Source organism: Petromyzon marinus, unplaced genomic scaffold, assembly GCF_048934315.1.
Source record: "Petromyzon marinus isolate PM22_M1 ecotype Great Lakes invasive population unplaced genomic scaffold, UKy_Petmar_22M1.pri1.0 PM_G_Scaffold_43, whole genome shotgun sequence".
In the NCBI taxonomy this organism is placed as follows: Eukaryota; Metazoa; Chordata; class Hyperoartia; order Petromyzontiformes; family Petromyzontidae; genus Petromyzon; species Petromyzon marinus.
In genome coordinates this window covers 1,261,094-1,320,780 of record NW_027422995.1, presented here as the reverse complement: position 1 = coordinate 1,320,780, position 59,687 = coordinate 1,261,094, and the positions used below count along the sequence as shown (strand labels likewise).

At 51.1% G+C, this 59,687-nt stretch overlaps 2 protein-coding genes across 2 annotated transcripts; both read left to right on the top strand.

The window, feature by feature from the left end:
• The first annotated feature begins 14,427 nt into the window (after positions 1–14,427).
• Positions 14,428–21,786, top strand: LOC142917157 (uncharacterized). The gene is made up of 3 exons (XM_076061864.1): positions 14,428–14,704; positions 20,782–21,553; positions 21,691–21,786. The coding sequence occupies exons 2-3, from the start codon at positions 20,870–20,872 to the stop codon at positions 21,784–21,786; spliced, it is 780 nt and encodes a 259-aa protein (XP_075917979.1). The 5' UTR covers positions 14,428–14,704; positions 20,782–20,869.
• Positions 21,787–24,727: 2,941 nt separating this feature from the next.
• On the top strand, positions 24,728–56,611 carry LOC142917156 (ephrin type-A receptor 5-like). The gene is made up of 16 exons (XM_076061863.1): positions 24,728–25,138; positions 28,973–29,037; positions 32,192–32,864; positions 33,578–33,733; positions 34,554–34,922; positions 38,007–38,131; positions 42,234–42,399; positions 43,573–43,687; positions 44,016–44,104; positions 47,824–47,949; positions 48,872–49,075; positions 50,798–50,859; positions 51,338–51,553; positions 52,322–52,471; positions 54,387–54,550; positions 56,024–56,611. Exons 1-16 carry the CDS (start codon positions 25,030–25,032, stop codon positions 56,121–56,123), a joined length of 2,889 nt encoding a protein of 962 aa, XP_075917978.1. The 5' UTR covers positions 24,728–25,029; the 3' UTR covers positions 56,124–56,611.
• Positions 56,612–59,687: the final 3,076 nt, after the last annotated feature.

Genomic DNA, 59,687 nt, shown 5'->3' with positions numbered 1-59,687 from the left:
GTACCTCGCTAGTGATGTCATGTCACCAAGGTATTCACACTCCCCCAACCCCGTCCACGGCGCTCTTGAGCGTGACGTCACCTCCGCTTGGGTCACTGCCGATATTAATCCAGTGGCAATCCTTATTTGGGCAAAGCTACGCCCAGTGACTGGCGGTTCATTAACATAATGTGTTCGTTGAAGCCGTCGAGAGTTGATTGGGAGGCGTTCAGCACCCACGCCCCATCCCTCGACATATGGGCTGGGCTCATTAACATAATTTATTCAATTACAGCGCTGCTCATGGGAGGGGCGTGTCTCTTACCCTGGAAGGACGTCATGTTACCTGTTTACCCGCGTGACGTCGCGAAGTAAGAGGAGGCTGCCGATCCGCGCTTGCACTGAAATCCGAGGTCAGAAATTATCATGGTGGTGGTGGAGGTGGTTGTTGTTTACCAAGGTAGAGCCTCTCTCTCTCTCGTAGGGATGTCAGTTGAGTAGCAGCGAGCATGGGAATCGATGTCCAGGTTGGAACTTTACAACGCGGGGCCTAGCCACGCGGGGCCTTGCCTCCTGCCCTCGCCTGATTGCATTCACTTTAATTATCTGGCTTAAGTTTAATTTGTCTTCACCCGGCTCGCCACTTTGTAACTTTGTTTTATTGTAAATATTCACGCAGTTTTTATTTTCTTTTGTTAGCAGGCCAAGCCCGCTTGAGCTGCTATACCGCTCTTGTTATCAGAAGCGACCTGCCCACAACAACACAAGGTGAGGCTTTGTCAACGTGTGTGAATGTTTTGACTTAAAACTTTGGTGACTGCAGGAATTAATATTCTTGCTTCTTTCGGTAAAGTCACGTAGATAGAAAATAAGATAAAAATAACGGATACTAAATTAAATGAAAAATCATTTTTTTAAATTAAGCAAAAACCCACGAGGTTTCGATCGCAACACAAGTGGTCTTTATCTTATTAAATTTAATCTGTTATTTTTATTTTCTATCTACGTGACTTTACCGAAAAAACCAACAATACAATGTATCTATCGGTCAAAGACGCTAAGCGCGTGCCGCTGTTGACTCTGAATGTGTGGAGGGGAACACCTTCACCACGGGGAGAGAGAGACAGAGACACGGATAGCCTCGGCTGTGTTGATTGATCCTCGATTCATTACTTGGTGGAGTGAGGAAGAATTAATGCTGAGCAGATGAAGGTGGCCAGGCATGGTTCTGGTCACACCACCACCTGTTTACTCATGGCAGTGTGTGATACTGTCAAGTTTGTGTTTGCAGTAAAGTCTATTAACTCTGTTGAACACGGAGGTTATATCAAAACAATAGTTTATTTTTGTTTTCCTCTGGAACTCTTACTAAGAATGGAAACAGGAGGTGAACACAGCACACACATGCAGCTGAATTCGGAACTGTTCATCCCAGCATTCAAGGACATCTGAGCCTGGATTCACACCTCTAAGTTGCGATTGAACATTAATTCATGCATTTCTGCAAAACACAAATAGTATTGTTTTCAACACCCTTTGCTATGTCAGCTGAATTTAGCTTTCATAAATATTCCTTTTGTAGTCAGACAGCCGAAATTGTGTGCTTAGAGTTTTTGGTTAACATTCATCTTGAAGATATGAAGGCTTCCAGGCATATTAATGACATTTTCCCTCTCAATGCGTGCCATAACAGCCCGTTGAGAGAAACCCTTCAGGTGCACTCTGTACGTGAAGGCGTTTTCACGTTCATCAAATCTGATGAATTTGGGAAACTTTTTCACTACATCATGAATATATTAATAAGTATAGACGTGTAAGTCACGTGTGCATTCCTCTGTGCCTGACGTGTAGATGGTGTGGATATTCTTTTTTTTCTGTCTGCAGCTGACGCTTCCTCTGCAGAATTGGTCTGATGGAGCAAAGGCACTCAGCGCAGCTCGGTACGACAAGTCAACAATGCGACCAGCATGCATACGGCACGGATCGGACTGGAAATTTGACACGGCACCAGAGAAGACACACAGGAGAGAAACCCTTCAAATGTACTGTGTGTGGGAAGGCATTTTCATGGTCATCTGCTCTTAAAAAACACCAGAGAACACACACGGGAGAGAAACTCTTCAAGTGCACTGTGTGTGGGAAGGCATTTTCAGATTTATCTACTCTTAAAAAACACCAGAGAACACACACAGGAGAGAAACCCTTCAAGTGCAGTGTGTGCGTGAAGGGATTTGCACAGTCATCTGATCTTGTAAAACACCAGAGAACACACACAGGAGAGAAACCCTTCAGGTGCACGATGTGCGGAATGGCGTTTAAACAGTCATGTAATCTTGTAACACACCAGAGAACACACACGGGAGAGAAACCCTTCAAGTGCAGTGTGTGTGGGATGGCATTTTCATGGTCATCTGCTCTTAAAAAACACCAGAGAACACACACGGGAGAGAAACCCTTCAAGTGCAGTGTGTGCATGAAGGCGTTTGCACAGTCATCTGCTCTTGTAACACACCAGAGAACACACACGGGAGAGAAACCCTTCAGGTGCACGATGTGCGGGATGGCATTTACACAGTCATATAATCTCGTATTACACCAGAGAACACACACGGGAGAGAAACCCTTCAGGTGCACGATGTGCGGGATGGCGTTTACACAGTCATATAATCTCGTATTACACCAGAGAACACACACGGGAGAGAAACCCTTCAAGTGCAGTGTTTGTGGGAAGGCATTTGCACGTTCATCAAATCTTGAAGTACACCAGAGAACACAGAAGCATAAGAAGATCTGCAAGGAGTGGAGTCTGAAATCAGCTTGTGAAAGTCAAAGTGCCGCAATGAGCCCATCCCTCATGAAACAAGAACCGGAAGAAAATCCCAGCTTGGACACTTTTAAAGTTATCGAGGTGATATATGAAGAGGTGATGGTGAAATATGAAGAGGTGATTGTGAAATGTGAAGAAGTGATGGTGAAATGCGAAGAGGTGAAGGTAAAATGTGAAGGTGAAGATTCAACTCCAAAATGGGACCTTCACATCGTGAATCAGGAGGAGAATTCTGACTGTGAGGCAGAGCGAGGCAACTCCCAGCAGTTTCTGGAAGTGGAGGTGTGGGTGGACTTCCTCCTAGACAATACAAAGTCAAGTGGAGACCCGGTAGATGTGTAAGCCAGAGACGATGTCACTACAATAGATGCACCTTTGTCACAGGCCTTTAATGACAAGAATGTGAAGTTGAACACTTTGTGGGCCCGTGGGTTGGGTCGATCTCTAACCAGGAACAAGAGCCAATAAGCTCCCAAGCATTCACTATCTTATCATAATAATTGCTTTTACATGGTGCTTGCTTAATCGCCTCCGCAACTCAGAGTTTTGTGTCGTACCTCGTCTGAAACACTCGAAGAGCATCCCCAAGTAGCAGCTGCCCCTGTGTGGCACAAGGTGGTGGCCCTGCACCGGCCTGCATGTGGACAAGAGCCTGTCAGTAGGGGGCGATGATTGATGTGTCATCTCAGTTGTGTAGTTTGTAGGTAATGTTTAGAATTTGCTACATTTTCACTCAGACGCCAGCATGCAATGGCCTACTCGTTTTGAATGACACAATAGTATGTTTTACATACACTGTGAAGCAGACTGTGCAACTTTTTTGTAAAAGCTTCTTGTTAATACGATGTAACGTGATGCAGTATATTTCACTGCAGTAATCCAATTTTGTTAATATGGCTGGCAATAATTTAGAATGTATACTTGTCTGGTTGTGTGCATACTTGTAACATTTTATCTGTAAGGGTCAAACATTGAATAAGTGATGTTAGGACAAAGTGTGTGTGCGTGTTTGAAAGTAACCTGTACAGAGAACTCAGGTGAGACCCGTTGTACTTGTGATACAGGTCAAACGGTATTTTTGTGTTCCACGAAGCATCTGGAGCAAATCATTGTCTTTGAAATAGGTAGCACACTCGGATCATTCATCAGTTACAAGGCATACCACTTAAAAGTTACACGTATAGGAGGAGGTACATTCTCTACAACACGAATTATAGTTTTGTCTTACGTGTTGAGGCCACGTGATGTGTCGAAGGCTCTCTGCCAGCTCACAGGACAGACCCAAGTTGCCATGTGCTCAATAAGATGACTGACAGAGGCACCACTGCACCGACTTGGTGTGGCTGACGCTCCGCTCGTCGTGAGCGTCGCTCATCCGCCCTCCGTTGTTACTGGAGGGCGACTGCCTCCAATTGCCCAGCAGCGTGCTTCACGAGCCTCCTCCACAGAGGCCGATCTTGACACCGCTGGTACCGGTCATCGGCAAGTCCACTCAGCTCCACATCCTGTACAGCATCAGTCCATACATCTTTAAGAGGGTTATCGAAATGCCATGCTACAGACAGATGGGCAGATATGAACGAACAGAGCTAATGCATTAACATCTCAACCTTGGAAGGAATGTCTTGACCTGAACTGCATATTGTTTGATTTGAGTTAAGGACAATAAAAAAAACATACAGAGATCGTGCACTCATACCAGTCTGGGTTAGCGCATGAGAGGACCTCCTGTAATACTATGATCTTACCAGAAACGGAGACAAATTGGCATTAATGCAGATTTGAGGCTATGCGGATGGCTTTGAACCCAATGCACCCTTCTTTGGTAATGCACATAATAGAGACATGCTTTGTTCACTTTTCTAAACCCATGCTTTTAAAATAATCTCAAGCAATTTTCTCTGCCAGTCATTGCCTGATCTTATTGCACACAAACACACTCACACACACTCACACACACACACCCACACACAAAGATCCCCCGTACAGCCTTCAACAGACTGCTGGGGCAAGTGCTGTTGGTGAGCTATAAACGCCGGCACGCACGGCACTCGAGGGGGAGGGTGGCCAACACCGCACCGGGCCACCTTTGTCTCCCCTGATATTTACACACCACACTAGGAAGTAATTCAAGACTACATCAATGTAGGGAAAACCCAGGACTGGTTTAAATATCTGCCACTGTTGTGTGTCATGAGCAGGAATCCAATTTGGGTCACCGGGTTACGGAGTGCAGTGCGATAGCCACTAAATTACCGCTCCCCACTCGTACACAACAACAAGAACAAAGATCCCCGGTAGAGCATTAACAGACTCTAGGGGCAAGTGCTGTTAGCGAGCACCTATGAAGGCTGGCACGGCACACGAGGGGGGTGGGTAGCCAGCACCGCGCCCGGCCGCCTTTGTATCCCGAGCGGCGATGCTCACATCACACTGGGTACTCATTTTTAGGCTGAGTCGACCTAGGGACGGCCCAGGACCGGTTCAGATAATCGTCACTGGCTGTGTTGGCCGTGAGCGGGAAACGAACCTGGGTCTCCGGGTTCGTAGCGCAGCGTAGCGCTAACCGCTGCCCTACCGCTCGTACAAAGATACGTTTAAACGCGCACGCAAATACACATTCTGTTTGACTAACACTTCTTTCAAACCAAACGTAGCCAAACATTTCCGTTGTAGAGTTTCTGGATAATGTTTGGAATTACCACAATTTTGACCGTGACACCAGCATGCAATGACCTGTGCGTTGTGAGTGACACAATACTCTGTTTTACATCCGCCGTGAAGCTGAACAGCGCATATTGTGGTGAATGTTACTGGGGTGGCCAGGTGTGCCTGTCGGATTTGAACTTTGAACCTCTGCAACAAATAGAGAATGCGCTACCATATTCCTGGTTCTTTCGGTAAAGTCACGTAGATAGAATACAAAAAATAAACAAAATAAAATAAAATTAAAAAATACGAATAAATAAAAATAATACAATTTTTAAAATAAATTGATAAGATGCCATGGGTCGACTGACTCAGATGACTGGCTAATGCACCACCTTTGCCCCCCACTACCCCCACACACACAGTGTGTATGTACACACACTGTATGTGTGTACGTACACACATACAGTGTGTACATACACACACACAGTGTGTGTATGTACACACACAATGTCCACGTTGTTGTTGCTGCGTTCACGCACCCAAGGGAGGGGGCAATGGAAAATGAAGCTAAATCAACTTAAACTCCATCCCCGCTCTGCGACGTCACCACTCAGCATGACCTCATCGGCATGAAGTGCCATCGGGAGGTGTACTTCGCTAGTGACGTCATGTCACCAAGGTATTCACACTCTGCCAACCTCGTCCACAGCGCTCTTGAGCGTGATGTCACCGCTTGGGTCACTGCCGATGTCAATCCAGTGCCAATCCTTATTTGGGCAAAGCTACACCCAGTGACTGGCGGTTCATTAACATAATGTGTCCGTTGAAGCCGTCGAGTTCAGCAGCCACGCCCCATCCCTCGAGATATGGCCAGTTCACATTAACATAATCTATTCAGTTGCCGAGCCGCTTATTATGGGAGGGGCGTGTCTCTTACCCCAGAAGTGACGTCATGTTACCTGCTTACTCGCGTGACGTCGCGAGGTAACAGGAGGCTGCCGATCCGCGCTTGCACTGAAATCCGAGGTGAGAAATTCTCATGGTGGTGGTTGTTGTTGTTGTTTACCAAGGTAGAGCCTCTCTCTCGTAGGGATGTCAGTTGAGTAGCAGCGAGCATGGGAATCGATGTCCAGGTTGGAACTTTACAACGCGGGGCCTAGCCACGCGTGGCCTTGCCTCCTGCCCTCGCCTGATTGCGTTCACTTTAATTATCTCGCTTAAGTTTAATTTGTCTTCACCCGGCTCGTCACTTTGTAACTTTGTTTTATTGTCAATATTCACGCAGTTTTTATTTTCTTTTGTTACCAGGCCAAGCCCGCTTGAGCTGCTATACCGCTCTTGTTATCAGAAGCCACCTGCCCACAACAACACAAGGTGAGGCTTTGTCAACGTGTGTGAATGTTTTGACTTTAAACTTTGGTGACTGCAGGAATTAATATTCTTGGTTCTTTCGGTAAAGTCACGTAGATAGAAAATAAAATTAAAATAACAGATAATAATTTTTTTAATGAAGCAAAAAACCCCACGTTTCTATGGCAACATTAATGTTGAAGATGCGAGGGCTTACAGGAATATTTATGACATTTGCCCTCTCATTGCGTGCCATGACAGTGCTGTTTGCACAGTCACACATAGTCACTGTAAGATGTTTTTCTTGGTCGTGTTTTTGTTGTGTTGCTTGTTGTGGTTGCACCCGATTCAAGAGCCGAATGACTCACGGGACTATAACCAAAATAAATCAAACTGAAAATCAAAAAACTGAAACCGCGTGATGAATTTGGGAAAGTTTTTCACTGCATCTCCAAATATATATAAAAGGCAAAGTTGTGATTGTGTGTGTTGTATGTTCAAAATGTTTAGCGTACTTCCCGACATGCAACAAACTGGAAGTTTGCCATGTGGGTACTTTCCAGACTGTACACCGTGCAAACATTATACAAATACACTTTTGGTTTTTTTAGGGGGGGGGAGCTCAATAATGTATAGATTTTTTGCACAGCAAGTGAGCTGTGACGTCAAATCTGTCACGTGACCCTCGCATGTGGAAGCGTCACGCATTGTAGTGTAGCCGTTAGCGTTGTCTGTGTGTATGTCTGTGTTTTTGTGTCTGTGTGTCTGTGTGTGTCTGTCTGTGTGTTTGTGTTTTTGTGTCTGTGTGTGTGTGGAAGCGTAACGCATTGTAGTGTAGTGGTTAGCGCTACGCTACGAACCCGGCGACCCGAGTTCGATTCCCGCTCACGGCCACCACCGGCGACGATTATTTAAACCGCTTCTGGGCCTCCCCTAGGTCGACTCAGCCTAAAACGAGTAACTGTTGAGGTGTGAACATCGCCACTGGGGAGACAAAGGCGGCCGGACGTGGTGGATGAAAGTCCCGGGCGAAGCCGGGTAGTACAGCTAGTCGTGAATACATGAATGAATATAGACGTCTAAGTCACGTGTGACTGTATATATTAATTGCTCCATGGCTCGATACTGACGTGTAGATGGTGTGGATATTCTTTTTTTCTGTCTGCAGCTGATGCTGGTCTGATGGAGCAAAGGCCCTCAGCACAGCAGCTTGGTACAACAAGCCAACAATGCGACCAGCGTGCATACAGCACGGATCGGACTGGAAATTTGACACAGCACCAGAGAACTCGCACAGGAGAGAAACCCTTCAAGTGCACTGTGTGTGACAAGGCATTTGCATGGCCATCAGTTCTTGAGACCCACCAGAGAACACACACAGGAGAGAAACCCTTCAAGTGCACTGTGTGTGGGAAGGCATTTTCAGATTCATCTGCTCTTAAAAAAACACCAGAGAACACACACGGGAGAGAAACCCTTCAAGTGCACTGTGTGTGGGAAGACATTTTCAGATTCATCTGCTCTTAAAACACCAGAGAACACACACGGGAGAGAAACCCTTCAAGTGCACTGTGTGTGGGAAGGCATTTGCACAGTCATCTGCTCTTAAAATACACCAGAGAACACACACGGGAGAGAAACCCTTCAAGTGCACTGTGTGTGGGAAGACATTTTCAGATTCATCTGCTCTTAAAACACACCAGAGAACACACACGGGAGAGAAACCCTTCAAGTGCACTGTGTGTGGGAAGACATTTTCAGATTCATCTACTCTTAAAACACACCAGAGAACACACACGGGAGAGAAACCCTTCAGGTGCAGTGTGTGTGGGAAGACATTTTCAGATTCATCTACTCTTAAAACACACCGGAGAACACACACAGGAGAGAAACCCTTCAAGTGCAGTGTGTGTGGAAAGGCATTTTCAGATTCATCTCATCTTCAAAGACACCAGAGAACACGCACGGGAGAGAAACCCTTCAAGTGCACTGTGTGTGGGAAGACTTTTTCAGATTCATCTACTCTTAAAACACACCAGAGAACACACACGGGAGAGAAACCCTTCAAGTGCACTGTGTGTGGGAAGGCATTTACACAGTCATCTGCTCTTAAAAAACACTAGAGAACACACACGGGAGAGAAACCCTTCAAGTGCAGTGTGTGTGGGAGGACATTTTCAGATTCATCTACTCTTAAAAAACACCAGAGAACACACACGGGAGAGAAACCCTTCAAGTGCACTGTGTGTGGGAAGGCATTTTCAGATTCATCTCATCTTCAAAGACACCAGAGAACACACACGGGAGAGAAACCCTTCAAGTGCAGTGTGTGTGGGAAGACATTTTCAGATTCATCTGCTCTTAAAACACACCAGAGAACACACACGGGAGAGAAACCCTTCAAGTGCAGTGTGTGTGGGAAGGCATTTTCACGGTCATCTGCTCTTAAAAAACACCAGAGAACACACATGGGAGAGAACCCCTTCAAGTGCAGTGTGTGTGGGAAGGCATTTGCAAATTCATCAAATCTTCAAGTACACCAGAGAACACAGAAGCATCAGAAGATCCACAAGGAGTGCAGTCTGAAATCAGCTTGTGAAAGTCAAAGTACCGCAATGAGCCCATCCCTCATGAAACACGAACCGGAGGAAAATCCCAGCTTGGACACTTTTAAAGGTATCGAGGTGACATATGAAGAGGTGATGGTGAAATGTGAAGAAGTGAAGGTGAAATGTGAAGAAGTGATGGTGAAGAGTGAAGAAGTGAAGGTGAAATGTGAAGATGAAGATTCAAATCCAAAATGGGACCTTCACATCGATGGAGGCAACGTGAAGCAGGAGGAGAATTCTGACTGTGAGGTAGAGCGATGCAACTCCCAGCAGTTTGTGGAAGTGGAGGTGTGGGTGGACTTCCTCCGAGACAATACAAAGTCAAGTGGAGACCCGGTAGATGTGTAAGCTTGAGTCAATGTCGCTTCAATAGATGCACCTTTGTCACAGGCCTTTAATGACAAGACCGTGAAGTTGGACACTCAGTTCCTTGGTTCAACCTGCAGGGTAAGAGCGGCCAGTCTTTGTGGACCTGTGGGTTGGGTAGATCTTTAACCAGGAGCGAGAGACAATAAGCCCCCAAGCATTCACTATGTTATAATAATTGCATTTACACGGTGCTTGCTTAACCGCCTCAGCAACTCAGAGTTTTTTGTCGTACCTCGTCTGAAACATCCCCAAGTAGCAGCTGCCCCTGTGTGGCACAAGGTGGTGGCCCTGCACTGGCAAGAGCCTGTCAGTAGGGGGCGATGATTGATGCGTCATCTCATTTGTGTAGTTTGTAGGCAATCTTGATTCGAAGCTTTCGTGACTGCAGGAATCCACACTCTTGAATTCTTTCAGTAAAGTCATCACGTAGTAGAAACATAACAGATCACGGCGTTTAGATCACAACACAAGCAATCGTCATCAGGTGGGACAACCACAGCAAGAGAAACTGCTGAAGTAGTAGGCGCCTACTCCAGCAGTTTCTTCTTCTTGCTGCTGTGCTTGTCCCACCTGATGACGATTGCTTGTGTTGCCATCGAAGTGCCGTGATCTATTATTTGTAGCGTAATGGTTTGAATTTGCTACATTTTGACCCAGGCGCCAGCATGCAACGGCCTACTCGTTTTGAATGACGCAACAATAGTACGTTGTACATACACGGTTAAGCAGACGGTGCGTATTTGTAAAATAACTTCTTGTTAATACGATGTAATGTGATGCAGTCAATTTCGCTGCAGAAATTCAATTTTGTTAATATGCCCGTCAATGATTTAGAATGAATACTTGTCTGATTGTGCGCGTGCATGTAACATTTTGTCTGAGGGTCAAACATTGAATAAGTGATGTTAGGACAAAGTGTGTGTGTGTTTTGGAAGTAACCTGTACAGAGAACTCAGTTGAGATCCGTTGTTCTTGTGATACAGGTCAAAGGGTATTTTTGTGTTCCACGAAACGTCTGCCTCTGGAGCAACTCATTGTCTTTGAAATAGGGAGCACGCTCGGATCATTCATCAGTTACAAGGCATACCACTTAAAAGTTACACGTATAGGAGGAGGTACATTCTCTATAACACGAATTGTAGTTTTGTCTTAAGTGTAGACATAGATTTTGTCTAACTAGGACTAGAAGTGCTCCTTGCTGATTGATGTCTGGATGTTCGTACCTATCGGTTGAAGCAAACCCCACTGCTGTTGTTGAGACGCTGTCCACCAATAAGGGTCCAACACATTGACGGCTTTCAGGCCAGGAAAGTCACAACATTTGCACACGAAGGACGCATTCACGCAAGTACCCCATGCTCCATTTTGAAGTTTTAAAATGAAACATCTTTGAATTGTGTTGTGTTTTGAATTAGATGATTTTATTTCTTCATTAAAAGCTTGTCTCAATTTACATCAGTAGACGGCCTTGCCGGGGGTTCGGTTCGATGCGGACTTTCACCTGTTTGGGATTGCGGGATCGAGATAAGGCGACACGGAGCTGCTGGCCGTGCGAGAAGACCGCCGTCTGCAGATCGATTCCAACGTAATCGAACGTCTGTCCCTGCGCCTCCGTCGTCCATGCAGGGGGTGCGTAGGTTTGCAGCGCCCCCTGCATGAAAACAACGGAAAGTGCAGCGCTCATCACAGATAGATAAAGTTGTGCGCTTATATTTAAAATGTTATTTTATAAAGTGATGTTGAAATCGAAAAGTGTTTGGCCAGTTCATGATTGCAATCAGATTGATTCATTTATTATGAACCACATATTTGAGCTTTTGTGGTCCTGTAGAGCTAAAGTTGTAAAAAGTCCGTGACTATAACTTCGCTCAATATTGTAAACGTGTTTCTATTATTTAGTTATTGTTTAATACAAACTACTTCAGATAATGGGTTTCAAGATGTACTTGAATGGCACGTTCATTGTTCCGGTGTTTAATGGCTTGGACGTCATGGCAAATGGTGTATGATGTCACAAAGCAGTCCTTACAAGGGCCTCAATGCACGTTGGTGTGTGACGTCTCAAAGCAGTCCTTACAAGGGCCTCAATGCACGTTGGTGTATGACGTCACAAAGCAGTCCTTATAAGGGCCTCAATGCACGTTGGTGTATGACGTCACAAAGCAGTCCTTACAAGGGCCTCAATGCACGTTGGTGTATGATGTCGCAAAGCAGTCCTTATAAGGGCCTCAATGCACGTTAGTGTATGATGTCACAAAGCAGTCCTTATAAGGGCCTCAATGCACGTTGGTGTAGGACGTCACAAAGCAGTCCTTACAAGGGCCTCAATGCACGTTGGTGTATGACGTCACAAAGCAGTCCTTATAAGGGCCTCAATGCACGTTGGTGTATGACGTCACAAAGAAGTCACGAGGCCGTCCCACAGCGCGACAAATGCGGTTTCCTCCTCCACCCCCCCTCCCCACCGAAATCTTTGGCCTTTCCGCGGTGAGAGCGTGGAGCGGTTTTGCAATTTTTGCAAAATTTGGGCACAAAGCGGCGGTATTACGACAAAGCTGCAAACGTCACCCACCGACGTGGGGGTTGGCCATGTTGCGCACGCACGCAGTTTTGTTGGGGTCCGTGGCTATCCCGGACTCGCTGACGATGTGCCCCAAGTAGCGAACCGATGTCTGCAGGAGATGACACTCCTGTGGTTTATACGTAAGATTGGCCGCCCGAACGTTTAACAAACACCGATCGCGACCGCTGCAGCTGCTCCTGGAACATGCATCCGAAGACGATCACGTGGTCCAAATAAATAAGGCACGAGTCCCATTGGAGGCCTGCTAGGACCAGCTGCGTGAGTCGCTGGAACGTGACCGGAGCCGAGTGGAGTCCCATCGGGAGACAATTAAACTGGAACAGAGCCCGAGGTGTTCAGAAGGCAGGATTTGGTTTAGAGCTCTCATCAAGAGGCAACTGCCAACACCCCGACGACAAGTCAAGTGTGGTAGAAAACCCACACGGCCGACAGGGCATCCAATGAATCGTCCATCCGTGGGAGCAGGTGTGCATCTGCCACGGAGACCCTGTTCAATTGGTGGAAATCCACGCAAAGCCGCAGACTCCCATCATGTTTCTTAACGGGAACAACGAGAGCTCCCCTCGTCGACCGCAGTGGCGAACGTGGTCCTCTTCCTGACGACTGAGCCCGTGTGAATTCTGGCGTACGGAAGCGGCGTTGCCCGTGACAATGCGGTGCTGCCATCAGGGACGTGCGCCCAAAGTGTCATATTTACCCTGACTGAAAATGTTTTGAAAATTCGCCCCGCTGCTCGCCGGATAAAATCGGAATTCTTGCAGCGCAGCGCGTCCATCCATGATTCGTCCGGCTCGCTCCTCCGCTTCACCATGGCCACGAGACATCTGTGGTCGCCTTGCCGGCCTCCCCACGACACGCGGCCACTGCGTGGGCCAGAACGGTGCCCGCCTGGACGACCACAGCACCCAGGCCGACGTTGAACACTCTGAACGGCTACGTATGCATAGTCACACCGTTAGTGTCAGTAGCATAACTCTCAACCACTTATCAGTGCCCTACCTTATTACAGACCAACTCAGACCTTACTGATCACCCCGTGGCCCTTATAAATCTCAACGTTCATCCTATACATTATACTACACTATACACTACACGGCTGTCAACCCCTTATCGGCGCTCTGCCTTATTACAGACCAATTCAGACCTGGTCGATCACCCCGTGCCCCTTATAAATCTCAACGTTCATCCTATACATTATACTACACTATACACTACACAGCTGTCAACCCCTTATCAGTGCCCTACCTTATTACAGACCAATTCAGACCTTACTGATCACCCCGTGCCCCTTATAAATCGCAACGTTAATCCTACAAAGTCCCATCACAAGGAAGAAACACAAACAAATCGACACGGATTTGTATTGTTGTTTGCCCATATTGAAACGGCTGTATGCCCGTACGGGCCTGGGAACTCACTTTGCCTGCGCAAAGACCACGACGGGGTAAACGCGTGATGGGCTTCTACAGCTCCGCAATAGTCGAGTGTGAATAGTCGCCTAATAGTCGCTATTGGCTATCAGAGGTTCTCCCCAACAACCAGTCAAACAACGTGTGGGCGGTCATCTTGGGTAGGGGGGTGTGTGGTGGCTTCTCCCTTACCAAGATGGCAACCCCCCTCCCACCACGAGTCACGTGGTGTTGATATTTTGTGGGTGTTTTTTAATTGGTCAGCTCCATTGCACGTGACATTGAACTTTATTTCATAGCCCGGATTAAGGCCCATGGTAAATAGCATAGAGTAGATAAGGCGCTGCTGCGTTTTAGACTATACCAAGCATAGCCCGGAAGAGGGGGAGGGGGATGAAAAGCATCAAAACTCAAGACGCCCTGAATAAATGTAGCGAATTTGTTTGATGTTTAATTATTTCATCCATAGCGACAAGAAGCAAGAGGGGCTCGCTAGCGTTAGTGAAAGGTGGGGTTTGCTGTGTACCCTCCTAAATTAAAACAATTTAAGTTCGCCGGTGGCATTCACCCCTCCCTCGCCCGCTGCTCGCGTTGGTTTCGCCCACAACCCTCTCCCTCCACCACCAAACTGTCGCGTTTTGGCGGGAGAAGGCGGCTGTGTGTTCTGAGGAGACTAACAACCAGCACCACCATCACCACAACATCTATAATCATAAGTATAACTACTACTATAATAGCAATAACATCTACAATCGTAACTATAACACTAATAATAACATCAACAACTTACAACAGCAATAATATAAACAATTACAATAGTAATAAAAACATGAACTGCTATAATAACTAATACTGTAATATCAACAACTACTACGACTATAATAAAACAAAAACGTGAACGAGAGCGAGCGACACAACGGGCGCGGTGAGTGAGAGAGTGGAGCCGACCTCTCGCCCTCACAGCCTGAGGCCCACAAAGACGCGCGGGCTCTGTCAGCCTCACGCAGTCCGTCAGGGAGACTACACGGGGAGACATTTGTGTTGTGTCTGTCTGTGTGTGTGTCTGTGTGTGTCTGTGTCTGTGTGTGTCTGTGTATGTGTCTGTGTGTGTGTGTCTCTGTGTGTGTGTCTCTGTGTGTGTATCTCTGTGTGTGTGTTGTGTGTGTCTGTCTCTATGTGTGTGTCTGTGTGTGTGTCTCTGTGTGTGTCTGTCAGCCTCACGCAGCCCGTCAGGGAGACTACACGGGGAGACATTTGTGTTGTGTCTGTGTCTCTGTGTGTCTGTGTGTGTCTGTGTATGTGTCTGTGTGTGTCTGTGTGTGTGTCTCTGTGTGTGTCTCTGTGTGTGTGTTGTGTGTCTCTGTGTGTGTGTCTCTGTGTCTGTGTGTCTCTGTGTGTGTGTGTCTCTGTGTGTCTCTGTGTGTCTCTGTGTGTGTGTCTGTGTGTGTGTCTCTGTGTGTGTGTCTCTGTGTGTGTAAGCCTCACGCAGCCCGTCAGGGAGACTACACGGGGAGACATTTGTGTTGTGTTTGTGTGTCTGTGTGTGTCTCTTGTGCCGGGGGGCCAGGCGTCTATGACGTCTCCTGGCCAAACCCCAATTGGCGGAGCCAGGAGATTGAATACCTACCCTCGGGGCTACTCCAGAAACAACGAAAAGCCACTACGGGTGGCCACGTGGAATGTTCGAACGCTCACTGCAGAGGAGAGGCTGCCACTCCTCTGTCGGGAGCTGGACCGGTACCGCCTGGATCTATGCGGCATTCAGGAGGTCCGGTGGACCGGCTCTGGCTCCTGCCACCATGAGGGGTGGACAGTCCTCTACTCGGGGCAGCAGACTGCCAAACAACAGGGTGTGGGTCTTCTTTTGAACAAAAGAATGAAGGGGGCGTGGGAGCGTGGCGGTGAGGTGTGGGAAGCTGTAAGCCCCAGGCTACTTTGGGCTCGCCTTCCCATCAACCGGAGGTGAGGAATGGTGGTCGTGGTTACTTATGCCCCCACCGAAGATGAACATCCGTGGAGGGATGCAGGCAAAGCCGATGAGTCAGATGCCTTCTATGACCTCCTGTCACAGGTGCTGGCTAAAGTGGCCCCTCGGGATAGAGTCATCATGTTGGGTGACTTCAATGCCCGAGTTGGTCATGATACTGGCACCTGGTCTGGAGTGATTGGAGGGCATGGCCCAGATCAGCTCAATAACAACGGTAGGAGGCTGCTAGATTTTTGTGCAGCCCATGGGCTTGTAATTACCAACACGCTGTTCCGGCATCGGCGCATCCACACAACATCATGGATGCATGCCGGGTCCAAGCAAGAACATTTGCTGGACTACATAGTGACGGACCAGCGAATGCGAGCCCATGTCCTTGACACCAGGACCTACCGTGGAGCTGATCTGCCCTCTGACCATCGACTAGTCATCTGTAAGATGCGCCTGCCATTCTTCCACTCCGGTGGTGGGTGTACACCCAGGACCCCATTCCAACCTAAAGTGGCCTGGTCTCAGTTATCTGATGAAAGTTGCAAGCGAGAATTTCATCATCGCTTGCGGCTGGGATTGGCATCGTCCCCGACTCCTCCTGATGTCGAGGGTAAATGGGCGAGGTTTAGGACTGTGACTCATGCAGCTGCAATGGCTGCTTTGGGTACGTGGTCCAGACCTCCCCAGACACCCTGGATGACAGAGGAGTTGTTCAGGATGGTTGAGAAAAAGCGACAGGCCCACTGTCATCGGCTACAGAATCCCACATCAGAGAATGAGGCTTACCGCAGCCTTCGCTCGGAGGTTCGGAGAGCCGTGAGGCGCTGCAAGGATGGGTGGTGGTCGCGGGTTGCTGAGGAGATGGAGTCTGCCTCAGTGGCCCGTGATCACAAATCTCTATTTAACTCCATCCAAAAAGTAACCTGCAGTGCCACACCTATTACCATCATTAGGGGAAAAAACGGTGATCCAATTTCCGACCCCCAGGAACAGGTTCGCAGATTTGCTGAGCATTTCTGTGAGGTCCTGGGGGAGGGAAAATCCCTCAGCCAGGAAAACATCGTGGCACAAAGTGAGGATGACCCTGCTGAGGCTGCGGTGCCTCAAATATTGGATGAAGTCACCCCCTGTGAGTGGCTGGCTGAGGTGCCATCTGTTGAGGAAGTATTGAAGGCGATCCGGAGTCTGAGACCAGGAAAGGCAGCGGGCAGAGATGATCTCCCAAGCGAAATGCTGAGGGAGGGTGGCGTTTGTGCACAGACTGCCCTATATGACATCATAACAACAGTCTGGACCACTGGACGGGTTCCGCAGGATTGGAAGGATGCCCTGGTGGTCCCCCTTTTTAAGAAGGGGGACCGCACAGACTGTAACAACTACAGGGGCATCTCACTCCTCAGTGTGCCGGGAAAGGTCCTGGCATGGATTATTCAGCATCGCCTTGCCAGGCACGCTGAGGAGAGGCTTGCGGAGCCCCAATGCGGTTTCAGGATAGGGCGGTCCTGCACAGATGCCATATTTTCTGTCCGTCTGCTACAGCAGAGGTGTAGGGAATTCCAACAAGACCTACATCTCTGCTTTATTGACCTGGTCAAGGCCTATGATACCATCAGTAGGCCTGGGCTCTGGGTCGTTCTTCGTGCTTTTGGAGTACCTAACCCTCTGCTCACGATCATTAAGGACCTTCATGATGGTGAGCGGGCCCAGGTAAAACTACGTGGCCGGGAGTCAGAGCCATTCCCTGTATACCTTGGGGTGCGACAGGGATGTCCTCTGGCTCCCACATTATTTAACATCTATTTTGACCACGTAGTTCGTGAAGCCTTCAATAGCTGTACCGGGGGAATCTCCATATGGTACAGATATAATGGGAGGCTGATCGATGCCCGGGTGCGGTCAAGGGATGGCTCCCTATTGCTCAACCACGTTATGTATGCTGATGATTTGGTAATAGCTGCTCAGTCAGAGGAGGAGTTGGAGATGCTGCTGCTGAGACTGGAGCATGCCACTAAGAGGTGGGGCCTTACCATCAACCCCACCAAAACTAAGCACCTGCCTGGGTATTTTGTACCATCGGACACTCCACCCCCACAACTCCCGATCGGTGATGGGGCAGTTCTGGAGAGAGTGGAGAGTTCCCCATACCTGGGCAGTGTGCTTATGACTGACTCCAGTTTAACAGCAGAGGTCTCACTCCGAATCAGTTGAGCGGCAATATCTTTTCATCGGTTGCGTAACTCTGTGTGGAAGCTACCTGGTCTGTCGCTCCGCACTAAGCTTCAGGTCTTCTCGGTCACGGTCATTCCCTCCCTTCTCTACGCTTGCGAAACGTGGACCCCCCTAATGGAACATCTTCGCCGGTTAGAAACATTTAGGCTGGCCTGCCTACAATCCATCCTGGGTTTAACCAGACTGGATTGTGTGAGGAGCTCACAAATTCTTGAAAGATCTGGGCAAGGTCCCATCGGTGAGCTCCTCCGGCGGGCAAGGCTGCGATGTCTGGGTCATGTAGCCCGCATGCCCATCCACCGCATGCTGAAACAGCTTTTGTTCGGTCGGATTGAGGGGGCAAAGCGGGCGCGGCACGGGCTAGAGAAGAGATGGAGTGATGTGGTACAGGAGGACGTGGAGCTGAGTGGACTTGCCGATGACTGGTACCAGCGGTGTCAAGATCGGCCTCTGTGGAGGAGGCTCGTGAAGGATGCTACTGGGCAGTTGGAGGTAATCGCCCTCCAACAACAACGGAGGGCAGAGGAGCGATGCTCACAACAACGAGCGGAGCGCCGGGTGGCTAAAGCACAGCAGGTTGGCACAGTAGGGGGCACAGTTGGTGCATCAGCCAGTCATCTCAGTCAGTCGACCCGTGGCACCTGGGTCTGCCCCGTGACCTCCTGCCAGGGGGCGTTCGACACGTCACGTGGCATCAGGGTGCAAATAGCCTGGCACAAGCGTCGTGGTGACGTCACCGCCACTTAGTGGCGAATGGCGGTTGTTGTTGTTGTGTGTGTTGTGTGTGTGTCTCTGTGTGTGTGTGTCTCTGTGTGTGTGTGTCTCTGTGTTTTTGTGTGTGTTGTGTGTGTGTGTGTCTCTGTGTGTGTGTGTCTCTGTGTGTCACTGTGTCTGTGTGTCTGTGTGTCTCTGTGTGTGTCTCTGTGTGTGTGTGTGTCTGTGTGTCTGTCTCTGTGTGTGTGTGTCTCTGTGTGTGTGTGTCTCTGTGTGTACACCACCAGCAGGTGGCACGTGTCCACAGCAGGTGGCACGTGTCCACAGCAGGTGTCACGTGTCCACAGCAGGTGGTGTCACGTGTCCACAGCGCGTGTCTCACCCAGGCCCTCCTGCTGCTCCGCGTGGCCACCAGGAAAGCGGTGGCCGCCTCGTCCGTGGGCCTCGGAGTCGGCGGAGGTCGGAGTCGCCTCATCGAATCGCGACGGTCGATTCGTGACGGTCGACAATCGACGCGCGCGGGACGTAGAATCTCTTCGGCGATTGGTTGATTTCTCATCAAGCAGGATTCGACGGGGAGTAATCGCGCCGACTTTAGATGTCGAGGAATCGATGCGGCGATTGGCTTGCGACGGCAAGCGTCAGCTCAGCGCATTTCCCGGCAAAACCAAAACCACGAAACCACGTGGTCTGGGTACAGTGAGTCCAGTCCGGGGTACAGAGAGTCCAGTCCAGGGCATATCGAGTCCAGTCCGTGTACAGTGAGTCCAGTCCGTGTACAGTGAGTCCAGTCCGGGTACAGTGAGTCCATCACAGACACAGTGAGTCCATCACAGACACAGTGAGTCCTGTCGGGGTACAGTGAGTCCATCACAGACACAGTGAGTACAGTCCGGGCATAATGAGTCCAGTCCGTGCACAGTGAGTCCATCACAGACACAGTGAGTCCATCACAGACACAGTGAGTCCATCACAGACACAGTGAGTCCAGTCCGGGCACAGTGAGTCCAGTCCGGGCACAGTGAGTCCAGTCTGGGTACAGTGAGTCCATCACAGACACAGTGAGTCCATCACAGACACAGTGAGTCCAGTCCGGGCACAGTGAGTCCAGTCCGGGCACAGTGAGTCCAGTCTGGGTACAGTGAGTCCATCAGAGACACAGTGAGTCCATCACAGACAGTGAGTACAGTCCGGGAATAATGAGTCCAGTCCGTGCACAGTGAGTCCATCACAGACACAGTGAGTCCAGTCCGGGCACAGTGAGTACAGTCCGTGCACAGTGATTATCCGTCGGTATTTAAAATCCGGCGCATTCACACGCCCCACGACGCCGTCGGATTATCATTATCGATGATCGACCGCACGTCTACGTTGAACTTCTTTTGCACCGTACGTAGCCAACCGCGATAATCGGAGGTACGGGGGTGGGGGGAAGGACAAACAAGCTAGACACAGCAGAAGCACTTCTAAAGAAATGATACTCTTTGGTTCTATTCGGTAAAGTCACGTAGGTAAAAAATAAAACAAAAATCACGACGTTTCGGCCACAACACAAGCGGCCTTCATCAGGTGAAGGGACCAGGCTGTCTCGAAGACTACGCTGGAGTGAAAGTCTTCGAGACAGGCTGGTCCCTTCACCTGATGAAGGCCACTTGTGTTGTGGCCGAAACGTCGTGATTTTTGTTGTTTTATTTTTTACCTACGTGACTTTACCGAATAGAACCAAAGAGTATGGATCCTTGCAGTCACGAAAGCTTCAAATCTAGAACTAGAGAAACGAGTTTGTCAATCGAGACGAATTAACAAGTGGCATAGCTCCGGTGGCTTCCTGACGTCGGAAGGGAAGAGCGTTCCAGACGGCCGCAGAAGCGCAGTCCGGAGCGCGTCGCTTGCCGTCGTCATCTGGAAGTCGTGACTCGAATACCGCAAAAGCATTGCCGCCAGTTTTAATACGAAACGCGCCGAGGTTGTTATTTTGATTTAAAGCTTTCGTGACTGCATTAATTCATATTCTTGGCTCTTTCGGTAAAGTCACGTTGAAGGGAATGAAATGGTCGTGGTTTTTTTGTTTGCCTTTTAAGGGACGGCGTGACCCACCGTCAACTTTGAGCCGAACGAGCCGACTGACGAGAGGTCCCATTTGCCTTTCCCAAATCACGTCCCGTGACCATGAATGTCCCTCGCACTGCGAGACGCCGCCTGAACCACCGGGCGGGAGAAGACCTGTTCCCCGCCGGGCACGCCTGCACTTCGGACGGCCTCCTCGGCGGCGGCGGGCCGCTGACTTTGCCGGCGGCGGGGGAACAGGCTCGCCAGGGCCGAGCGCGGCGCCCGAAGGACGTTAACGGCACCGTGTCCGGAGAACAGGCGGCGGCGGAGGCGGCGGCGGCGGCGGCGGCGGCGGCGGCGCGTGGAGCCCGGCCGGAACGAGGCGCCGGCGTCGTCGTTGGCCGCGAGTACCCCGAGGGAGCCGCCGCCGCCGCCGGTGCCGCGCGAGACGACTCCACGGGGTCCCCTCGCGAGTCGGAGAGGCGCGCGGGCGGCGTGGGCGTCGAGGAGCTGGCGACGGGGGCGAGGCGCTCGCGGGGCGAGGAGGACGCGGCCGCCTTGAGGCGGGACGGCGGAGGGAGGAGGAAGGACGACGCCGATGCGGCGCGGGTTCGCGGGCCGAAGCCCGCGCCAAGCGCGTCGGAAGCGGCCGGGGGCGAGCCGAGGGCTCGCTGCGAGTGCCTGCAGAACGACCTGAAGGTGGGTTTGGCCGCTCGGCAGGAGGCGGACGGGCGGGCGACACGCTGCCGGAAGCTCGAGCGTGAGGTGCAGCAGCTTGAGAAGTCGCTTGGAGCCCTGCAGGAGGTGAGAGGAAGCACGGTAACGTCATCTATCGTGTTGCTCTCTCCTCGCCCGATGTGTTTTGACGGAACTGAATGGTCTAAGTAGGATGTGTGACTGAATATGCCCATAATGCGCCCGATTTTGTCATATCTGAGAAGCTAAGCGGGTTGAGTGTGGATTGTGCCAAGGACTCACGGCGGGGCTGCTCGCTGCATCCCACGTCCATGCTCCTCGCCTTCAGAAAGTCTCGTTGACCATTCTGGCGAAGTATGGTCAAATAACCCCGCACGAACTCCGTGGCGTGGACAGGGCCTCATCCATCCAGTAGATTGACGAAGGGCTTTGCGTGCATTTCCTTTCCGTAAAAAAACAAAAATTAAAATTCTGCCTGTTACCAAATCACACTAAATGTACTTGTGGGGTTTCTCTGGGTGCTGTCATTTTTGTTTCCCCACACGGAGCCCAAAAACTTGTTGGTGTCGGCAAAGAAGAATTGCAAAGCGGCACGCTCCAGAAAAAGTCTCCAGACTCAGTGTGGGGGGCTTTGCTGAGCGCTATTTCACGCACGTAATTAACATCGTGGTATCCGGGGACTCCTCTACTTACAAACATTCGACTTACGAACTTTCAGCGATAAGAACAAACCCCTGTCCATATGTCCAGTCGGCCTGTTCGGACCGAGATTCGTAAGTTCAACCTCCCAAGTTGGCATCTACATCTACAGGAGATTACACAACTTGTAAACCCATTCCCCGTGTTGACTTCAGGATGTGACTATGTTACACACACACACAGCTTCAGGACGTGACTATGTTACACACACATACAGGATGTGACTATGTTACACACACACAGGATGTGACTATGTTACACACACACACAGGATGTGATTATGTTACACACATATCACACACACGATGTGACTATGTTACACACACACACAGCTTCAGGACGTGACTATGTGACACACATACACAGCTTCAGGACGTGACTATGTTACACACACACAGCTTCAGGATGTGACTATGTTACACACACACACAGCTTCAGGACGTGACTATGTTACACACACATACAGGATGTGATTATGTTACACACACATCACACACACGATGTGACTATGTTACACACACATACACGCAGGATGTGATTATGTTACACACACACATATACAGGATGTGACTATGTTACACACACACACACGATGTGACTATGTTACACACACACACGATGTGACTATGTTACACACACACATACAGGATGTGACTATGTTACACACACAGGATGTGACTATGTTACACACACACACACCCGAACAAACATGCAGGCGCTTTATACAGTGAGGGAAAAAAAGTATTTGATCCCCTGTTGATTTTGTACGTTTGCCCACTGACAAAGAAATGATCAGTCTATAATTTTAATGGTAGGTTTATTTGAACAGTGAGAGACAGAATAACAACACAAAATCCAGAAAAACGCATGTCAATAATGTTATAAATTGATTGCATTATCTCTCCCTGTGTAACATTCTTGACATGCGTTTTTCTGGATTTTTGTTGTTGTTATTCTGTCTCTCACTGTTCAAATAAACCTACCATTAAAATTATAGACTGATAATTTCTTTGTCAGTGGGCAAACGTACAAAATCAACAGGGGATCAAATACTTTTTTCCCTCACTGTATCTCTCCCCCGTGTATCTCTCCCCGTGTATCTCTCCCCCTGTATCTATCCCCGTGTATCTCTCCCCGTGTATCTCTCCTCGTGTATCTCTCCCCGTGTATCTCTCCCCCGTGTATCTCTCCCCGTGTATCTCTCCCCCTGTATCTCTCCCCCTGTATCTCTCCCCCTGTATCTCTCCCCCGTGTATCTCTCCCCGTGTATCTCTCCCCCTGTATCCCTCCCCCTGTATCTCTCCCCCGTGTATCTCTCCCCGTGTATCTCTCCCCGTGTATCTCTCCCCTGTGTATCTCTCCTCGTGTATCTCTCCCCCGTGTATCTCTCCCCCGTGTAACTCTCCCCCTGTATCTCTCCCCGTGTATCTCTCCCCCGTGTATCTCTCCCCGTGTATCTCTCCCCCTGTATCTCTCCCCGTGTATCTCTACCCCTGTATCTCTACCCCTGTATCTTTCCCCGTGTATCTCTCCCCGTGTATCTCTCCCCCTGTATCTCTCCCCCGTGTATCTCCCCGTGTATCTCTCCCCCTGTATCTCTCCCCCCTGTATCTCTCCCCCGTGTATCTCTCCCCGTGTATCTCTCCCCCTGTATCTCTCCCCCTGTATCTCTCCCCGTGTATCTCTCCCCCTGTATCTCTCCCCTTGTATCTCTCCCCGTGTATCTCTCCCCCTGTATCTCTCCCCCTGTATCTCTCCCCCGTGTATCTCTCCCGTGTATCTCTCCCCCTGTATCTCTCCCCCTGTATTTCTCCCCGTGTATCTCTCCCCGTGTATCTCTCACACGTACACACACTCACACGTACACACACTCACACGTACACACTCACACGTACACACACTCACACGTACACACACGTACACACACTCACACGTACACACACTCACACGTACACACACTCACACGTACACACACGTACACACACTCACACGTACACACACTCACACGTACACACTCACACGTACACACACTCACACGTACACACACGTACACACACTCACACGTACACACACTCACACGTACACACACTCACACGTACACACACGTACACACACTCACACGTACACACACTCACATGTACACACTCACACGTACACACACTCACACGAACACACACTCATACGTACACACTCACACGTACACACACTCACACGTACACACACACACACGTACACACACTCACACGGGCACACACGTACACACACTCACACGTACACACACTCACACGTGCACACACGTACACACTCACACGTACACACACTCACACGTACACACGTACACACACTCACACGTACACACACTCACACGTACACACACGTACACACTCACACGTACACACGTACACACACTCACGTACACACACTCACACGTGCACACACTCACACGTACACACACTCACACGTACACACACTCACACGTACACACAAGGAGAGAGATGTGTGGAGTGGTTTTGGATGGAGGGAGGTGGGAGGGGAGCCGAAAGCCTCAAGAAACCTTCACGTCTGCCAGGGTTAATAATTCATTGGTGTCTTCTCCAGCTGGGTCAATCATTAATCGTACACACCCCACTCACTCTGACTCATTCCATTCTTTTAAATCCTCTCGCCTGCTCGTCTCCCTCGCAGGAGGAAAAGAGGAGGGTTGGTGAACCGAGCCGATCCATGCATCACCACCACCAGCAGCAGCACCACCACCACCAGCACCACCACCACCAGCAGCAGCACCACCACCAGTAGCAGCACCAGCACCACCACCACCAGCACCACCACCACCAGCAGCACCACCACCAACAGCAGCACCACCAGCACCACCAGCACCAGCAGCAATGTCCCCAGGCTCCGTCTCCGCGCCCCTCCGCAGCTGCAGGAGTCTGGCTCCATCTCCTGTCGCCGTTGGCATCGTCGCCGTCTTGGCGGTGGCCGCTGCTTACGAAGGTGGGCGCAGCGTTGGTGGTGCACCAGGGGTTGGTGGTACACACACAGCGTTGGTGGTGTACACACAGTGTTGGTGGTGTACACACAGCGTTGGTGGTGTACACACAGCGTTGGTGGTGTACACACAGTGTTGGTGGTGTACACACAGCGTTGGTGGTGCACCAGGGGTTGGTGGTGCACCAGGGGTTGGTGGTGCACCAGGGGTTGGTGGTGCACACACAGCGTTGGTGGTGCATCAGGGGTTGGTGGTGCACACGCAGCGTTGGTGGTGTACACACAGTGTTAGTGGTGTACACACAGCGTTGGTGGTGTACACACAGTGTTGGTGGTGCACACGCAGCGTTGGTGGTGCACAGTGTTGGTGGTGCACCAGGGGTTGGTGGTGCACCAGGGGTTGGTGGTGTACACACAGTGTTGGTGGTGTACATACAGTGTTGGTGGTGTACACACAGTGTTGGTGGTACACACACAGCATTGGTGGTGTACGGTGCTTTTTTCAGGAATATTTTTGCTGGCGTTTTTTTTCACGGATTTTCTGTTTGCACAGTCACCACATAGTCACTCTGTTTTCTCGTTCGTGTTTTTGTGTTTGTTGCCGTTGCACCCGATTCAAGAGCCGAACGGCTCACAGGGGCTATAACCAAAATAAACTGAAACTGAAGAAAAAAAACATCTGATAAACTGAAGGTGACAAAAACACAAAGCGGCTCGTGGCTCCGCACAACGATGGCTCTTTGAAAGCTCCGCGTCTCTCTCCGCGTCTCTCTCGTTCCCCGCGGAGTCAACTCGTTCGCCGAGACGGAGCGCTCCGACGGAGCCTTTGACGCTAGCAGGCGAGGCTGCTCGCTTGTTTAGACGACGCCGACGCCGCTCGAAGCGTCTCACCGCGTGCTGAGATGATGCACAGCGAGCGGTGACCACAAACTGATGATGATGATGCCCCGCGTAGCGGCCACGTCAATTCTCGATGTGGGGGTGGGGGTGGTGGGGGAAGCGGAGGACACGGAGGGAAAAATCCACGCGACCACATGAAGAGAGAGTGTGTACGTGTGTGTACGTGTGAGTGTGTGTTTGTGTACGTGTGTGTACGTGTGTGTACGTATGTGCGTATGTGTGTGTACGTGAGTGTGTCTGTGTACGTGTGAGTGTGTGTCTGTGTACGAGTGTGTGTGTTTGTGTACGTGTGAGTGTGTGTACGTGTGTGTACGTGTGTATATATGTGCGATAGTGTAGCGGTTAGCGCGCTGCGCTATGAACCTGGCAACCCGGGTTCGATTCCCGCTCACGGCCAACACCAGTGACGATTATTCGAACCGGTCCCGGGCCTCCCTTAGGTCGACTCAGCCTCAAATGAGTACATTGCCACTAGGGAGACAAAGGCGGTCGGGCGTGGTGCTGGCCACCCACCCCCTCGTGTACCGTTTCGGCCTTCATAGGTGCTCGCTAACAGCACTTGCCCCTACAGTCTGTTAAGGCTATATGGGGATCTTTGTCTTATCTTGTACGTGAGTGTGTCTGTGTACGTGTGAGTGTACGTGTGTACGTGTGAGTGTGTGTCTGTGTACGTGTGTGCGTGTGAGTGTGTGTCTGTGAGTGTGTGTACATGTATGTACGTGTGAGTGTGTGTCTGTGTACGTGTGAGTGTGTGTCTGAGTACGTGTGAGTGTGTGTCTGTGTACGTGTGTGAGTGTGTGTGTCTGTACCGGGGGAATCTCCATTTGGTACAGATATAATGGGAGGCTGTTCGATGCCCGGGTGCGGTCAAGGGATGGCTCCCTATTGCTCAACCACGTTATGTATGCTGATGATTTGGTAATAGCTGCTCATTCAGAGGAGGAGTTGGAGACGCTGCTGCTGAGACTGGAGCGTGCCACTAAGAGATGGGGGCCTTACCTTCAGCCACACCAAAACTAAGCACCTGCCTGGATATTTTGTACCATCAGACACTCCACCCCCACAACTCCCAATCGGTGATGGGGCAGTTGTGGAGAGAGTGGAGAGTTTCCCATACCTGGGCAGTGTGCTTATGACTGGCTCCAGTTTAACAGCAGAGGTCTCACTCCGAATCAGTCGAGCGGCAATATCTTTTCATCGGTTGCGTAACGCTGTGTGGAAGCTACCTGGTCTGTCGCTCCGCACTAAGCTTCAGGTCTTCTCGGCCACGGTCATTCCCTCCCTTCTCTACGCTTGCGAAACGTGGACCCCCTTAATGGAGCATTTTCGCCAGTTGGAAACATTTAGGCTGGCCTGCCTACGATCCATCCTGGGTTTAACCAGACTGGATTGTGTGAGGAGCTCACAAATCCTTGAAAGATCTGGGCAAGGTCCCATCGATGAGCTCCTCCGGCAGGCAAGGCTGGGTCATGTAGCCCGCATGCCCAGCCACCGCATGCCGAAACAGCTTTTGTTCGGCCGGATCGAGGGGGATAAACGGACGCGGCACGGGCTAGAGAGGAGATGGAGTGATGTGGTACGGGAGGACGTGGAGCTGAGTGGACTTGTCGATGACTGGTACCAGCGGTGTCAAAATTGGCCTCTGTGGAGGAGGCTCGTGAAGGACGCTACTGGGCAGTTGGAGGCAGTCGCCCTCCAACAACAACGGAGGGTGGAGGAGCGATGCTCACAACAACGAGCGGAGCGCCGGGTGGCTAAAGCACAGCAGGTTGGCACAGTAGGGGGCACAGGTGGTGCACCAGCCAGTCATTTCGGTCATCTCAGTCAGTCGACCCGTGGCACCTTGGTCTGCCCCGTGACCTGCCAGCGTGACCTCAAGGTGCACATGGCCTGGCACAAGCGTCATGATGTCACCGCCACTTAGTGGCGAATGGCGGTTGTTGTGTGTGTGTATGTAGCTGTTAGCGCGCTGCGCTACGAACCCGGCGACCCAAGTTCGATTCCCTCTCACGGCCAACACCGTCAGTGACGATTCTCTGAACCGGTCCTGGGCCTCCCCTAGGTCGACTCAAGCTCAAATGAGTAACCTGGTGCGGTGTGTAGTAAACATCGCCACTGGGGAGACAAAGGCGGCCGGGCGTGGTGCTGGCCTCCCACGCTCTCGTGTGCCACAGTGCCAGTAGCCTTGGTAGGTGCTGCTACTCGCGAGCAGCAGCAGCACTTGCCCCGGCAGTCCGTGACAGCCGTCGTGTACACGGTGGTGGGGATTTTTTGCACGCGGCGTTTTATATTAAATATTTGCTGTTTTTTTCCAGGATGTTTCTGTTACGCGTTGTCGCTTTAAGATGTTCTGTGTTCATATTTTGTTTGTTGCGGCTGCACCCGACTTGAGAGCCGCATGGCTCACAGCGCTATCTCCATAGATATAAAAGGCAAAGTTGTGATTGTGTGTGTCTGTTCAAAATGTTTAGCGTACTTCCCGACATGCAACAAACTGGAAATTTGCCACGTGGGTACTTTCCAGACTGTACACCATCCTAAAATTATAAAAATACACTTTTGCTTTTTCTTTAGGGGGGTAGCTCAATAATGCATCTATTTTTTTTGCACGTCAAGTGAGCTGTGACGTCAAATCTGTCATGTGACCCGCGCACGTGGAAGCGTAACGCGTTGTAGTGTAGTGACCCAAGTTCGATTCCCGCTCACGGCCACCGCCGGTGACGATTATTTTTTTACCGGTCCTGGGCCTACCCTAGGTCGACTCGGCATCAAACGAGTACCTGCTCTGCTGTGTGAACATCGCCACTGGGGGGACGTGGTGAATCCTCGTCCCGGGCGTAGCCGGGTAGTACAGCTCGTACCTAACAAACTTGAAACTTCGTCTCTCTCTGTGTGCGCGCGTGCGCGTGTCTCTCCCCCCACCCACCCACCCCGCCGCAGTGGACCTGCTCGACACGGAGACCACGCAGGGTGACCTCGGCTGGGTCGCCTCCCCGCCCGACGGGGTGAGTCGAGCGTGGAGGCCACGAGACCTCTGTGGATGTTCGGGGGGGGAGGGGCGTCCATAGATGACGTCACGCACTTAGGGGGCGGGGTCAGACATTTGTGACGATGCGTGACGAGAGAGGGAGGTTTGAGAAATGTGACGTCACATCATCAAAATGCGCAACTTTAAATAAATACAGACAACACTAAGTTGCCTCGGTGGGAGTAGTTACATTGGAGAAACCAAACGACATGTCTCGGACCGCATTCGTGAACACAAAGCAGACCTGAAACACGGTAGGACCAACACCTCGGCCGTAGCAGATCACTGTTATAATTAAGTAGGCTCACATGACATTGACTTCTCCAAGACAGAGGTTCTTTGCAAGCCATCTGGCTACCATGAGAGATTCGTTCATGAGTCTATTCACATATACAAACACAGAGACAATTTCAACCGAGAAGATGGATTCTGGCTTAGCAATCATTGGAAGGATTTGATAAACCATTTCGGGTCTTAATTGATTGTTCACGCTTACGGTGGCTTTCAGACCTCATCCATTATTTTTCGTCTCCCCCCTCCTCTTTTCCGAACATAGATGGACTCGTCCTTCTGAACTGCCAAATTGCTCTCCGTGGTGCTAACGTAAAAAAAAAACGCCACTTTTTTCAAAATTTCTTGCTGTGATTTTCACACCTGATGATGATTATGTTAGGGTCATCGGCCCCCGGGATCTCTCCTGCCTGCGACCCTGCCCGCGAAGTACCGACGCCCCCAGACTCTCCACTAGTGTGGGAGCTGCCGCCGCTGCACTCCTCACCGGGCGGGGAAGGGCCGCCGCGCTCCTGTTCCCCCCCCTGGGCTGTCGAGAGTGATGCCTTACCGGCAGGAAACCCAATCTTCCTCGCTCGCCTCATGGTCCTTGTCGTGTGCAGGTCCTTGAGGGTTGGTAGATTGCAGGCAATTACCTTCTCAGCAGTGTGGATGATACGCTGCAGTCTGCTCTTGTCCTTGGCAGTGGCAGCAGCGTACCAGACGGTTATGGAGGAGGTGAGGATGGATTCAATGATTGCTGTATAGAATTGCACCATCATTGTCTTTGGCAGGTTGAATTTTTTCAGCTGCCATAGAAAGTAAATCCTCTGTTGAGCTTTCTTGGTGAGGGAGCTGATGTTCAGTTCCCACTTGAGGTCCCAGGAGAGAATAGTGCCCAGGAAGCGGAAGGACTCTACAATTTTGACTGGGGAGTCTAACAGAGTGATGGGGGTGAGTGGGGCTGTATTCTTCCTGAAGTCCACAACCATCTCAACTGTCTTTAGAGCATTTAGCTCTAAGTTGTTCTGGCTACACCAGGTCACCAGGTTGTCAGCTTCCCACCTATAGTCAGACTCATCCCCACCAGAGATCAGCCCAATGAGGGTGGTGTCGTCCGCAAACTTCAAGAGTTTGACGGACAGATGATTGGAGGTGCAGCTGTTGGTATACAGAGAGAAGAGCAGTGGGGAAAGGACGCAGCCCTGAGGAGTTCTGGTGCTGATGGAGCTGGAGTCAGAGACTTGTGTTCCCAGCTTAACGCACTACTTCCTGTCAGACAGGAAGTCTGTGATCCAGTAGGGCACGTTCAGCTGGAAGAGCTTGTCCTGAAGCAGGGCAGGGATGATGGTGTTGAAGGCAGAGCTGAAGTCCACAAACAGGATCCTAGCGCAGGATGCTGGGGCGTCCAGATGCTGTAGGATGAAGTGGAGGGCCATGTTAACTGCGTCGTCCACAGACCTGTTGGCTCTGTAGGCAAACTGAAGGGGGTCCAGGAGAGGGTCTGTGATGGCTTTGAGGTGTGCCAGGACCAGGCGCTCAAAAGACTTCATTACCACAGATGTAAGGGCAACCGGTCTGTAATCATTTAGTCCTGTTGGCCTTAGCTTTTTGGGCACAGGGATGATGGTGGAGGACTTGAGACAGGCTGGTACATGGCATGTCTCCAGGGAGGTGTTAAAGATGTAGGTGAACACCGGAGACAGCTGGTCAGCGCAGTGCCTGAGGGTGGCTGGAGAGACAGAGTCTGGCCTGGCTGCTTTGCGTGGATTCTGCCTCTTGAAAAGTCTATTAACTTCTCCCTCCTGAAAGGAGAGAGTCGTCTCTGTAGTATGGGTAGGGGATGGGGCCTCTTGAGTGGGAAGGGGTAGTTCAGGACAGTCCAATTGTCTTTCAAATCTGCAGTAGAACTCGTTCAGGTCGTTGGCCAGGCGGGAGTCGTTAGTGGTGTGGGGAGCTCTGGGCTTGTAGTTGGTGATCTGTCTGAGCCCTCTCCAGACAGAAGCAGAGTCGTTAGTAGAGAACTGGTGTTTTAGTCTCTCTGAGTACAGTCGTTTAGCCTCTCTCACCGCTTTGCTAAACCTGTTCTTCGACTCCTTGAATCTGTCTCTATCTCCACTCCTAAACGCTTCCTCCTTCTCCAACCTCAACCTTCTGAGCTTTGCTGAGAACCAGTGCTTGTTGTTGTTAAAGTTCACCCTGTTACGTGTTGGGATACAGCAGTCCTCACAGAAGCTGATGTAGGACGTCACAGCCTCTGTGAGTTCATCCAGACTATTGGTAGCAGTCGTGAACATATCCCAGTCAGTACAGTCTAAGCACGCCCGCAAATCTTCCACAGCCTCACTGGTCCACTGTTTAGATGTCCTCACAGCAGGTTTACAGAGTTTTAGTTTCTGCCTGTATGCAGGAATCAGGTGGACCATGGCATGGTCAGAGTGTCCTAGTGCGGCTCGGGGGACGGCGTGGTAGGCTCTACTGACTGTAGAGTAGCAGTGATCCAGAGTGTTCCCTTCTCTGGTTGGGCATTTAATGAATTGTATGTATTTGGGGAGTATTTGGCTGAGATTACCTTTGTTAAAGTCGCCAAGTACGATAACCAACGAATCTGGATTTGCTCGCTCCACACTCAGAATCTGATCGGCGAGCATGCGTTGGGCCTCTTTAACCTGAGGACACGGCGGCAAATAAACTCCGACCAAAATGAGCGACGCGAACTCGCGAGGCGAGTAAAACGGTTTACAGGTTATAAAAATTGATTCAAGGAGTGGAGAACAATGTTTCAGAATCACTGTGACATCTACACTCCCCCCCACACTCCCTCCCACACTCCACTCCCTCTCCCCTCACCACGACCGCAGTGGCAGCAGCCTACGAGTGGCCAACGCTCAAGGCCCAGGCTGTACCAGGCGCAGTGCCGCCCCGCCATGCCCAGGCAGGACAAGTGGCTGCGCACCGCCTGGATCCCGCGCGGCGACGCTCGCCGCGTCTTCCTCGAGATCCGCTTCGGCTTACGGCGCCGGTGCCCCCGTCGCCTCCCGGCCGCCGCCGCCTCCGCCGCCGGCTGCGACGACGACGCGTTGAACGTTTACTACCGGGAGTCGGACGACCCCGACGACGTCGCCGCCGGGGTCTTCGCCGACGACGAGCGGCGGCTCTTCTCCAAGGTCGACGTCGTCGGCTCGGGCGGGTCGGAGGTCGAGGCGGCGGGCGACGTGGGGCCCCTCTCCCGGGGCGGCCTCCGTCTGGCGTTCCGCGACACGGGGGCCTGCGCGTGGCTGGCGTCCGTGCGCGTCTACCGCAGGCGCTGCCCGGCCCTCACGCTCCGCCTCGCCGAGTTCCCCGACGCTCCGGCCGCCGGCGACGGGCCGTGGGCGCTGTCGGAGGTGACAGGGGCGTGCGTGGGCCACGCGCTCCGGCCCGAGGGGGAGCCGGAGCCGGCGATGTTCTGCAACGCCGACGGCGAGTGGGAGGGCCACCTCGGGAGCTGCGTCTGCCGTGCCAGGTACCAGCAGGCGGGGAACGCCTGCCAAGGTGACGCGTTGGGATTTGTTTTAGTAGATTCATCATCGCTTACCCTCGAGAGAGATGTGGAAAGACCCAGCGGACCTCCCACACACTCACTCGCCCACTCACCCACTCACTCACCCACTCACTCACCCACCCACCCACCCACCTACTCACTCACTCACCCACCCACCCACCCAACCACTTATCCACCCACCCACTCACTCACTCACCCACTGACTCACCCACTCACTCAACCACTCACCCACCCACTCACTCACTCGCCCACCCACTCACTCACTCACCCACCCACCCACTCACTCACTCACCCACTGACTCACCCACTCACTCAACCACTCACCCACCCACTCACTCACTCGCCCACCCACTCACTCACTCACCCACCCACCCACTCACTCACTCACCCATTCACCCAACCACTCACTCACCCACTCACTCACCCACTCACCCACTCACCCACCCACTCACCCACCCACATACCTACTCATCTACTCACTCACCCACTTTCTCACTCACCCAACCACTTACCCACCCACGCACTCTCTCACCCACCCCATCTCATCTCTCTCCCCATCTGCTCATCTCTCTCCCCATCTGCTCATCTCTCTCCCCATCTCTCGCTACTGACAGCACCAACAGTCTGTAAAGGTTCATAATAAAGGTGTTAAACTGAGTCTGTAAAGGCTACAGGTCGGGGGGCGGGACCTTTGTGCGTGCAGTGTGTGAGCAGGGCTCTTATAAGGAGACGGCCCAAGACAGCTCCTGCTCCCGGTGTCCGCCACACAGCACGGGCAGCGTCATCGGAGCGACGTCCTGCACCTGCCACGATGGATACTTCCGGCCCAGCGGCGAGCCCCAGTCTGTGGCCTGTGCAAGTTCGTTCACTATGCGCCATACACTACATCATACACTACTACACTATACAATACTACACTACACTATACACTATTACACTACACTATACACTACACTACTATACTACACTATACACTACTACACTACACTATACACTACACTATACACTACCTACTACACTACACTACACACTACACTATACACTACACTATACACTACACTATACACTACTACACTACACTATACACTACACTATACACTACTACACTACACTATACACTACACTATACACTAATACACTACAATATACACTACTACACTATACTATACACTACTACACTACACTATACACTACTACACTACACTCTACACTACTACACTACACTATACACTACTACACTATACACTACTACACTATACACTATACACTACCTACTACACTACACTACACACTACACTATACACTACACTTTACACTACACTATACACTACTACACTACACTATACACTACACTATACACTACTACACTATACTATACACTACACTATACACTACTATGCACTATACACTACTACACTATACACTACACTATACACTACCTACTACACTACACTATACACTACACTATAAACTACTACACTACACTATACACTACTACACTATACACTACACTATACACTACCTACTACACTACACTATACACTACACTATACACTACACTATACACTACTACTATACACTACTACACTACACTATACACTACACTATACACTACACTATACACTACCTACTACACTACTCTATAAACTCCGTTCCGCCCCCCCCCCCCCCCCGGCCAGAGCCGCCGTCGGCCCCCAGGGACGTCGCCACCTCGCCACTCTCCGCCGCCGCCGCGGTGACGCTCCGGTGGAGCCCGCCGGCGAATCCCGGCGGGCGCTCCGACCTCGCCTACTCCGTCGTGTGCCGGCTCCACCCGCCCCCCCGGCAGGGGGGGGGGGGTGGGGAGAGGGGCCAGGAGCCGGCGCCGCCATGCGGCCCGGCCGTGAGGTTCCGGCCTCCGCTCCCGCTGACGAACGCCTCGGTGGAGGTGAGCGGCCTGCGTGAGAACGCCGCCTACACCCTGGAGGTGCACGCCACCAACGGCGTCTCCCGCCTGAGCGGCGTCCCCTCGGCGTTCGCGGCCGTCCACGTCGCCACGTCACGGGATCGTGAGTCGTCGTCCCCTCCCCTCCTCCTCTCGCTCACGGCCATCGTCTTTCTTTTTTTGAAATCTCTTTTTCATCTTTAGATATTTAGTCGTTTTTGTCAAATATTTTTTTCTATCTTTTTTTAAATGGTTTTTTTAAATATATGTTTTTAAATACATTCTCCTTTTTTAAAAGCTATAACATGCATATAACATTATAATAATATTATTCTTAAATGCTATGCAAAAACATGACAATTATATTACGATTAAAGACAATGCCGCCTGCATTTGCAGCCAGCCAATCACCGCTCTGCATCTTAGTTGGCCATCTGCATTTGCAGCCAGCCAATCACCGCTCTGCATCTTAATGATCCGCCTGCCTTTGCAGCCAGCCAATCACCGCTCTGCATCTTAGTTGTCCGCCTGCATTTGCAGCCAGCCAATCACCGCTCTGCATCTTAGTTGGCCGCCTTCATTTGCAGCCAGCCAATCACCGCTCTGCATCTTAGTTGTCCGCCTGCATTTGCAGCCAGCCAATCACTGCTCTGCATCTAAATTGTCCGCCTGCATTTGCAGCCAGCCAATCACCGCTCTGCATCTAAATTCGCCGCCTGCATTTGCAGCCAGCCAATCACCGCTCTGCATCTAAATTGTCCGCCTGCATTTGCAGCCAGCCAATCACCGCTCTGCATCTAAATTGGCCGCCTGCATTTGCAGCCAGCCAATCACCGCTCTGCATCTTAGTTGTCCGCCTGCATTTGCAGCCAGCCAATCACCACTCTGCATCTAAATTGTCCGCCTGCATTTGCAGCCAGCCAATCACCGCTCTGCATCTTAGTTGTCCGCCTGCATTTGCAGCCAGCCAATCACCGCTCTGCATCTAAATTGTCCGCATGCATTTGCAGCCACCCATCACCACTCTGCATCTAAATTGGCCGCCTGCATTTGCAGCCAGCCAATCACCGCTCTGCATCTTAGTTGTCCGCCTGCATTTGCAGCCAGCCAATCACCGCTCTGCATCTAAATTGTCCGCATGCATTTGCAGCCAGCCAATCACCGCTCTGCATCTAAATTGGCCGCCTGCATTTACAGCCAGCCAATCACCGCTCTGCATCTTAGTTGTCCGCCTGCATTTGCAGCCAGCCAATCACCGCTCTGCATCTTAGTTGGCCGCCTTCATTTGCAGCCAGCCAATCACCGCTCTGCATCTTAGTTGTCCGCCTGCATTTGCAGCCAGCCAATCACCACTCTGCATCTAAATTGTCCGCCTGCATTTGCAGCCAGCCAATCACCGCTCTGCATCTTAGTTGTCCGCCTGCATTTGCAGCCAGCCAATCACCGCTCTGCATCTAAATTGTCCGCATGCATTTGCAGCCAGCCATCACCACTCTGCATCTAAATTGGCCGCCTGCATTTGCAGCCAGCCAATCACCGCTCTGCATCTTAGTTGTCCGCCTGCATTTGCAGCCAGCCAATCACCGCTCTGCATCTAAATTGTCCGCATGCATTTGCAGCCAGCCATCACCACTCTGCATCTTAGTTGGCCGCCTTCATTTGCAGCCAGCCAATCACCGCTCTGCATCTAAATTGGCCGCCTGCATTTACAGCCAGCCAATCACCGCTCTGCATCTAAATTGGCCGCCTGCATTTGCAGCCAGCCAATCACCGCTCTGCATTTGCAGCCAGCATCTTAGTGTCCGCCTGCATTTGCAGCCAGCCAATCACCACTCTGCATCTAAATTGTCCGCCTGCATTTGCAGCCAGCCAATCACCGCTCTGCATCTAAATTGGCCGCCTGCATTTGCAGCCAGCCAATCACCGCTCTGCATCTTAGTTGTCCGCCTGCATTTGCAGCCAGCCAATCACCGCTCTGCATCTAAATTGTCCGCATGCATTTGCAGCCAGCCATCACCACTCTGCATCTAAATTGTCCGCCTGCATTTGCAGCCAGTGAATCACCGCTCTGCATCTAAATTGGCCGCCTGCATTTGCAGCCAGCCAATCACCGCTCTGCATCTTAGTTGTCCGCCTGCATTTGCAGCCAGCCAATCACCGCTCTGCATCTTAGTTGGCCGCCTGCATTTGCAGCCAGCCAATCACCGCTCTGCATCTTAGTTGGCCGCCTGCATTTGCAGCCAGCCAATCACCGCTCTGCATCTTAGTTGTCCGCCTGCATTTGCAGCCAGCCAATCACTGCTCTGCATCTAAATTGTCCGCCTGCATTTGCAGCCAGCCAATCACCGCTCTGCATCTAAATTGGCCGCCTGCATTTGCAGCCAATCACCACTCTGCATCTTAGTTGTCCGCCTGCATTTGCAGCCAGCCAATCACCGCTCTGCATCTAAATTGTCCGCCTGCATTTGCAGCCAGCCAATCACCGCTCTGCATCTAAATTGGCCGCCTGCATTTGCAGCCAGCCAATCACCGTTCTGCATCTTAGTTGTCCGCCTGCATTTGCAGCCAGCCAATCACCGCTCTGCATCTTAGTTGGCCGCCTGCATTTGCAGCCAGCCAATCACCGCTCTGCATCTTAGTTGGCCGCCTGCATTTGCAGCCAGCCAATCACCGCTCTGCATCTTAGTTGTCCGCTTGCATTTGCAGCCAGCCAATCACCGCTCTGCATCTAAATTGTCCGCCTGCATTTGCAGCCAGCAAATCACCGCTCTGCATCTTATCTCGGTGTCTCTCGCTGCTCCTGTTCGCCCCAATGCGACCTCACACATCCGTGCACACCGCTTGCAAACCCCCCCAGCGCGTGCGTTACTCCACTACACATGTAACATTATAATTATATTATTCTTAATGCATATACCACTCTAATTATTATTCTTAAAGACAATGCATCATCTGTTATTATTATCATCATCATAGCCATGTTCGCATGTTCACCACAAAGCACCGCGTGTGTGGCTGTTGCAAGTTGAGTTGATGGCTCGCAAAGCGGCGTCCGTCTGCTTGGTGTTTGAACATCTCACCGCAACTCGTATTTCATTTAGCAGCAAGGGGAAACGCACACCGATTGTCACTCACCGCACCTCGAGACGGGGGCCAGGGGGGTAAACAAACGAGTTAGCGCGTGACCACGTGCTGTGATTGCCCGCAGCACCGTCACCCGTGGTGCTTGTCCACACGGAGATTGTCTCTGAAGACGCCGTCCTGTTGACCTGGGCCGAGCCGGAGCAGCCCAATGGCATCGTTCTGGACTATGAAGTCAAATGCTTTGACGAGGTGCGTAGCGGCTCGCGATTATCCATTTTACTTGCACGCGCGTGCGTGCTGAGCGGTGGTGCAGCGGTACGCGCAACGCTGCGCTACGAACCCGGCGTCCTGAGTTCGATTCCCGCTCACGGCAACCGGCACCGGTGACGATTATCTGAACGAGTCCTGGGTCTCCCCTAGGTCGACTCAGCCTCAAATTGAGTACCCTGGTGCGGTGTGTAGTAAACATTGTTGTATATATAGGTGTTATGAAAATTGATGAAAATAATGAAAATTAAATGAAATTTGAGATTCGCATAATTTATCCGAAATTATGTTAATCAGTGTAATTATGCACATAAATTATGCTGATTCGAGAGATAATCGTATTAATTTATGCGAGTGGGCGTGGTTATGATAATGCAGGTCGTTATGGATTATCAGGTCGAGCCTCGGTGACGAGGATTGTGTTATGAATTGGAATAACGCAATTAATCGTATGCAGTGACGCAGGCGTTGTGAGCGTGAATGAGAGAGAGTCGATTCGACTCTGCTCTTTAATTCCGTATTATCGATAAGGATACGATTACTCTCGATTGAACATTATGAATTATGTGTGTTATGGATTATGTGTGGTGATAGTGTGCTTATGATAGGTCCCCAGGATTCAGATAATTTTTGGATAATATGAAAACTCAATCTCGGGATTTGGAATTTCAACACAGCGTTAACATGATAACATCACGATTGCGTTGTTTCACCTCGATAGCGGCACCTGTGGTTAATTCCCGACGCGTAACGCAATCGATCGGTTGTTGAGAGAGAGATTAAAAACATGCGAACTATTCTATCAAACCTTAACTTTATAATATGCAAACTCGTATACTTGAATTGTTACACAACACGGCACTTGGTCTTTGATTCGTATCCAATCCTTAATACATTCTGATATGCGAAGTTATTATGCTTGAAATCGTCAGCACAGTACCACGTTGATGTTCGTTCATTGATTCATAACGATTATGAATCAATGCGTTTGAATTCGTTATTTCATTCGTGGATACCAGCAAGATTATGTAGAAAGAAAAATATTAACGAACGACTCAAGTATTTCTAATCGACTTCTCAACCCGACTCAATGGGTGGCGATGTTTCCTTTTTAGATCCTTATCTCGGGCCAATCTTTTAATTAATTGTGGCCAGATCCCTGACAGGGAACCGGTTGAGCACGCTCTTCACCCCCGCGAGCGGCGCTCCGTGGTGAGGTGCCAAGAATTAATCCTTGTTAATGGGTCAGTTGGTAATTTATGCGGTTAGAAGTACAGCCCCAGCACAATATTACAGAGGAAAATTATGAACACTCTTAAAAACGATGGATTATTCACTTGGTCGTTGCGATGTTTCCACAATCACGGATGGTTCAATGGCTTGAGGTTTTAGGCTTTGTTAATGACCCGTGTGTGTGTGTGTGTTGAATGGTATGAGTGGTGAAAGAGTAGGCCAATGTTTGGAATCGATTCTTTGCGTCAAGCAGATGTCTGGTTTGTCGTGTAGTGGGGGGCAGTGTATCATACGTATCAGTTGATTCTTCTTTCAGTAGTTGGTTCGGACTCGACGGACGTTGGTGAACGAGTAGATACGTTGTTGTAGCTGCGATGACCGTCTGGTAGACGGTGTTAGAAGCACGCCCGCAGCGGCGCGATTGTACGTGGACGGTAGGTAATGCGCGCACTGCGTCTGCGAGCAGCTGGCACGCTGGTGCTCCGTCGTCGGCGGTTGTAGATTGCAGGCTCACGATTCGCTCGTGGTGGCGCTGGCCGCTAACAGCGGCAGCGGGACGCCAATCGGCGACACTCGCCAATTCGGCGAGTTGTAGAGGCGTCTCCGGCGTCGGTGATGGCTGGTCTTCTGCTGAGATGAGTTGAGCGGGTCTTCTGCTGAGATGAGTTGAGATGAGTCTTCTTCTGTTGAGCTGGCCCCGAGGGCTGATGAGCTGATTTCAATGCTGAAACGGCTCCTTTTTATGCCAAAAATCTCTCTCCTTCTCGGCTCCCCCTCACGAGGCGGAGCTATCTTTGATCTGATCGTATGTCGGTGGGGGGGGGTTCGTGTGTCGGTGGTGGGGGGGTTCGTGTGTCAGTGTGTATGTTTGTGTGTGTGTCATTTATGACATGGTCCTGTTCGGGTCTTTCCTCAAGCCATAAACATCAAGACAACAGACACCTCGATTCATCTTGAAGGCGTCTGGTTGTCTACTCCATCCACCCAGAGAGAGGGGCGGGTTCCCCCCCCCCCCCTTTTCGTACACGTTTTCGACGCACAAAGAAATGGTTAAGATTTTTTTTCAAGTTTAACATTTCACATCACAGTTGGTATCTTATCATACACAGTTATGATCCTGCTTGTGATTCATAGTATTTGATTTATTTCCAAGTGAAGATGCTCTTCCGAGCGTATGCATTTTATCACGTGCTGCAGGGAAAGACAAAGGTGGCCGGGATCTTCCCATCTCTCTATACTTTGCAAATATCATTTCGACTCCACATTCTACCAGCCTAATCCACCCCGTTACCTTGGCTCTTACTTAGTTTATTAATTTTCGTCACTTTGTGTGTTTATAAATGTGTGACAGTTTAACTTAAAGCTCGCTCGCTCTTTTGCTGCCCGTGTGCAGGGTGGGGTGGGGGCTATTACTAAGTTCCGTGTGTGGCAGATGGTCCCCGCGATAACGATCTGGTTGCCCTGGCGTGAAATTCCTCTCTCGCGCTCTTCGGGAGAAACAAAGGTGGTCGGGAGCACCTCTTTATACTTTGGACTTATATTTCTCAAATACCATTTGGTCCCATGTTCGCCAAGACTCGTGTTTGTAACTACGTCCTCCCGACACCTCTCGGTTTTACCGAGGTTCGAATTGTTATGGTGGAATTATTAAAAAGAAAAATAATTATCATCCTGCGTTTAAGAGGTCCGTTTCTTGATTGTTGGAATCCATATCCCTTGGTTCTGTAAGGTTCTATAATGGAATGTCGTGTAAGGTTAACACGTTATTATTAATATTATATTGCAATTTTCTTTAAAACTTTCTTTGCCTGGTTGCCGTGTGTGGGGTGGGTGTGTCTCCTTATCAAACCCAGCTAGCTTTTCCAGATGGCCCCTTGTGATAAGGTGTAATTCCTGCTTCTCCGCGCTGTGAGAGAGACAAAGGTGGTCGGGGTTGCTTGGGATATTGTTTAAACTCTTTCGCAAGTTTGCCCGTTGTCTCATTCCTTCTCGATAACCTTTGATATGACTCGGTATTCCTGCTCCAAGCTTTGTTTTAACAGTAAAAGTATTAAAGGTGAAAATCATTTGATAGCGAATTAATCATTGGATAATAATTCACTGATGTGTCTGGTGGCCTGTTCTTAATTGGAGTGAGCGTTATGATCGCTAATTCTATCTTATTCTTGTTGTTGCCTTTTGATTTTTTGTTGTTGTTTTACTGGCAAATAAGGAAAAGAATATGTATACGATTTACCCTGTTGGCGTCTCCGTGTCTGCTCTCTTGGTGTTCTGACCTCGGAGGGACCTTTCCTAAGGGGCCCATCAAACTCTTGTTCATCTGGAGATTTTCGCCGATAGCTGTTACATCCTCGCCTTGAGAGTTTTATTATTTCTTTATATATATGGCCTGTTTATGACTGACATCTGGTTTTTCGTGTTTCTGGCTTACGGGTTTTATTCCTTAAAAAAATATATATTGTTTGTCACGAAAGAAAGGAAAAAGAAATCTAGGTGTATGCATCCGTAAATATTCTTATGGATATTAATTGTGGAAAAAGGGCCGTATACAACAACATCACCACTGTGGATACAAAGGCGGCCGGGCGTGGTGCTGACCACCCACCCCCTCGTGTGCCTCCATAGGTGGTCGCTAACAGCACTCGCCCCGACAGTCTGCTGACACTATACGGGGGGTCTTTGTCTTTGCATTAGCAAGTGGAGGGCAGTAGAGTTAACACAACAATATGCTGTGAACCACGTGACCCAGGTTCAATGGGTCTCTGTGGGATGAGTCTGAACCCATCCCCCCCCCATCTGTACCCCCCCCATCTGTACCCCCCCCCCATCTGTACCCCCCCCCCCCCACCAGGATGACGACGACGAGAGAGAGGTAATGAGGCTGATCTCCAGCGTGCCGAGCATCACCGTGACGGGGCTCCGGCATGCCGCGGTTTACTCATTGCAGGTCCGCGCTCGCAACGCCGCCGGCTACGGAGACTACAGCCCCACACTCCACTTCCAGACATCTCCCGCACGTGAGCAACAACACCACCATCCAATCACCACCACCACCCAATCACCACCACCACCACCCAATCACCACCACCACCCAATCACCACCACCACCCAATCACCACCACCACCCAATCACCACCACCACCCAATCATCACCACCACCCAATCCAGCCACCACCCACCACCACCAGCCACCACCACCCAATCACCACCAACCAGCATCAACCCTACCCAACCACTACCCAACCACTACCCACCCACCACCAACCAGCACCAACCCCACCACCACCAACCACCACCAACCCCACCACCACCAACCCCCAACCACCACCCCACCACCACCAACCAGCACCACCACCCACCAACAATCACCACCCACCCACCACCAACCACTACCAACCCCACCACCACCAACCAGTACCAACCCCACCACCACCAACCACCACCCCAGCACCATCCCCACCCAACCACTACGCCGCCACCACCACCACCCTACCACCACCACTCACCACCACCAGTCACCAGCACCACTCACCAGCACCATCCCCATCACCTCAGCACCATCCCCACCCAACCACTACGCCACCACCACCACCCATCCACCACCACTCACCAGCACCATCCCCACCCAACCACTACGCCACAAGGACCACCACCACCACCACCACCCACCACCACCACCACTCACCAGCACCATCCCATCCCAACCACTACGCCACCACCACCACCACCCATCCACCACCACTCACCAGCACCATCCCCACCCAACCACTACACCACAAGGACCACCACCACCACTCACCAGCACCATCCCCACCCAACCACTACGCCACCACCAACCCCACTACCAACCTACCACGACCCCACCAACAGCACCACCACCCCACCCCTCCTGTCTGTTGTAGTTGTTGTGGTTGTTGTTGTAGGTGTTGTCCTGTTGTTTGTTGTTGTGTTGGTGGTTATTGTGGTGTTGTTGTAGTTGTTGTGGTTGTTGTTGTAGGTGTTGTCCTGTTGTTTGTTGTTGTGTTGGTGGTTATTGTGGTGTTGTTGTAGTTGTTGTGTTTGTTGTTGTAGGTGTTGTCCTGTTGTTTGTTATTGTGTTGGTGGTTATTGTGGTGTTGTTGTGGTTGTTGTTGTTGTGGTTGTTGTGGTTGTTGTAGTAAGTGAAGGATGTGTTTGTGACGCTTTCCCTCCCCCTCCCCCAGCACAAGCGACTCAGGAAGTGGCCCTCTGGGCCTCCTCGCTGTCCGCTGGCCTCGTGGGGCTGATGCTGCTCATCGCTGCTGCCTGCATCATCGTCAAGAAGAGGTGGGGGGGGGTCACACTGGGGGAGGGGGGTCACACTGGGGGGTCACACTGGGGGGGGTCACACTGGGGGGGTCACACTGGGGGGGGTCACACTGGGGGGGGGTCACACTGGGGGGGGGTCACACTGGGGGGGGGGGTCACACTGAGGGGGTCACACTGGTGGGGTCCCACTGGCGTTCTGAGTGTGCCCACGTGATCTGGCTGCACCACCAAGAGGCAATCTCCCTGAACGTTGGCTAAGAGGCGGCACCCTCCAGAGCGAACTCGCTTCTTCAGCACTGCCGCCGCCGCCGCCTTGATGGCTGCGTGCATCGCATTGCGTTTGAAGGAGGAGGAGCAGGAGGAGGAGTGGTCACTGGCAAGCAGCAGAGTCGGAGCCTCGCGAAGAGAGACGACCTCGCTTCTACAGCGTGCGGGGTAAACGCTCCTCCACCTCGCGCGCACACACACACACCACCTCTAATACACACACACACACATCTCATACACACACACACATCTCATACACACACACATCTCATACACACACACATCTCTCATACACACACACCACTCACACACACACCACCTCTAATACACACACACACATCTCATACACACACACATCTCATACACACACACACCTCTCACACACACACCTCATACACACACACACCTCTCACACACATACACACACCACTCATACACACACACACCTCTAATACACACACACCTCTCATACACACACACACCTCTAATACACACACACACACCACCTCTCACACACACACACCACTCCTCATACACACACACACCACCTCTCATACACACACATCATACACACCACTCCTCATACACACACACACCACTCATACACACACACACCACTCCTCATACACACACACCTCTCACACACACACACACACCTCTCACACACACACACCACCACTCATACACACACACACCACTCCTCATACACACACACACACACACCTCACACACACACCACTCATACACACACACACACCACTCCTCATACACACACACACACCTCTCACACACACAAACACCACTCATACACACACACACCACTCCTCATACACACACACACCACTCACACACACACACCACCCCTCATACACACACAGACCACTCCTCATACACACACACCACCCCTCATACACACACACACCACTCATACACACACCTCTCACACACATACACACACACCACCCCTCACACACCACCCCTCACACACCACCCCTCATACACTCACAACAACAACAACAATCGCCACTAAGTGGTGGTGAAGTCACCACGACGCTTGTGCCAGGCCATGTGCACATTGAGGCCACGTGAAGTGTCGAACGCCCGCTGGCAGGAGGTCACGGGGCAGACCCAGGTGCCACGGGTCGACTGACTGAGATGACTGGCTGATGCACCACCTGTGCCCCCTACTGTGCCAACCCGCTGTGCTTTAGCCACCCGGCGCTCCGCTCGTTGTTGTGAGCATCGCTCCTCCACCCTCCGATGTTGGTGGTGGTAGTGGTACGCCACTCAAGACATTGATGCATGCACAAGTCGCTCTCCGCTCCTCCACTATTGAGAGACAGTGTTCTTCCTCTTCCCACGAAGAGGTGGCAAAAACCCCACCTGCCACCAGCACACCAACCACAATCACCGTTACCGCCATTGCCATCTTCACCCTCGAGCAACGGGGATGGAGCGAAGCGCGTGACAACGAGCGTGCGACTGGGAATCATGTCGCAGCTGGAGGGGGTGGTGTGACCTGGCCTTGACCAGGTCACTAAAGCAGAGATGTAGGTCTTGCTGGAATTCCCTACACATCTGCTGTAGCAGACGGACAGAAAATATCGCATCTGTGCAGGACCGCCCTTTCCTGAAACCGCATTTGGGCTCCGCAAGCCTCTCCTCAGCGTGCCTGGCAAGGCGATGTTGAATAATCCTTGCCAGGACCTTTCCCGGCACACTGAGGAGTGAGATGCCCCTGTAGTTGTTACAGTCTGTGCGGTCCCCCTTCTTAAAGAGGGGGACCACCAGGGCATCCTTCCAATCCTGTGGAACCTGTCCAGTGGTCCAGACTGTTGTTATGATGTTATATAGGGCAGTCTGTGCACAAACGCCACCCTCCCTCAGCATTTCGCTTGGGAGATCATCTCTGCCCGGTGCCTTTCCTGGTCTCAGACTCCGGATCGCCTTCAGTGCTTCCTCAACAGATGGCACCTCAGCCAGCCACTCACAGGGGGTGACTTCTTCCAATATTTGAGGCACCGCAGCCTCAGCAGGGTCATCCCCACTTTGTGCCATGATGTTTTCCTGGCTGAGGGATTTCCCCTCCTCCAGGACCTCACAGAAATGCTCAGCAAATCTGCAAACCGGTTCCTGGGGGTCGGAGATTGGATCACCGTTTTTTCCCCTAATGTTGGTAATAGGTGTGGCGCTGCAGGTTGCTTTTTTGATGGAGTTAAATAGAGATTTGTGATCACGGGCCACTGAGGCAGACTCCATCTCCTCAGCAACCCACGACCACCACCCATCCTTGCAGCGCCTCACAGCTCTCCGAACCTCCGAGCGAAGGCTGCGGTAAGCCTCATTCTCTGACGTGGGATTCTGTAGCCGATGACAGTGGGCCTGTCGCTTTTTCTAAACTATCCTGATCACCTCCTCTGTCAGCCAGGGTCTCTGGGGAGGTCTGGACTGCGTAACCAAAGCAGCCAATGCAGCTGCATGAGTCACAGTCCTAAACCTCGCCCAGTTACCCTCGACATCAGGAGGAGTGGGGGACGATGCCAACCCCAGCCGCAAGCGATGATGAAATTCTCGCTTGCAACTTTCATCAGATAACTGAGACTAGGCCACTTTAGGTTGGAATGGGGTCCTGGGTGTACACCCACCACTGGAGTGGAAGAATGGCAGGCGCATCTCACAGATGACTAGTCGATGGTCAGAGGGCAGATCAGCTCCACGGTAGGTCCTGGTGTCAAGGACATGGGCTCGCATCCGCTGATTCGTCACTATGTAGTCCAGCAGATGTTCTTGCTTGGACCCGGCATGCATCCATGATGTTGTGTGGATGCGCCAATGCCGGAACAGCGTGTTGGTAATTACAAGCCCATGGGCTGAACAAAAATCTAGCAGCCTCCTACCGTTGTTATTGAGCTGATCTGGCCCATGCCCTCCAATCACTCCAGACCAGGTGCCAGCATCATGACCAACTCGGGCATTGAAGTCACCAAACAAGATGACTCTATCCCGAGGGGCCACTTTAGCCAGCACCTGTGACAGGTCATAGAAGGCATCTGACTCATCGGCTTTGCCTGCATCCCTCCACGGATGTTCGTCTTCGGTGGGGCATAAGTAACCACGACCACCACTCCTCGTCTCCGGTTGATGGGAAGGCGAGCCCAAAGTAGCCTGGGGCTTACAGCTTCCCACACCTCATCACCACGCTCCCACGCCCCCTTCATTCTTGTGTTCAAAAGAAGAGCCACACCCTGTTGTTTGGCAGTCTGCTGCCTCGAGTAGAGGACTGTCCACCCCTCATTGTGGCAGGAGCCAGAACCGGTCCACCGGACCTCCTGAATGCCACAGAGATCCAGGCGGTACCGGTCCAGCTCCCGACAGAGGAGTGGCAGCCTCTCCTCCGCAGTGAGCGTTCGAACATTCCACGTGGCCACACGAAGTGGCTTTTCGTTGTTTCTGGAGGAGACCCGAGGGTAGAGATTCAATCTCCTGGCTCTGCCAATTGGGGTTTGGCCAGGAGACGTCATAGACGCCTGTCCCCCCGGGGCCTCCGGCACAAGCTTATTAGTTAAATTTTTTATTCGTAGTTTCGTGGTAAAAATGTTGAAGGTGGAGGGGTTACCGGCCCCTCGTACCCGTCCAGAGCCCCCGTTTAGCCACTGTGGTGGTCACAGACGCCATGAGAGGAGGGGCCAATCGGAATTGGCCCTCCCCCCACAGCACTGTCCACGACAGAGTTTCCCGTCCGGCACCACGAGGAGGTAGGGGGTTGTTTTGCCGGACACTCACACAAACACCACCCCACACACACCACCCCTCACACACCACCCCTCATACACTCACACACACACACACACCCTATGCACGGTTAATTTCGCCGTTGCCACCCACAGTGAAGATGCCGGGCTTCAGGCTGTACATTGACCCACACGACTACGACGAGCCCAGCGATGCTCTCCGCGAGTTCGCGACGGAAATCGACGCCTCGCGAATCAAACTTGGACGCGTCATCGGAGCAGGTGAACGGGGGGGGGGGGGGGGGGGGACGGGGGCGGGCACCGCCTGGAGAAGGTTCCAGGCGCACGGTGACAACGACGGCGAATGAGTGGGTCAAACTCTTTGACTTTTGGAAGCTATTAACGTTACATTTGTTATCATGTTTAACACGTAGGCTTTCGCGAACCCAGATCATCCATACGTGACAAGCCTTACTAGTTGGCTGTGTCGGGTGGTGGCGAGTTTAACCATACATTTATACATTTACGTGCACTAACCAGAGAAAAAAAATCTCCATTATGGATTTGTTATCATGTTACAGCGTAGTATTATTATTATTATCCGTTCTCTTTCCATGAAAAACCAATAGTCCAATATAAGTGTTAACATTTTCTTTGGTTCTTTCGGTAAAGTCACGTAGAATGAGAATAAAATAATAAATTGATAAAATAAAATAACACAATAATATTCTCACGACGTTTCGGCCACAACACAAGCGGCCTTCGTCAGGTGAAGGGGACGAGACTGTCTTGCTCCAGCGCTGTCCTCCAGACAGTCTCGTCCCCTTCACCTGATGAAGGCCGCTTGTGTTGTGGCCGAAACGTCGTGAGAATTTGATTGCGTTATTTTATTTTTTCAATTTATTATTTTATTCTCATTCTACGTGGTGGTGACTTTACCAAAAGAACCAAAGAAGATGAATCCTCGCAGTCACGAAAGCTTCAAATCGAAAAGTGTTAACGTTGTTTTGAAGCACCCCGTCGATTGCCGTGGGTTCACACTCCCCAACGCATGCACCACGCAGCGACCGGCCAGTGCACAACCAGCAACCAATCGGCACGTTTTATTCACGTGACGAACCTTACTTAGCAGCTGGACGGGGGGGGGGGGGTCCTCACACCTGCTCTACGTGCTGCTCACTGTCATCGACCCCTCGACCCGCAGGAGAGTTTGGGAAGGTGCACGTCGGATACCTGAAGCGCCAGGGCAGCAGCGGAGGGGCGGCGACAGTGCGCGTGGCCATCAAGACGCTGAAGGGTGAATCCAGCAAGCAGCAGCAGCAGCAGCAGGACTTCTTGTGCGAGGCGAGCGTCATGGGCCAGTTCGAGCATGACAACATCGTCCGCCTGGAGGGCGTCGTCACCAAGAGTGAGCTTCGAGAACGTCCAATCGATGCCACACGCATTTTAAACAAACTAAAACTGGCAATTAATCTTTGTTCGTTTTTTTTCCGGTAAAGTCACGTATAAATAAGAACTAATAAAATAACATAATTGCGTACGACGTTTCGGTTGCAACGCAAGCAGCCATCATCAGGTACAGAAGAGCAAAATTTAGGAGAGAGGGGAAATACATAACCCCAGATGTATACAACCGAAACGTCGTACGCTATTATGTTATTTTATTATTTCTTATTTATACGTGACTTTACCGAAAAAATACAAAGATTAATTCCTGCAGTCACGAAAGCTTCGAACCAAGTTTAAAACTGGCAAGTCTGTTATGTAGCTGGCTGTCCAGCTGATTATGCCCGTTGTTGTAATCACTGGTGATTGTACTCAGATTGGAAATGTTGTGGATTTGCTCTCCAACACACCGGTGTGGTGTACTTGTATACTACACTATACACACTGCACATTACACTATACACTACACTATACACGACTATACACTACACTCCTCTATACTACATTATACACTACTATACACTACATGCCACTGGTTCTTTACGTTCTACAGATGTAGATGCCACTGGTTCCTCACGTGCTGCAGATGTAGATGCCACTGGTTCTTCACGTTCTGCAGATGTAGATACCACTGGTTCTTCACGTTCTGTAGATGTAGATGCCACTGGTTCTTCATATTCTGCAGCTGTAGATGCCACTGGTTCTTCACATTCTGCAGATGTAGATGCCACTGTTTCTTCACGTTCTGCAGATGTAGATGCCACTGGTTCTTCACGTTCTGCAGATGTATATGCAATTGGTTCTTCACGTTCTGCAGATGTAGATGCAACTGGTTCTTCACGTTCTGCAGATATAGATGCCACTGGTTCTTCACATTCTGCAGATGTAGATGCCACTGGTTCTTCACGTTCTGCAGATGTAGATGCCACTGGTTCTTCACGTTCTGCAGATGTAGATGCCACTGGTTCTTCACTTTCTGCAGATGTAGATGCCACTGGTTCTTCACGTTCTGCAGATGTAGATGCCACTGGTTCTTCACGTTCTGCAGATGTAGATGCCACTGGTTCTTCACGTTCTGCAGATGTAGATGCCACTGGTTCTTCACGTTCTGCAGATGTAGATGCCACTGGTTCTTCACGTTCTGCAGATGTAGATGCCACTGGTTCTTCACGTTCTGCAGATGTAGATGCCACTGGTTCTTCACATTCTGCAGATGTAGAAGCCACTGGTTCTTCACGTTCTGCAGATGTAGATGCCACTGGTTCTTCACGTTCTGCAGATGTAGATGCCACTGGTTCTTTGTGTTCTGCAGATGTAGATGCCACTGGTTCTTCACGTTCTGCAGATGTAGATGCCACTGGTTCTTCACGTTCTGCAGATGTAGATGTCACTGGTTCTTCACGTTATGCAGATGTAGATGCCACCACCATCTATTGCGCAGAGGTTGAACCTCTGACTCTCGGTTCAGAACGGGCAACCGGACGTACGAACAGGTTTGTTCGTACCTCTGAGAGTTCGTAAGAGGAACATTCGTAAGTAGAGGAGTCTCTGTGTATGAACCCACAGCGACGCATTTTGGCAGAGATACAAGGTGTGTATGTAACCATGTGATGATGTTACGGTATAAGTCGTGAATGCTGTGCGTGGATTGCTAACGTTTGGTTTTCTTGTCCTCTCGACGAAGGTAAACCTGTCATGATCATCACCGAATTCATGGAAAACCATTCCTTGGATTTATTCCTCAGGGTAAGAAGTGGCAATGCCAAATGATGCGATCATCGGTGTGTTGCAGTCTCACACTCCTCAGCGGTTGTGTGTGTAACTGTCCACAAATGGAGAGCACACGGTGGCGTTGTTGTGTGTGTGTGTGCCGTAGTTCCTACTAACCGGGGCTCCGCTTGTGGTGACAACTGCACGCGTCTGCGTCAAACTTCCTTTGTACCTTACGTAGCCAACTGGCGCGGGGGGGGGGGCAAACTAAACACAACAAGCGAGAGTTCTAAACAAATTAGTTTAGACAACGATGACTTAAACGCACATAGCAGCTCCCGGAAGAGCATTCCAGACGGCCGCACAACAAGCAGCACAACGTCACCCAGGCGGCTCCTCATCGCCTCCTCTTCTCCCTCCCTTCCTCTTCCTTCTCCCCCCTCTCCTCCCCCCTCTCCCCCCTCTCCTCCCCTCCTCCCGCCCTCTCTCCCCCCTCTGGCCGGGCACGGTGTAGATGAAGAAGGGGCACCTCGTGGTGACCCAGCTGCTCGGGATGCTGCGTGACGTCGCATCGGGCATGGAGTACCTGTCCCGCAGGGGCTATGTGCACCGCGACCTGGCCGCCCGCAACGTGCTCGTGAGTGGCGAGCTGACGTGCAAGGTGTCCGACTTTGGCCTCTCGCGGACGCTTCTACTGGACGCCGACCCCGAGGGAGCGTACACCTCCCGGGTAAGGCGGGGCAGGAAAAAAGAAGCGCCGGCGTCGTCGACGGCCGACGTTCGGCCGACGTTCGGCCGACGTTCGGCCGGAGTCGAGGAGAAGGCAAAGCCGCGCTGGCCCGGCGTGTGTCAGCGCGGCGTTACCGCTCCCTAAGGGGCTTCCGTTTTTCGCTGAAAGTACTTGCCGCCGCCGTGCGTCGAGCGAAATGCATTAACCTCACACACACACACACGCACACACGCACACACACACACATACGCACACACACACACGCACACACACACACACGCACACACGCACACACACACGCACACACACACACACACGCACACGCACACACACACACACGCACACACACGCACACACACACGCACACACGCACACACACATACACACGCGCACACACACACACGCACACACGCACACACGCGCGGTGAAAGTGCGGACGTGCAGCGTACGGTGCCGTTGTCTTTGGGATTCACGGGTCCACACCGGAGACGGGTTTCTTGACGGTCTCGTCTCGCCGACGTCACACCGGGGAACGACGCCGAGGGGCGAACGGCACGAGGACAACGCCACCGTCGGGGCGTCCGTCGCTTGTGAGGTGGCGGTCCGGCGCGCCGCCTCGACGCGCCGCTCGGCGCGTCGAGGCGGCGCGAACTCGCGACGCCGGCTTTGACCCGGCAAACCCTTCGCCGCGTGCCGATGACGTCGGGCCGCGAGAGCCCCGCGTGCCGGACCCGAGGGCGAGGTCCCGTTGTGAATGTTCCCCACCAGGGGGGGAAGATCCCGATCCGCTGGACCGCCCCGGAGGCCATCGCACAGCTCAGGTTCACGTCGGCGAGCGACGTGTGGAGCTACGGCATCGTCGTGTGGGAGGTGACGTCGTACGGCGAACGGCCGTACTGGGACATGAGCAACCGGGACGTGAGTTCAGCACTGGCACCCCTGTGTGTGTGTCTGTGGTCTCTGTGTGTGTGTCTGTGGTCTCTGTGTGCGGCTGTGGGTCTCTGTGTGAGTAGTCTATGGGTCTCTGTGTGTAGTCTATGGGTCTCTGTGTGAGTAGTCTATGGGTCTCTGTGTGTAGTCTATGGGTCTCTGTGTGAGTAGTCTGTGGTCTCTGTGTGCGGCTGTGGGTCTCTGTGTGAGTAGTCTATGGGTCTCTGTGTGAGTAGTCTATGGGTCTCTGTGTGTGTGTCTGCGGTCTCTGTGTGAGTAGTCTGTGGTCTCTGTGTGCGGCTGTGGGTCTCTGTGTGATTAGTCTATGGGTTTCTGTGTGAGTAGTCTATGGGTCTCTGTGTGGTGAGTCTATGGGTCTCTGTGCGAGTAGTCCATGGGTCTCTATGCGAGTAGTCTGTGGGTCTCTGTGTGAGTAGTTTATGGGTCTCTGTGTGAGTAGTCTATGGGTCTCTGTGTGAGTAGTCTATGGGTCTCTGTGTGAGTAGTCTATGGGTCTCTGTGTGAGTAGTCTATGGGTCTCTGTGTGAGTAGTTTATGGGTCTCTGTGTGAGTAGTCTATGGGTCTTTGTGTGAGTACTCTATGGGTCTCTGTGTGAGTAGTCTATGGGTCTCTGTGTGAGCAGTCTATGGGTCTCTGTGTGAGTAGTCTATGGGTCTCTGTGCGAGTAGTTTATGGGTCTCTGTGAGTAGTCTATGGGTCTCTGTGAGTACTCTATGGGTCTCTGTGTGAGTAGTCTATGGGTCTCTGTGTGAGTAGTCTATGGGTCTCTGCGTGAGTACTCTATGGGTCTCTGTGTGTAGTCTCTGGGTCTCTGCGTGAGTACTCTATGGGTCTCTGTGTGTAGTCTATGGGTCTCTGTGTGAGCAGTCTATGGGTCTCTCTGTGAGTAGTCTATGGGTCTCTGTGTGAGTCGTCTATGGGTCTCTGTGTGAGTAGTCTATGGGTCTCTGTGTGAGTAGTCTATGGGTCTCTGTGTGAGTAGTACTCTATGGGTCTCTGTGTGAGTAGTACTCTATGGGTCTCTGTGTGAGTAGTACTCTATGGGTCTCTCTGTGAGTAGTCTATGGGTCTCTGTGTGAGTAGTACTCTATGGGTCTCTGTGTGAGTAGTACTCTATGGGTCTCTGTGTGAGTAGTACTCTATGGGTCTCTCTGTGAGTAGTCTATGGGTCTCTGTGTGAGTAGTACTCTATGGGTCTCTGTGTGAGTACTCTATGGGTCTCTGTGTGTAGTCTATGGGTCTCTGTACGTGTAGTCTATGGGTCTCTGTGTGAGTAGTCTATGGGTCTCTGTGTGAGTAGTCTATGGGTCTCTGTGTGAGTAGTAGTCTATAGGTCTTTGTGTGAGTAGTCTATGGGTCTCTGTGTGAGTAGTACTCTATGGGTCTCTGTGCGAGTAGTCTATGGGTCTCTGTGAGTAGTTTATGGGTCTCTGTGTGAGTAGTACTCTATGGGTCTCTGTGTGAGTAGTACTCTATGGGTCTCTGTGTGAGTAGTACTCTATGGGTCTCTGTGTGAGTAGTCTATGGGTCTCTGTGTGAGTAGTACTCTATGGGTCTCTGTCAGTAGTCTATGGGTCTCTGTGTGGGTAGTCTATGGGTCTCTGTGTGAGTACTCTATGGGTCTCTGTGTGAGTAGTCTATGGGTCTCTGTGTGAGTACTCTATGGGTCTCTGTGTGAGTAGTACTCTATGGGTCTCTGTGTGAGTAGTACTCTATGGGTCTCTGTGTGAGTACTCTATGGGTCTCTGTGTGAGTACTCTATGGGTCTCTGTGTGAGTAGTACTCTATTGGTCTCTGTGTGAGTAGTACTCTATGGGTCTCTGTGTGAGTAGTACTGTATGGGTCTCTGTGTGAGTAGTCTATGGGTCTCGTACCCCCCAGGTGATGGAGGCAGTAGAGGGCGGCTGGCGTCTGCCGTGCCCCATGGACTGCCCCATGCTTCTCCGCCGCCTCATGCTGAGCTGCTGGCAGCAGGAGAGCTCCTGGCGGCCCTCGTTCAGCCGCCTCGTTACCGCCGTCACTGACGCGCTGCACGACACGGCCAGGTGCGTTTGTGTGTGTGCGTCTGTGTGTGTGTGAGTTTGTCTGTGTGTACGTGTGTCTGTGTGTGTGTGTGGGGAGCAAGAAAACAACCCCCTACCTCTTCGTGGTGCCGGACTGCAACGCTGTCGTGGGCGGTGCCGTGGGAGGAGGGACAATTTAAATTGGCCTTTCCCTTCATGGTGTTTGTGACCACCACAGCGACCAAATGGGGGATCTGGACGGGTGCGAGGGGTTGGTAACCCCTCCACCTTCAATTAATTACGACTAAATCATGAATGAAATTTTTAATTAATAAGCTTGTGCCGGAGGACAGGCATCTATGACATCTCCTGGCCAAAACCCCATTTGGCGGAGCCGGGAGACTGAATCCTCACCATCGGAGCTCCTCCAGAAACAACAACAAAAAACCACTACGCGTGGCCACGTGGAATGTTCGAACGCTCACTGCGGAGGAGAGGCTGCCACTCCTCTGTCGGGAGCTGGACCGGAACCGCCTGGATCTCTGCGATATTCAGCAGGTCCGGTAGACCGGCTCTGGCTCCTGCCACTATGAGGGGTGGATAGTCCTCTACTCGGGGCAGGAGACTGCTAAACAACAGAGAGCGAGTGGCTCTTCTATCTAAACAAAAGAATGAAAGGGGCGTGGAAGCGTGGCGGTGAGGTGGGGGAAGCTGTAAGCCCCAGGCTACTTTGGGCTCGCCTTCCCATCAACCGGAGGCAAGGAGTGGTGGTCGTGGTTAGTTATGCCCCCACCGAAGACGAACATCCGTGGAGGGATGCAGGCAAGGCCGATGAGTCAGGTGAGCACCTGTGTGTATGTGTGTGTATGTGTGTGTGTATGTGTGTATGTATGTTTGTATATGTGTGTATGTGTGTGTATGTTTGTATGTATGTTTGTATGTGTGTGTATGTGTGTGTGTATGTGTGTGTATGTATGTGTGTGTATGTGTGTATGTATGTATGTATGTGTGTATGTATGTATGTGTGTACGTATGTGTGTACATGTGTATGTATGTGTGTGTGTGCATGTGTGTATGTGTGAGCGATAGTGTAGCGATAGTGTATGTGTGTGTGTATATGTGTGTGTATGTGTGTGTGTATGTGTGTATGTGTGTGTGTGCGTGTGGGGAGCGGTGGTATAGTGGTCAGCACGCCGCCCTACGAACCCGGCGACACCGGATTTGATTCCCGCTCACGGCCAACACCAATGACGATTATCTGAACCGGTCCTGGGCCTCCACTAGGTCGACTCGGCCTCAAACGAGTACCCGGTGCGTTGTGTAGTAAGCATCGCTAGCACTGGGGCGACGTGATGATGATGCGCACCGCTTCCCGGTAAAACAAAAACAGGAAACGAGAGCAGGCGGCACAAACGTCGCGACCACTTTGGCCTTCTCACGGTCCCAATGAGGGTCTGCCCGGTGGTCGGTGTTCCACCCTCGTCACCTTCCACTCCCTTCTCTCCCCCTGCCCAGCTTGTCGTCTCCGGCGGCGGTGGCCTCCATTCACGGCGACGCCTTCTCACCGCCAACGCCAACGCCGATTCCACCGCCGTCTCCTCCCACTCGGTTGTAGTCGTGTTCGCTGGCGCGTCCTCCACTCGGGGTCTCAGCGTTTGCCTCTCGTGTCCCGTTGGGTTTTTCTCACGGCGCTCCCCCGTCGGTTTTAACACTTTCTATTGTTTTTCCCCCGCTCGCGACGACCTGCGTCTTCCCCGTGCTCGTTTGTTGTTCGCGTGCCTCCTCTTTGATCCCTTAACTTGTGTAATGACAGGGTGACACCTGCCGGCCTGTAGGGTTAATTGACGGTCGTGGCTGCATCACATCGTCTCTTCTGCTGGATGACGCCGTTACTGCTGCTGCTGCTGCTGCGTGCGGCCGTGATTCGACTGCTGCTGCTGCCACGTCTCCAGGCGTTTGAGTTGTGCGCTGAGTTGAGGCTCTTTATGTAATCACTACCTGGGGGCTGCTGCGTTGGTTCATCCACTAAGGGGGAGTTGGGACATCGCCCCACAAAGCAGCTCGAGATGACAAATTACTTTTCTAATAAAAAAATTAACTTTTCCCGCAAATTGTTTTGTCGTGTTTCAAAAAAAAAGTCGTATTGTCTATAAGCGCCCGCCGCCGGTAGATGAGACAGTTTTATCACTTTCATGGGAAGCCCCGCCTAGTGGCAATGTCACGGAGCGACGTCGCAATGGCAACCTGTGGCGGAACGAACGAGCGAGGAGCCAAAGTGGAATGGCAGAAGCTCACGCGGCAGGAGGTCGCAAGACAATTCGGATTGTGGTGGGGAGGTCAACTGACTGGGTGGGTGGGGGGGCGACTGGCAGAGCTGCCCACCATGCCAACTCCACCAGCAGGGAGAGCCGCCACCTCACGCCCGTGGTGCCTTTCAAATTGCGGTTGAAACTTGAACTTTTGAACTTGCGGTTGAAACTTGAACTTTTGAACTTGCGGTTGAAACTTGAACTTTTGAACTTGCGGTTGAAACTTGAACTTTTGAACTTGCGGTTGAAACTTGAACTTTTGAACTTGCGGTTGAAACTTGAACTTTTGAACTTGCGGTTGAAACTTGAACTTTTGAACTTGCGGTTGAAACTTGAACTTTTGAACTTGCGGTTGAAACTTGAACTTTTGAACTTGCGGTTGAAACTTGAACTTTTGAACTTGCGGTTGAAACTTGAACTTTTGAACTTGCGGTTGAAACTTGAACTTTTGGACTTGCGGTTGAAACTTGAACTTTTGAACTTGCGGTTGAAACTTGAACTTTTGGACTTGCGGTTGAAACTTGAAATTTGAACTTGCGGTTGAAACTTGAACTTTTGGACTTGCGGTTGAAACTTGAAATTTTGGACTTGCGGTTGAAACTTGAACTTTTGAACTTGCGGTTGAAAATACTCTTTGTTTTTTTCGGTAAAGTCACGTAGAAATAATAAATAATAATGAAATAAAATTACATGATAGCATACGACGTTTCGATTGCAAAGCAAGCAATCATCATCAGGTATAGAAGAGCTAAATTTAAGGGAGAGAGGAAACACAGAGAGATGGAGAAGCACATCAAATTGAAACAAGATTTAGTAAAATTTTGGAAACAATATAATGCAGCACAGAGGGTCGGTCAAAACACAATTAACGCATGGTCTGGCTGATTAAGTTATTTCAAAGATTGCTAAATTATAGGTTAAGAGTGATAGAGTACAGATCACAGACACATATACTGACATCCAAGCAGAGAGAGCCAGCACAGAGACACAGAGAGAGACACACACATGGGACAGAGTGAAACAATGCTTCTATTTAGCTATCAACACATACACTACATTATACACTACACTATAAACTACACAGAACATCTATATACATATCTATCAACACATACACTACATTATACACTACACTATAAACTACACACAACATCTATATACATAGCTATCAACACATACACTACACTATAAACTATACACACCATATATATACATAGCTATCAACACATACACTACACTATACACTACATAATAAACTACACTCATCTATATACATAGCTATCAACACATACACTACACTATACACTACACACACAACATCTATATACATAGCTATCAACACATACACTACACTATACACTACACACACAACATCTATACACCCACATCAACCGTCACCACCAACCCCCACATCAACCATCATCATCACCACCCACATGAACCATCACCACCACCACCCACATCAACCATCACCACCACCACCAACATCACCACCACCCACATCAACCATCACCACCACCCACATCACCACCACCCACATCAACCATCACCACCACCACCCACATCAACCATCATCACCACCACCACCCACATCAACCACACCATCACCACCACCCACATCACAATCACCCACATCAACCATCATCACCACGACCCACATCAACCATCATCATCACCACCCACATGAACCATCACCACCACCACCCACATCAACCATCACCACCACCACCAACATCACCACCACCCACATCAACCATCATCATCACCATCCACATCAACCATCACCACCACCACCCACATCACCACCACCCACATCAACCATCACCACCACCACCCACATCAACCATCATCACCACCACCACCACCACCCACATCAACCACACCATCACCACCACCCACATCACAACCACCCACATCAACCATCAACACCACGACCCACATCAACCATCATCACCACCACCCACATCACAACCACCCACATCAACCATCATCACCACCACCCACATCACCACAACCCACATCACAACCACCCACATCAACCATCATCACCACGACCCACATCAACCATCATCACCACCACCCACATCACAACCACCCACATCAACCATCATCACCACCACCCACATCACCACAACCCACATCACAACCACCCACATCAACCATCATCACCACAACCCACATCACAACCACCCACATCAACCACACCATCACCACGACCCACATCAACCATCATCACCACCACCCACATCAACCATCATCACCACCACCCACATCAACCATCATCACCACCACCCACATCAACCACCATCACCACGACCCACATCAACCATCATCACCACCACCACCCACATCACAACCACCCACATCAATCACACCATCACCACCACCCACATCAACCATCATCACCACCACCCACATCAACCATCATCACCACCACCCACATCAACCATCATCACCACCACCCACATCAACCATCATCACCACCACCCACATTAACCATCATCACCACCACCCACATCAACCATCATCACCACCACCCACATCAACCATCATCACCACCACCCACATTAACCATCATCACCACCACCCACATCAACCATCATCACCACCACCCACATCAACGACCCTCACGTGTTGCACACTGCGCATCGACTTGCCCCTCGGTCAACTGTACGCACGGCGTATTTCACTACACTACAGTGTGTGTGTGTGCGCACGTTGGAACTATACGTGTAGCGTGTACTATAGTGTAGACTCTAGTGTATACTATAGTGTATAGTGTAGGGTGTACTATAGTGTAGTGTGTACTATAGTGTCGTGTGTACTATAGTGTACTGTAGTGTGGTGTGTACTGTAGTGTAGTGTGTACT

What these genes read in the sequence shown, in the direction of transcription:
- LOC142917157 (XM_076061864.1), top strand. Translation starts at nt 20,870, where the DNA reads ATGAATGTCCCTCGCACTGCGAGACGCCGCCTGAACCACCGGGCGGGA. An exon ending in CGCTTGGAGCCCTGCAGGAG is followed by an intron (nt 21,554 to 21,690) that starts GTGAGAGGAAGC and finishes ATATCTGAGAAG; the next exon opens with CTAAGCGGGTTGAGTGTGGA.
- LOC142917156 (XM_076061863.1), top strand. Translation starts at nt 25,030, where the DNA reads ATGTCCCCAGGCTCCGTCTCCGCGCCCCTCCGCAGCTGCAGGAGTCTG. An exon ending in GGTGGCCGCTGCTTACGAAG is followed by an intron (nt 25,139 to 28,972) that starts GTGGGCGCAGCG and finishes ACCCCGCCGCAG; the next exon opens with TGGACCTGCTCGACACGGAG. An exon ending in GGAGGGCGTCGTCACCAAGA is followed by an intron (nt 49,076 to 50,797) that starts GTGAGCTTCGAG and finishes CTCTCGACGAAG; the next exon opens with GTAAACCTGTCATGATCATC.